This window comes from Chlorocebus sabaeus, chromosome 15 (assembly GCF_047675955.1).
Source record: "Chlorocebus sabaeus isolate Y175 chromosome 15, mChlSab1.0.hap1, whole genome shotgun sequence".
Taxonomy (NCBI): Eukaryota; Metazoa; Chordata; class Mammalia; order Primates; family Cercopithecidae; genus Chlorocebus; species Chlorocebus sabaeus.
In genome coordinates this window covers 67,329,695-67,401,783 of record NC_132918.1, presented here as the reverse complement: position 1 = coordinate 67,401,783, position 72,089 = coordinate 67,329,695, and the positions used below count along the sequence as shown (strand labels likewise).

Sequence of the window (72,089 nt, the reverse complement as noted above, 5' to 3'; positions counted from 1 at the left end):
TGCTTCTGAAACCAGGGAGACAGAATCCCTAAGGTCATCATATTCTTTCATCACTTTGTTCATGGAACTTAGGAGCAACCATGCAGCTTCGTTATGTTCCTTGGTTCTCCACATATGGTCAAAGGTATTATGTGTAGAGTCACTAACCTCCTTGCCTCTCACAAGCGGTGAACCGAAGTGTCAAATGCATTATTTTGCATAACTGTCTAAACAGTTCATGCCGAGTACTGTCAATGTTCTCCATACTATTAGAAGTTAATAATACTATTAGAAGTTAATAATACTATTACGAAGACTATAATAGTATGTTCTCCATACTATTAATAGTTCTCCATACAATTAATATTATAACTATTATACTATTAGTTCTCCATACTATTAGAAGTAAAGTCCTTAGCATTTTTGAGTCTAATCATATCAAGCAGCCAACTCCAGAAACCCCCAAACCAAGGAAATAACTCCATCCTTAATATTCTAAAACCACTCCTGGCACCAAAATCTGTATTAGGGTTCTCTTAGAGGCACAAAACTAATAAGATATATAGATATCCTATTATACACATATATATAGGGGAGTTTATTAAGTATTAACTTACATGATCACAAGATCCCACAATAGGCTATCTTCAAGCGAGGAGCAAGGAGAACCAGTCCAGATCCCAAAACTGAAGAACTTGGAGTTTGATGTTCAAGAGCAGGAAACATCCAGCATGGGAGAAAGCTATAGACTGGGAGGCTAGGCCCATCTGATTCTTTCATGTTTTTTTCTGCCTGCTTTATATTCACTGGCAGCTGATTAGGTTGTGTCCACCAGATTAAGGGTGGGTCTGCCTCTCCCAGCCTACTTACTCAAATGTTAATCTCCTTTCGCAACATCCTCGCAGACACACCCAGGGGATCAATATTTTGTATCCTTTAATCCAATCAAGTTGACACTCAGTGTTAACCGTCGTATAAACCTATTTCCTTGATAAATTATCCAGTCTCAGGTATTCTTTATAGCAGTATGGAAACGGACTAATACAGGGAGTCCTTTAATGAACCTAACATCGTTGCCTCATTCTACAGTCCTGTACCAGGTACGGGGCACTCTTCCAAGTTCTTACTTTCAGCCTTTGACTATAATAAAGTGCACCTTTTAGCAATATAGGATCTACATGACTTGACCTGCTGTGTATTCGAATCCATAATAGAATAAAATAATTTCTATTGAGATTTACTGAATCATCAGTTTGATTAAAAAATGCATTGCTTTGCTGCTAACTCATATTTAGAATGTCTTTTTGTTTGTTTTGATTAAATTCTCTCCATTTGCTCTCAGCCAGAACCAGCTTTGTAATTTATCTAAATGTGCAGTGGGAAGAAGCATTGTCACAATGACTCCATTTTATTCTCAGCGAAGATGGGTTTTGATGTAAAACTTTAATTTGAAAGAAGAAATCAGATTTAGTTTCTCAGTGTGATCCTTTTTAGTGTTCTATGCCGCTGGGTTTTCAAATGTTAATATAAACATGATATGTGCATGATAATATGAGCATGTTTACTCAGTCCTGATCTTTGAGTTTAAAGCATGTGGACTCTAAACAGACTGAGCCAATTGATGGCACCAAGCACAAATGTGAGTTGAGGTGATTCCTGCCCAGACTCAATTGCCACTCTGCTTCCTCTCATTCTCACTTTTGTTTTATCCCTTGCAATCTCCTTTGACTGCTCCTTCTACCATCACTACTTCAATTCAGCCATATTATTTGGAAGGCTTGTGATTCTGTGCCCTCCATAAGACATGGGTAAAGGGGATAAAAATAAGAAAAGACTTCAGTGAGGAAGGAAACACTTGTAAAGAGCACACTGGAATACACATTATTTTTAAGGAACAGAGTTTATTTTGTGTTCTGTTTATTTGCCTTCTTTAGACTCCCAATTTTTATTTTTAGGCCTTTACCTCTTCCCTGATCCCCACAGAGCCATCCATAGTTGCCTTCCATGCTAAATAAGTAGACAAAAAAACAAGTCAAAGTGGCCTTAATTCTTTAAAAAATATTAATTTTGTCTTCCTGGTAACTATTTTGCATATTTTATTTGAAAAAATAGTACTATTTCTCCATATATTTTTTTTAATTTTACATATTCTTGAATTTTTTTCTGTCTCAATCTCTGGTTTCTATTCCTTGTTCATTCTTTGAAGAAAAAAGTAATACATAATGTACAATGTTGAGTTTGCTTAAGACATATATTACTCTTTTCTGCGATGATAGATTTCTGGGAGGATCCGGAATATGCTATCACAGTGGACATGCTGTTCATTTGCCAAACAGGAATTTATGATGCATCATTTCTTTTTTCTTGATTTCCTTTGGTGTATATTTGCTATAAGTACAAACAGTTGAACTAGATCATAGAGTTCATCATAGAGTTGGTATGCTATTTCTTGATTCTGTTCATTTTCTCTGAAATTTTGAGCTGAGAGTAGGAATTTCATAGAATGACTCCAAGTTGAAAGATTAGAGCTCATCTTTTCAACATTCAAAATCATGTTGAAATTAAGAAATTGATGTGGAAATTTGAGTACAATACATTAATTCAGTAATGTATGATAAGCTTGTGAATTAAAACCATTAATAAGATGATAATAACTAACATACCTTTGAAGCTTAACCATGTGCCAGTTAACTTAATTTTATATACTTTGTGTAAGTTGTCTCATTTAGTTTTTATAGTAACCTTCTGACGTTTATAATTCTAGGTGATGCATTTATGGTTAGGAAAACTGAAATACAGAGAAACTAAGTTTCCTAACAATCTGAACTCATCAGTTACTACAATTTTACTCACACTCAATCAGTTCTGGCTTCAAATTCAGTGCTATTAACCACAAAGTCTTTATTCTGTAATCCTCTGTGCCCTGGCACAGATGGGGAAATGGAAGTTCAGTGAGTGAGTTTTCCAGAACAAGTGAGAACAGTGGCTCTCAAACTTGTCTGCACATTAGAATCACCTGGGAATTATTCTAAGCATTCCAAGTGCAGGCCACATCCTAGACTAATTCAATCATAGTCCCAGGGAGGGGATCAATAATTCCTGAAGCTCCCTACAACATTCTAAGATACAGACAAGTTTGCAAAACACGAAGTTAGTGGAAATGCTTGGAAAGAACCAAGTTTTCCTCATTCCTAAGCCAGTTTTCATCATTTTAAGTACCCCTAGTTTGTTTGAGAGTCTCAAAAAATTTTTTTCTGCTTCAACTTGTATTGAGTATTTGTTATAGACTTGGCATGGAGCTAACCACTACCTGCGTTATCTCACTCAATCCTCACAAAAGTATATAAGAAAATTGAGGCTGAGCGAATTAAGGCAACTTACTCAAAGGCATAGATGTAGTTAGCAGTGAAGACAGGTTTCAAAACTTAAGTCAGTTTGACTCTGAACCCAAGATGTTGTGACTCTAGTGATAATATTGTTTCTATTTTAGGGTCACTATTCTTTGTTTCTATCCTTCTGATGCCTGAAAGCCTATTTGTGTTGTGGGTTTCTAACATTTCTGTTTGCTGACACTGATTGCCGGTCAAGCTTTGAGGTTTGAAGTATCAACATTTAGTATGACACTGGATGTTTCACATGGCGAGTCTTTTTTTTCCTTTGCATAAATTTTTCAGGTACAAGTACTATTTTGTTTCACGAATACATTGTGCAGTGGCCAAGTCAGGGCTTTTAGAGTATCTATCACCTAAATAACATACTTGTACCCATTAAGTAGTTTCTCATCCAACCCCATCCCCTCTCACTCTTCTGAGTCTCTGCCTATCATTTCACTCTCTGTGTCCATGTGTGTACGTTTTTTAGCTCCCACTTATGAATGAGAACATGAAATATTTGTCTGACTTATTTCACCTAAGATAATGGCCTCCCGTTCCATCCATATTGCTGCAAAAGACATAATTTCATCTTTTTATGGATGAATAGTATTCCATTGTATATATATGCCACATTTTCCTTATCTAATGACCTATTGATGGACACTTAGGTTGATTCCACATATTTGCTGTTGCGAATAGTGCTGTGATAAACATATGAGTGCAAGTATCTTTTTGATATAATGATTATTTTCCTTTCAGTAGATACCCAGTAGTGGGATTGCTGGATTAAATGGTAGTTCTATATTTAGTTCTTTGAGAAATCTCCATACTGTTTTTCATAGAGACTGTACTAATTTGCATTCCAACCAACAGTCTATAAGAGTTCTCTTATCTTGGCATCCTCACCAATATCTGTTATTTCTTGACTTTTTAGTAATAGCCATCCTGATGGGCATAATATGGTATCTCTTTGTGGTTTAATTTGCATTTATCTGGTGGTTAGTGATGTACATTTTTTTCATAGACCTGTTGGCCATTTTTATGTCTCCTTTTGAAAATGCTAACTGCTGTGTTTAGAGCCTTAGCTATGTTTACGTTCCAGCTGTTCTTACTGATGAAACTGCTGGAGCACAGAAACTATCTTGTCTTATGTTCCCCATGCGGTTCAACTAAAGAAAAAATTAAAAAATAATAGAAAAAGAAAAACTGTCACCAACATACTTGAAATCTATACGTGTGGCATTTCTACTGCTGCCTGGGTGTCCTTTCTGTAGAGACCTTACTGGCTCTTATTCTTGTTATGTTTACAACGCCCAGTCATCATTCTGTAGCCCACACCACTTTAAGAATTCCTTATCATGTATTGCATGACAAGCCATAGAATTGTTACAGTAGTATCCAGAATTTTCTAAGCATCCATGTACTAATGAAGGATTCTTCTTAAACAAAATATTTATTTTACACTTTTTAATTTTATGAATTTTGTTTAAAAATAAACAGTTAATAATCTTAATTCAATTAGTAAAACAAAGTATTTGTGCAGTCATTACACGAAGTAATCTTGTTTTTTTCATTATCTACCACAGCATTTGGAACATAGAAAATTAATAAAAACAGGTTAAATAAATAAGTGAACTAGGTGTACTGAATCTTAGAGACTTTATACATAAAGGACCCTGTGCTTGGTTTAATACTCTAGCACTCTCTCAAGGTTCTCAATAATTTTCAAATAAGGGCCCCACATTTTTATTTTTCCCCAGTTCCCACGGCATAGATTCATGTAGCTGTTCCTGCATAGAGGGTATACGTCTAAGCATAAATGAAGAGTCTCCAAAATGGTTAACCAGACCTTTGGGGGATATTTAGAATGCTGGTACTCAACATGTTGGTATTAGATACCTAAGAAATCTTTGGCTATTGCAATGAAAATAGGAATTCAGACACAAATGATTTTTTTCAAATTAGTCTGATCATTATTTGTTTTGTATATATGTATGTGCTTATATTTTTCATTCATAGAGGTTATAATTAATAAACCAGAAATTCAATTACTATCTTTACTGAATTCATAAATTTTAGAAATTTAACAATTACTATATGAGATGGGTTAGACATATCTTGACATTAAAAGTAACCTTGACATAACTGATGGTCTGTCCTGAAATCTATGTGAATGAACTACAGTGAAATTTCCCACATCTGCTTATAGAGATAAAAATACATGAAAGTATAACAAGAATTTTAAAAGAATACATATTTGAGCTTAAAGAAATTCTCACATTCTAGAAATAAGGTGAGAAGGCCTTTCTCTGCAGGATCTCGGTCATATATTGGCCCTATGCCAGTATTACAGATTGATACAGATTACAGATCTGGGTTTATTATAGACCCCTGTATAGGAGACAAGAGATAGGAATAAAGGCTCTTGAAGCAAGCCAGAACCCTACAGGGATAGCCTCCTTCATAAGAAAAAAATAAAAAAGGTAAATAACTCTAGCCATGAAACTGGGAAGTGGTAGGGAGGTAATATAGCAATGCTTTAGGTGTTTGTGGGTAGAGAAGGGAAGGAGTGAGTAGAAATTGCACTTTCAGTCCTGTGCTCTGTAGGCCTGGAGTCCAAATTTACATAGCATGTGCACTGGGAATCTAAACTCAAAAATTAGCAATTAAACTCCAACAATTTCTGTGAAACAGCTGGATCAGTCTGCTAAAGCAAAGGTCAAATGACTTTGTAGGGTTGCTTTCACAACCCAATGCACATAGGAATCTTTAGTAAAATACAACCCAAGCTAAGAACAATCCACAAATGTAAATAGGCCGTTATGAGAAAGAGAAAGTCAACATAACAAAGAGGAGGATTTATACTTGAACCTGGATATAACAAAATACTCTCAAACCCTAAGTAAGAATTTTTTAAAATAATTAAAGTCATAGACAAGAACCAGAGCATATAATGGAAGATGTAATGAAACAAAATTGGAGAAATAGAAACTAACGAAAAATGATTTGTATAAAAAATTGGTTAAAACTCAGGTAAACTGAACTGTGTATTTGAAAGCTTTGAAGACAAAATTAATATCTTTGAAGATACATGTGAAAAAATTACCAGAAAAAGTCACAGAGATGTAAAGCAAGATAAATATAAAAGGCAAGTTAATAGGAATGGAGTTGAGAATGTTAATGTACAATCTATATGTTAATAGAGTATCCACAGTGAAATAAAATAAAGAAGATACTTTTTTAAATGACAAATTATTTTCCAAAAATTGTTTAAAAAGACATACATCCCTCTTAGACAAGAGTCATATTTATTTCTAACTGGAGAAATTGATACTGCACATTTTTAAAAATTAAATTATAGAGAATATTTTTTAAACAATAAAAATGGTTTACTTATGAACAGAAACTAACTTGACTGACATTCCACTTCTTATCAAGCCAGAAAATAATTAATTATTAGTTTCAAAGTGCTATTGGGGAAAAAATAGTAGAGTTCTATATCCAGCTAAGTATCAGTCAATATTAAGTGAATATGAAGATATTTTAAGATTAACTTTTCTATACATAGAACTTCACTGTAAGAAATATCAAAGTTATATTTCAGTGAAAGATAAATTGAATATGCAAAAAGCAAGTTGAATACAAGGAGTAATTCAGATCAAATACATATGTAAACATATTAATAGATCCAAATATGTCTAGACAGCTTAAAATATAAAATAATTTGGGCAGAGTGTTAAAAATAAGGTGTGCTAGAATTACTAGAAAACCATAAAAATGAAAATGGTAGGAGAAATATGTTATAAATTTAGGACATTGCTGTCAAGTGAACAACTTTACAATTCAATTTAATTGCTAAAGCATTATAAAACAGTGAATACATTTATTTATTGCAACCCAGTAAGGAGAAAGATGGATAATAAAAATTTATAAAATAAAAGAGAATAAGGAAGGAAGTAATGAAGACACGAAACAATATGGTAGAAATAAATCTAAATCAGAATAAATATAAAAGCTAATTTTTAGTTATAAGACAGAGATTATTGACAGAATAAGAAACAAAAAATAATAGAGCTTTGATTTCTTTACAAGAGATACAGCTAAAAGATAACACAGAGATAAAGAAAATTTGACAGCTGAAAAGAGATACGCCAGAGATCTACTAACCAAAAGAACAGCTACATAGCATTGCTAGTATAAAATAAAATCTTATTTGAGAAATATTACTCAGAATGGAGTTATTTTATACAAAAAATTCACTATGTCTGTATGTGATGTTAACCAGATGTACACTTCACAACATAGCCTAAAAATATCTAAAGCAAAAATTGACAAAAGAGAAATGGATTTTAATTTTAATACATTATTTAAGGCTATCATAACTGTAAAAATATGTAACAAAATATTAACCTATATAAAATCTGAGTGGGAGATACACCGGTGTTTAATACTCTTTTTATGTTTATAACATTTTATAACATTTGAACAGTTTGAAGAGTGACTATTGCACATTAAAAAAATTAGAAACTATTATTACAATTAGGCTGGGTTTTTTTTTTTTTTTTTTTTTTTTTTTTTTTTTTTTTTTTTTGGAGACTGAGTCTTGCTCTGTGGCCCTGGCTGGAGTGCAGTGGCACGATCTCAGCTCACTGCAAGCTCCGCCTCCCGGGTTTACGCCATTCTCCTGCCTCAGCCTCCCGAGTAGCTGGGACTACAGGCACCTGCCATCTCGCCCGGCTAATTTTTTTTTTTTCGTATTTTTTAGTAGAGGCGCGGTTTCACCGGGTTAGCCAGGATGGTCTCGGTCTCCTGACCTCGTGATCCGCCCATCTCGGCCTCCCAAAGTGCTGGGATGACAGGCTTGAGCCACTGCGCCCGGCCTCCAATTAAGCCATTTTAAATTACATAAGTGAGAGAGAGAGAAAGTGTGTGTGCGTGTGTGTGTACAATGGATGGATGGACAGGATAGATAGAAAGATAGATAGATTGATTCAATAAACTTTTGTTAGATCTTACAGTTTTACAATTTGCCACTTATAAAGACAGGCTAGGAGCTCGAACTGTAAGGATGGATGTCAGGATAGGCTAGGGTATGCTGCAAAAGCAACCCCCAAAACTTCAGTGCTTTAACACAGCAAAGGATTATTGCTCACTCATGCAAAGTACGTTGGAAGTTCGGATGACTCTCCAGGGCTACCCTCCTCAGGCCACTGTGAGCTAAGAAAGCCTCTAAAATTTTTGGAACACAAACTTTTATTCTAGGCAGGAAGGAAAGTGAGAAGATGTGATTCACAGAATCACATACCAGTTCTGAAATATTCTCCCCTTTGAATTTTCTCACTCTTTTGTATTCAGTGACAAAAGAAAATCACCATGGTCATACCTAACCTCAAAGAGACTGTGAAGTGACAGCAAGGAATGGATAATTAGAAATAGTTGTTTACCTTGGTCTGCACAATTTGCCTGTCATCATGGAACCAGCAGCTAAGTATAGCGTCTGGGTCGAGGTTTCTCAGCCTCAGCACGAATGCCATTGTGAGCTAGGTAAATCTTTGTTGAGGGGAGACGAGCTGTCCTATGTATTATAGAAAGTTTGGAGGCATACCTACCCCGTACCCACTAAATGCTAGTGGCATCTCATTGCTGTGACAACAAAAAATATCTCCAGACATGGCAAAATGTTCCCTAGAAGAAAATGGCTACTAGTTGGGAAACTCTGGTCTAGAAAAATTAGAAGAACTATTTTATAGACTAAATTGAAAATCTATTAGCACTATAAGAAGTAGCAAGTGCTGCAAATTTGAATAAGTAAACTCTCAAATTTATGTTGATTCACTGATGACCTGCACAAAAATGCTTCTTAACAACAGGAGAAATTCTCCCTTACTTTGTTGGTTTGTACCTAAAAGGATAACAATTATATGCTCCCATAGAATGTTCCACAGTAAAAAAAAAAAAAAAAAAGATGCCTTTTTGACAGGAATGTGGGCACAACAGTCCAAGGTGCCATCTTGCAGATGCAGCCCTGGGCTGCTCCTCTAGAACTTTGGCATGGTGGTCCAGACATCCAAAGCATACGAGGGAATCCAAACCAATCTTCCTAGGAAAGCCAGGAGACGGAGAGCAATTACAAGAGGCAATGCTGAAAGAACATACTGTGGTAGTGAAAACAAGAGAAAGACCAAAGACCAGAAGCCAGATGGAAACAGCTTCCGAAATAAAGCCATTGTTGTTAGAAACAACAAACAAGAAATGATGATGTTTGTGTTCACTCGCACGTGAGTGTTCACAGCTGAAATTTCCAAACTGAGAGATGTGAGTACAAGGGTGCCAGACTAGATGAATGGACAGAAATGGGATTGAGAGTCACCAGGCACTAAACTGATGAAGCAGAATGCTGGGAATGAATGACAGTGGTGGGGCTGCCCGAGGATGGTGGCGAGGAAGGAGATAATCTGCTGAAAGGCATGAAAAGCCTAGATATTTTCTTTCAAGTTGACTTAGGTATTCATGATATGAGAGGGTTTATATCTTTGTATGATGCATTATGGTGCATAGAGAAGTGAAAATCGTAGTGCAATGTGCATGTTTGTAATCTATTTAGCTATTATCAGTATTTATATGCTAATTCAAGGTATTATAAATTGATTAAGTGCTGCTATAAAATGCATCAACTGACATTGTGTTTAATGCTTGACAATAAGCTGGTTTGCTTTAAATTGAATTCTGTAATTGGCAGGGAAATAATTCTTTCGTATCTTACTCTATTAATTATTTGCTTAGGTAAATAATAAATGTGGGAGTCCCATCCTATGGCCACAGCTGTGTTTAATTTAAAAAAATGAAATTACACAGTGATATATGCTTGTTGTGAACATTCAAACAACAAAGACATGTATGAAGAATGAGATTTCTTTATTCTTCTGCCTCTAATTCACTCCTCAAATATCCATAAGAGCTACCTTAAACTGTAATCAGTTTCCAGATTAATCTGTAAATGATCTTTACTTTTAGAATTTTTAAACATTTTGTACAAAATTAGTTTACAAATAATTTTTGTCGACCATTTTTAGTATTTACTTTTATTGTATTGTGCATTTTTATTTTGTCAATATTTACATAGAAATTTCATTATTAATATATTTAATCACGATTCTTAGCAGTTTGCACTTTCTTATTTCTTGTATATCAGGTCTTCATTTTTCTTTCAATTCATTATTCAATTTCCTTGTACATATTATCATATTTTGTTTTAAAATTTTCATGGTGGTAGTTTTTCTGAATATAGTACTTTTATATGTAAAACTATCTGCATTTTGGGGGTAGCTGGATGTAGGTTTGGGGTTCAAACTTTCTTAACATAGCCCATTTTACATACTGTTGCATTGGTAGTTTGTGTTTTGTTTGATTAGCATTCCATGTTACAAATGAGATTGGTTTCTGCTCTTCAGAGTTATCTTCTTTCTTTTCTCTGGCATCTTGTAGGATTGTTATCTTTGGAGATTTCACTGTCTAGGCAAGTGGGGGAGCACAGATGTATTAATACTCTGCATCCTGTGATCTGGAGGAATCCCTTCCTTTGCCTTAAACTTCTCATACATTGATTCGATCTTTTGCCATTGGGCAACTTCTTACTTCTACTGCATTTCCTTTTCTTCCTTCTCCCTTTAAAAAAAAATGTAGCAGCCATGCTTTTAACTTCCAAGAGCTATGGGACTTTTTGTTTTTTGTTTTAAATATTAAGACTTTCTATATTTAGTCATATGATAGCATCTTGAAACTCTTTGAAGATATAAATTACACATTTATTTTCCTCAAAGATTTTTTCCCATTCCTGATGTAACTGTGTTTCTTGGGGTTGCTTCTTGTTTTTGCAATCTGTCCTGCCAATGATTTTCCTCAAACATTTGGTCAGTTTGTTAATACATGCTTTGACCAAAGCAGTTGATGAAGGGTCTTATTGAAGAGCTTGTACTTAATTAGATAAGGTTGCACTGAACCTTCAGCCCAGTTGGCTTATTTTGGGAGGGGGAGGGGGGTGCTGTGGAACATTTGTGCTCTGAGAATGGGTCTCCTTTGTAAACATGGATCCAGATGCTCCCTGATGAGCTTCACCAAGCTTCATCCTTCAGCCCTCTCACTTGCTTTGTCAGTCTCCTATGGGACTCACACTTTGATTAACAGACTGTACTTAAACTTTTAGTCTGGCTGGACATTCTCAGCTAATCACCTTCTTAATTAAGTTTCTACCTAATCCTAGGGGTTGACTTGATTTCTAATCATGCTGCCTGCACCAGTAGAATTATCTTGAAGTTCCATTGAGAAAATTTACTATTTTCAAATCTTTATTTGGAGACACCAACCGAAATATCAAACATCAAAAGGTCCCTAAATCAGCAATAAATATAAATATTTTAGTACAAAATGTAAAGCATTCATAAAAAAAATTATTTGGCCTGGCCAGGCACAGTGGTTCACCCCTATAATCCCAGCACTTTGGGAGGCCAGGGCTGGTGAATCACGAGGTCAAGAGATGGAGACCATCCTGGCCAACATGGTGAAACCCTGTCTCTGATAAAAATACAAAAATTAGCCAGGCGTGGTGGCGTGCACCTGTAGTCCCAGCTACTAGGGAGGTTGAGGCAGGAGAATTGCTTGAATCCGGGAGGCGGAGGTTGCAGTGAGCCAAGATCGTGGCACTGCACTCCAGTCTGCCAATAGAGCAAGACTCCATTCAAAAAAAAAAAAAAAATCGTTTGACCTGTTATAACTACCATAATATGGTGGGCTTTGGTTTCTCAGTAATCAACATCATGTTTAGGAATTCTTGCCAAATGAAAATATCTAACTTCATTAGCAAATATAATAGAATTTTTATATATACTATGTATAATAACCAAGACAATTATTACATTTTTTAAATTTAGAGGATATTTAAGCAAGTATTGTTTTCATTAGAGGTTTGCACTTTATGTATCTTGAAGCCAATAGATATATATTTTTAGTTTTAAAACATTTTTATAGATATTAAGCACTGACTTTCTCCTTAACCTCTGCAGATTGCCAGTTTCTTAGCTCTTTGGGGTTTTACATTGTGTTTGAGCTTATCTACTTTAAATCTTCCATATATTTCTTAAATTTTTGTTCTGCTAATGGTCTTCCAGTTTCTAAAGCTAATATTTATTTTTAATTTATATATTTTTTCTATCATATTTATGGGAATTGGGAAGATGGAAACACTAAACACTGTTGTTGAACCAGTTGTCTTTGACTAGGAGCCTATGATTACTTAATTGAGAAACTCTAGATTTTACCTTAACATTTAAAATAAATGTAATCTATTGCCAGTACTTCAATTTAGACAGGAGCGGATTAGCAGTTCCTAAGAATTATGTGCTAAGCAGCTTATGGAAAATGTTCTTAATCCTATACTGTAACACAGTGGGGTAGGCATTGGGAACCCATAAAGTATCCCAAGACTAGAATAAGTCATTATACTTCCCTGTTGATTGAGAGTTCAAGTGAAGCCAACTCTGGAAAGTATCATATCCACATTCCTATCTCATGGTAATTATTTTGAATGCTTGTTTTATTATCAGTCTGGTCTCTTCATTAGACTACAATCTAGGGGTAATATTTATTCATCTTTAAAATTCCTCAATATAGGAAATATTCTGAAACACACATTTTCTCAGAGGGAGGGGAGGGAGAGAGAGAGAAATATTATGAGCAATATTTTACAATGACAAATGTAAATAATGTAATTTATTTTTTAGCACTAAAACACATTTGTGGTATATAGTTAGCATGTTATGTCCTTAGGATCGACCAAACATTTTATATTAGTAGTTAGTGGACTCTATACTTGAAGAAAGTTCAAGAAGAGCTATGTATTTCAATTTTAGCTTGTAAATATAAGACAGTATGCAATAATTCTTAAAATGTCAATGAAGAGGTGTGTCACATATCCTCTCAAGAATCTGGGGTTGAAGTAATGGACTTCTTTGCCCCAGAAAAAAATGAAAACTCTAATTACTAATTGTTCCAGAAAGGTGGTGAGCTCCCTGGAGCCTACCTATGGTTCCCAAATTAGGAACCCTTGTGGAAAGTTGATATAATTCCCTAATAATATCATGCACATGTACTGATTATGTTATATGGGTCTAGAAACAAAATACTTGAAAGAAGTCAAAGAAGAAAAGAAGGGAGGGAAGAAGAAAACCTGTTGCCTGGTTAGGCCCTTTTATTGGAATGTTTTATTTGTTGGTGCTACTGTATGCGGTATGTAGAATGTGTTGTAGTAGCATGATTACAGTCTTTACAGTTAGATAGATATCCATTGGAATTTCAGCCCTGCAGCTTACCAAAAATGTGATCTTAGGTAAGATACAATTTCACTATGTATCTTAGTAAGTTAAATGGGATAATAATAATTCCCTACCTTCCTCAAACAATTATTGTAAATATTAAGTGATTGTTATATAAATTATAGCTTTTATTATCATATCATTAGATATTTACAACCATACTTATTAATACAACAACTTTCCTAATTTACTATTATTTAGATTACAAAATTTTCTTCAGATAATCCACAACCTTATTTTATGCATCAAAATGAAAAATTTCTAAGGAATATCGAACTGTATTATTATGTTTCTCTTTTCCATGTGTCCATTAAATATCGTGATAGAAAAGTTGTTCTCTTCTTGCCTTGAGCTTAATCTGCCAAACTCATCAGTGTGGAGAAACGAATAATAACCCAGTACTGGGTTCACTCTTGGGACAGTTTCCCACTGTTTTAATGATAGATATGTTTTGAAGCAAAGATAAAGCTCTGATGGAAAATAAGCATGATCTTTTTTTCTAAAATAAAAATACTGCTCTTCAATATTTTAGATATTTTAAAATAACCATCTATCCATAGTTTGTATTTATTTCCATAAATTTATCTCATTGGTGACTTTTTTGCTTACATATACATATTTTAGAAACAATAAACACAGTGGAATTTACTCATAAATTACTGTAGTTATATACAAAAATAAATCAAGCTCTAAGAAATTATTATGCTTCTGAAAACAATTTGGGGAGGATTCATTAACAAATCTTGTCGAAATCCATGTATCATGTCTTTAATGAGTTATATTGGCAATAAAACCTTTTCAATTATGATCCATTGAAATAGTCTATCCAGGATTTTATTCATGTATTCATGTATCTTTGGTTCTGAATAGATGATATTTTCAATGAGGGTGAATGGTGGGAGGATAGGAGAAAAAGGGAAAGAAAAAAAATTGTAGACACAATGTATTGAAATAGCTCTCCTTACATTAATTTCCCTGTTCAAAATATAACAACCCAGAGCAACATCTGTCAAAATAATTATTCATACAGAAGTTCAGAAATTGTTAAATTCTTATGAGGAGAGAATGATACCTCTGGAAAGAAAAAGTTCACCTGGTTCTCTTCTGGCTCTGAGCGAGGTGAGTCTGGAATCCAGTTTGGCCCTAGACTGTTTTTGTAGTTTTAGGTCCATGGGAACCTCATGTCCATTTAGAGACAATCAAAAGAGTCTTAGACTGTGGATTTTTAGGCTTTAAATGTAGTTATCTCAACTGTGTCATATTGGACTTGCAGTCTCCAGACTGAAAAGGATGCAAATCTGAGCCTAGATAGAGGAAACTCAATAGGTGTCTCTTGGTTTATCTTTTTGTCCTCAATAAACTCCAAGATTTAGAAGCGAACTGGTATTGGGAGTAAATAATTCGTCCTGCAGATAATATTTGTTTTCTTGATAAGGCAGAAATGATTCTGTTAATGAATTATGTATATAGAGCACTTGTGAATTTTGATTTGCCCACTTTAGTAAATTTCCTAAATATTCCAAGTCTTGTGACATCGTTGTTTATAGCAACAACTACTAAAATGGCTCCTGATCATCCCACATTTTATGCTTCTGCCTTTCATGCTCATCCTGTTTTGTCATACAAACTGCTTTTTAAAACATATACTTTTTTCATATTTTTATTAAGTGAAATTTTCTCATCTTGGAATCTTGTAGAGATTTTTTTTCTTCCTTTAACAGACTACTTAGGTCAAATACAGTCAGGTAGATGATTAGCTTAATTGTGGGGTTTTGATAACAGTTCAGAAGTTGACTGTGTTTACCAGTTTTCCTCAATTTCCTTTATGCCCTCTTTGTGTCCTTCCTACTTTTTCTATTCCTATCATTTTTTTTCATATTTTTTATTCCTTTTATATTTTGTTATATAACTTTTAAAATTTTGTATTTTTATGAACTATAGGCTTATCATAACACAAATCTATATATTCATAACTACTCGTAAGAAATAAAACATCACAAATGCAGCTGATGATCCTGGACTGTCACTTGAAAATTCTCTGACTCTCTATCAGCCAGAAGTCACTACCTCCAGATTTTTGTATTTATAAATTTCATAATTTAATATTCAACTTGTGTATGTTAAATTTTATAAATGTCATATGTGATGCATCCTTCTGTACCTTGATTTCTCATTGGATCTAATTTTTAAAAAAATATTTATAATATATAATGCTCCATAGTATAGGTATACCACAATTTATTTATTTATTATCCTATTGATGGATATGGATATTCATTATAATTTTTCCCTGTTTCAAATATTACTGGAATCATATTTTTTTCACAAAATTTTAATAGGCTGTATACCTAAAAATAGGATCACTGGATATTGCTAGGTTTGAGGATATGTTTTTAAATAAACTGGATATTACAGTGTGCTCTCTAAAGTGGTTTGACCAAGCTGGCCCATATCCAATGTATAATTCCTCCTTTCTTACCCAACACTAGACTCGTATGACTTTGTAATGTTTCTGTTTCTTTGATTCCTGTTGTTTTGTTTTTTAATTTTCTTCCTTCCATATTCTTTTGATTTATTCTGTGGTTTTAATCTGCCTTCCTGTTAGACATGTCTCTCATTAATTTTCAGATTTTCTTCTTTCATGAAAGCAGCATTTACATTTACAATTTTTCATATGCTTTGATTTAGCTAATTACCATTTGTCTTGACTTGCAGTATTTTTATAATTGTTTGAGTCTATACATTTCTCTATTTTAATCCTTGTTACTCGAAGTGTGTGTAAAAATATTCACACAGTTTTTCAGTTTTCTGTTGTGTTTTGTTTTCAGTTGTGTTTTGTTATTGCTTTCCAACTTGATTGCACTGTGGTTATAAAAACATGGCCTGTATGAAAGTGATTCTTTAAATCTATTGAACTTTGCCTTTTGTTCTAGTAAGTATTTTTCACAAAACCCTGGCCAGTAAAAGCATATTTCCTTGTCATCTCCCTTTGATGCCAAGTGTATGTTTTCCTAGTCTACCTTATTTTGAAAGTGTAGCACTTAGAAGTTCTGAATTTTATGAGGAGCTTTATTTAGTTCCAACACCCATCTAAATAAAGATGGTTTAAAAAATAAATAAATAATAAAGGGTCAACTAAATCATCATTTAAAAAATAAATTTGGATTCTACTTCTCATCAAACGCTGGAATAATAAAGTTCAGATGCATCAGAGATCCAAATATAAAGAAAGAAACTGTACAAATTCTAGAATAAAAGATGGCTCAGCTCATTTGTACATAGATATGAGAAAACATGAATAAAATTCAAAATTCAGAGGTGACAAAAGATTGATAAATTTTACTACATACAAATTATAAAAAGAAAGCTTTTGTATTAACAAAAAGAAAACTATATAAACAATATTAAAAAATTGAAAACTAGGAGAAATAATATATATATCAATAGGCAGTTCAGATAAAACATAAAAATGACTCATACAAGTGATGATTATTAACTTATAATTTTTAAAATGTAAATTAAAACTATACTGAATTATCACTTCTCACTTATCAGATGAGCAAGGATTGAAAAGACAGGCAGCACACTCTACTGACAAAACTGTGAAGAAATCTCTACTTTCATACATAGCTTATAGGTATGCAGAACCCCTCTCAGGAGAACTTTGGCAATATTTTTTCAAAATTAATAAGCATTTCCCATGAAGCCAGCAATGAATGCCATTTATAACCACATGCCCTGAGGATACACCTCCACACATACTAAATAACTTATACACAAGGTTATTCATCCAAAGTTATTAGAAATTGCAAATTTGGAAAACAAACTAAATAAATACCCGTAAGTCTGATTTGAATGGTATGGTAGACTTACATGAGACTGTTATTCAGTTGTTAAAAAGAATGTATGAGATCTTTATAAAGAGTTATGAATTGATTTCCAGGATATAATGTTGATTTTAAAAAATTAAGATTTAGTTGAACATTGCTTATTTTTGCAAAAGAAAATATAGGAGAGATGAACCGAACACTAAGGACAATGGTTATTAATAGGTATGGAAGAAAATGGAGTAGAAGAGGTATGGATGAGATTGAAACTTCTCTGAGAATACTTTTTGGTATAGATGTTTTTTTAAATGTATGAACAGTTTGCCTTTTCAAAAATATTAATAAGTGAGAGTTTTGAAAAACTAATATTGAATCTAATGCTATATCAAATTGACAACATCATCAGTTTCACACCTTCCCTAGGCCTAAGGCCTTGATGTCTATATTAAATGACTTTTTTTTTTTTCTCACAGACTCAGAAGTTCTTACCAAACCTTGAATGACTTATAAAAACACAGTTCTCTTGGTTTCTGATGTCTCTCTGTTAGTTTTGTATCAGTTTCTACTTATCACTCTTCTTTGTCCTTGTGTTCCCTTTTTCCCTTTTTGTTTTTGGTATTATTTTTATAAGCTCATTTATATATTTCAAGAGATTTTTATTATATTTTATCCAATTTTTATTGTTTTCACAAAAAAGCTTTTCAGCAAATCTAATATGCTGTATTGCCAAAAATAAAGGCATTATTTCGTAATGTCTCTTCTATTTTCTTTTCCAATTTATTCCTACTTATTCTGTCTTCTTTCTGTAATTAACTTGATACTTTATTGTCCATTTTCCATCTGTGATTCAACTTTTTATCCTTCCTATCTTTTCCTATTCTTCCTTTATTACTATGATCAAAAGGAGATAATTATTCCAAATCATTTGTATATCATCATAAAAGATTACTTCAAAATCATCTCTGGAAACAACTGTATTTTCCCATAGTTATAAATTTGAAATAGTGTCATGAACATTTCTAATTTTACAAGCTTTTTATTAGTTGAAAAACATGTAGAAACACAGACCCAGATTTTTGTACGACTAAGAAATACAAAACCGGCCGGGCGCGGTGGCTCATGCCTGTAATCCCAGCACTTTGGGAGGCCGAGGCGGGCGGATCACAAGGTCAGGAGATCGAGACCACGGTGAAACCCCGTCTCTACTAAAAAATAGAAAAAAATTAGCCGGGCGCAGTGGCGGGCGCCTGTAGTCCCAGCTACTCGGGAGGCTGAGGTAGGAGAATGGCGTGAACCCGGGAGGCGGAGCTTGCAGTGAGCCGAGATTGCGCCACAGCACTCCAGCCTGGGCGACAGAGCGAGACTCCGTCTCAAAAAAAAAAAAAAAAAGAAATACAAAACCATTTGCAATTGACTTTTTTGTAATGGATATCAACAAGGATGACAATTTGTCTTACCACAGATGCACTAAGTAGTTAAGTTCCTTTCCCTCCTCTTCTCAAAATGTAAAACTGTGCTTAGGTTTATCTAAAATGTTTTCATTTTGCCTCTGTTTTTAAAAACTTATCTAAAGATTGAAGAGTGAAATAAGCCCAGATCATCATGTGAAATTAGAACCAGGAGGTGACTGACTACCTTGGACTATATTTAAATACATAAAAGCTGCTATTCTTTCTTTTTACATTTATAGTCAAAGCTCAAAAAGACACATTCAAGAGTGAGAGAGAGAGAAAGAGGGAAAAAGAAAGCTTTCAGAACTTTAAATATCTGTGAATAGTCAGTACTTAGAGATAAAGACAGACTCAAAAAGAATGACTTTTAGTACCTATATTTTTCCTGCCCCTTTTAAATACTCTAAAGCTCATTCAAATTTCTACAAATGCCTGTTAGAACAAAGATGTGAGGATTTTCAGTCAAATAATATCACTTAGTATTTCACACTTAGGGTTCTAAAGGTTGTGTAATGGATCCTTCTTTCACTGTGTTTTATTTTCAAAGGGAAGCTTAAAGAGGACAATTCCTTAAGTGGGTATAATGAGGTGAGAGAATATAATGAGGTGCAAGTATTTTATTTTAATTCTTATTAATATATAATAATTATACATACTTATGGGATATGTGTTCTATTTTGATACATGCATAATTGTGCAATGACCAAATCGGGATATTTAGGATATCTATCACCTCTGACATTTATTTGTGTTGAAAATATTTTGAATATTTTCTTATAGGTATTTAAAAATATATAATATATTGTTGTTAACAATAGTTAAGCTGCTATGCTATTGAGCAATAGATTTCTCTTATTCTATTTTTAGTTTTTTGAGAAACTTCCACACTATTTTCCATAATGGCTATGTTAATTTATATTTCCACTAACAGTGTGTAAGAGTTCCCTTTAATCTACATCCTTGTCAGAATTTGTTATTTTTTATCTTTTTAATAATAGCCATTCTAACTAGGATAAGATGCTAGCTCATTGTGGTTTTAATTTGTATTTCTGTGGTGTATAGTGATGTTGAACATTTTTTCATGTACCTGTGGGCCATTTGTATGTCTTCTTTGCCCACTTTTTAATGGGATAATCTGCTTTTTTTTTTTCTTTTTTCTGCCGAGTGGTTTGAGTTCCTTGTATTAACCCCAAACATCTAAGGCAGGTCTCAGTCAATTTAGGAAGTTTATTTTGCCAAAGCTAAGGACACCCATCTGTGACACAGTCTTAGGAAGTCCTGATGACATGTGCCCAAAGTGGTCAGGGCACAGCTTGGTTTCGTACATTTTAGGGAGACATGAGACATCAATCAATACATGTGAGATGTACATTGGTTCAGTCCTGAAAGGCAGGACAACTTAAAACAGGGAAGGGGCTTCCAGGTAGTAGGTAGATAAGGACAAAAGGTTGCATTCTTTCGAGTTTCTGATAAGCCTTTCCAAAGGAGGCAATCAGATATGTATTTATCTCAGTGAGTAGAAGGATGACTTTGAGTTCTGCCTGTCCTTTATCCACAAGGAAATTCCTTGTGAGTGAGGTATGTAACATTTTTATCTTTGCAGCTATCATTTTTAGGAATAGAATGGGAGGCAAGTTTGCCCTAAGGAGCTCCCAACTTGTATTCTGAATATCAGCCTTTCGTCAGATGAATAATTTGCAAACATTTTCTCCCATTCCACAGGTTGTCTCTTTACTCTGTTGATTGTTTATTTTGCTGTGCAAAAGCTTTTTAGTTTAATATAATCTCATTTGTCTATTTTTGTTTTTGTTGCTTGTGCTTTTGAAGTCCTGGCCCTAATACCTTTGCCTAGACCAATGTCCTGCAGCATTTCCCCTATGTTTTTTTTTTTTTTTCCTAATTCTATAGTATTGAGTCTTATATTGAAGTATTTAAATTTGAGTTGCTTTTTGAATATGCTGAGAGATAGGGGTCTTCTGCCTATGGATATCCAGCTTTCCCAGGACTGTTTATTGAAGAGGGTATCCTATCCCCAACATGTATTCTTAGTACCTTTGTTGAAAATCAGTTGGCTATAAATATGTGGATTTATTTCTGGGTTCTCTCTTCTGTTCCATTGGTTTGTGTGTCTGTTTTTATATCAACACCATACTGTACTGTTTTAGTTACTATAGCTTTATAGTATATTTTGAAGTCAGGTAGTGTAATGCCTCCAGCTTTGTTCTTTTTACTCAGGATTGCTTTGACTGGGGTCTTTTGTGGTTCTATTTGAATTTTATAATTTTTTTTCTTTTAATTTAAATTTTTTTTTTTTTTTTTTTTTTTTTTGAGGTGGAGTCTTGCTTTGTCACCCAGGCTGGAGTGCAGTGGCGCAGTCTCGGCTCACTGTAGCCTCTGCCTCCTAGGTTCAAGCAATTCTCCCACCTCAGCCTCCTGAGTAGCTGAGATTACAGGTTCCCGCCACCATGGCTGCCTAATTTTTGTATTTTTAGTAGAGACACAGTTTCATCATTTTGGTCCAGCTGGTCTCGAACACCTGGCTTCAAGTAATCCACTCACCTTGGTCTCCAAAAGTGCTGATATTACAGGGGTGGGCTACTGCACCTGGCCAAATTTTAGGTATTTCTTTTCATTTCTGTGAAAACTGTCATTGGTATTTTGAAAAAGATTGCACTGAATCTAGAGAATACTTTTGGTACCATGGTCTTTCTTAAAAATAGTAATTCTACCAATCCATGAGCATAAGATATCTTTCCATTTGTTAATGTCCTCTTTAATTTCTTTCATGAGTGTTTTGTTGCTTTCCTTGTAGAGGTCTTTTACCTCCTGATTAAATTTATTCATAGGAATTATGCTTTTTTTGCAGCTTTTGTAAATGAAATTGTGGTCATGATATCTGTTTTGGCTAGTTCATTATTGATATATAGAAAAGCTATTGATTTCTGTATGTTGATTTTGTATCCTGCAAGTTAGCTGAATTCATTTGTCAGTTCTAAGAGATTTGGGTGGAATATTTAGGTTTTGTTTTTAATATGTAATATTATGTCATCTGCAAAGAAGGACAATTTGACTTCTTTTCCAATCTGAATGCCTTTTATTTCTTTATCTTGACTGATTGCTCTGGCTAGGACTTCTAGTACTCTGCTGAGTAAGAGTGGTAAGAGTGGGCATCCTTATTCTAGTTCTTAGAGGAAAGGCTTCCAGCTTTTCCCCATTCAGAATGATATTAGCTGTGAGTTAGTCATATATGGCCTTTTTTATGTTGAGATGTGTTTCTTATATGCCTAATTTGTTGAGACGTTTTATCATAAAGGGATGTTGAATTTCTCTGCATCTATTGAGATCATCATATGGCTTTGTTCTTCATTCTGTTAATGTAATGTATCATGTTTCTTGATTTGTGTATGTTGAACTAATCTTGCAACCCTGGGATAAATACCACTTGATCCTGGTGTGTTATCTTTTTGAAGTTTTGCTGAATTCAGTTTGCTAGTATTTTGCTGAAGATTTTTGTGTCTGTATTCATTAAGCATATTTATGTGCAGGATTTGGTTGTTGTTTTTGTTGTTGTGCCCTTGTCTGGTTTTGTTGTCAGGGTACTGCTGGCCTCATAAAATGAGTTAGAAAGAATTCCCTTCTCTTCAATTTTTGGAATAGATTGAGAAGAGTTTTTGTTAGTTCTTATTTAACAGTTTGGTAGAGTTCAGCAGTAAAACTGTTTAGTCCTAGGATTTTCTTTTTTGGAAGACTTTTTATTACCAGTTCAATCTTGCTTCTTGTTATTGGTTTGTTCAGATTTTCTATTACTTCCTGCTTCAATTGTGGTAGGTTGTGTGACTCTAGGAATTTATCTGTTTGCTCTAGGTTTTTCCAATTTGTTAGCATATACTTGTTCATGATATCCTCTAATGATTCTTTGTATTTCTCTGATATCAGTTGTAATGACTTTTTTCAATTTTGATTTTCTTGATTTGGGTCTTTTTTGGTATTGGTTAGTTGAGCTAGTAGTGCATTAATTTTGTTTATCTTTTCTGAAAATCAGCTCTTCATTTCATTAATTTTGTGTGTGTGTGTTTTTAAGTCTTTATTTTGTTTAGTTTTGCTCTAATTTGTCTTTCCATTTGTTAATGTCATCTTTAATTTCTTTCATGAGTGTTTTGTTGCTTTCCTTGTAGAGGTCTTTTATTTCCTTTTCCTAATTTTGAGTTTGGTTTGCTCTTGTTTCTCTAGTACCTTGAGTTATATTGTTACAAGATTGTTTATTTGAAATCTACTTCTTTGATACAGTCATTTATTGTGATAAACTTCCCTCTTATTGCTTTTGCTGTATGGCATAGGTTTTAGTATATTTCAATTTTTATATGTTTCAATAATTTTTTTGATTTTTAAAAATTTCTTTTTTGACACAATAGTCATTCAGGAATACATTTAATTTTCATTTATTTATACAGTTTTCAAGTGTCCTTTGTTTTCTAATGTGGTCTGAAAAAATACTTTATAGGGTTTAGATTTTTTTTTAAATTGAGACTTATTTTGTGGCCTATCATATGGTTTATCCTAAAGAATGTTTCCTGTGCTAATGAGAAGATTGTGTATTCTGCAGCTGCTGGATGAAATGTTCTGTAAATATCTGTTTGATCCATTTGGTGTAATGTGCAGTTTAAATCCAATGTTTCTTTGTTGATTTTCTGTCTACTGCTGAGAGTGGAGTATTGAATTACCCAACTAAAATTGCAACTAGACTCTCTTTCTTTCTTTTTATCCAATAATATTTGTTTTATATATCTGGCTGCTCTGGTATTGGGTACATACATATTTATAATTGTTATATCCTCTTGATGAATTGATCTCTTTATTATTATATAATGACCTTCTTTGTCTCTTTTTACTGTTTTTGACTTAAAGTTTGTTTTATCTGATACTAGTATACTCCTGCTTGTGTTTGGTTTCCATTGCATGGAATATCTTTTTCCATCTCTTCACTTTCAGTCCATATGTGTCTACCAGTGAAGTGAGTTTCTTGTAGGCAGCATATTATTGCTTTAAAAAAAAAAAAATCCTTTCAGCTAATCTGTATCTTTTAAGTAGGGAATTTAGTCTGTTTATATTCAAGACTATTATTGGTAGGTGAGGACTTATTCCTATCCTTTTGTTAATTGCTTTCTGGTTATTTTGTATATCTTTTATTCCTTTTTTTCTCTCTTATTGTTTCTCATTGCAGTTCATTGATTTTATATCACATTTGGTAACCTTTGATTCCTTAATCTTACTAATTTTTTTGCTCTACAAATGAATTTTATTTTATTTTATATTTTTATGATGGCAGATAATTTTCCTTACACTTCCTGATGTTTAAAAAAAAACTCCCTTAAATATTTCTTGTAGGACTGGTCTAATTGTAATGAATTCTCTCAGTTTTGGCTTGTCTGGGAAAGACTCATTTTTAATTTTACAAGGTTAGGTTTCCTAGGTATACTATTTTTAATTAGCAGGATTCCCCCCTCCCCCTTTCAGCACTTTGAATTTATTATCCCATTCTCTCCTGGCCTGTAAGGTTTCTGCTATTAATCTGCCATTAGTCTGTTGGAGATTCTTTTATACGTGACTTGATGCTTTTCCCTTGCTGTTTCTGGAATTCTCTCTTTGTCTTTGATTTTTTTTTTTTCCAAAGTGAAAGCAAGTTTATTAAGAAAGTAAAGGAATAAAATAATGGGTACTCCATAGACAGAGCAACCCCCCAAGGGCTGCTGGTTGCCCATTTTTATGGACATATTATTTCTTGATGATACACTAAACAACGGGTGGATTATTCATACCTCCCCTTTTTAGACCATATAGGGTAACTTCGTGACATTACCATGGTATTTGTAAACCGTCATGGCACTGAGGACAACCAGAGGTCCCTTTGACAGTTTAACTTACAATGTGCCTTAGATAAGACCCTTTTTTTTTTTCTTTTTCTTTTTTTTTTTTTTTTTTCTTTTTGAGGCAGTCTTGCTCTGTTGCCCAGGCTGGAGTGCAGTGGCGCAATCTCGGCTCACTGCAAGCTCCGCCTCCCGGGTTCACATCATTCTCCTGCCTCAGCCTCCTGAGTAGCTGGGACTACAGGCGCCCCCCACCACACCCGCCTAATTTCTTGTAATTTTAGTAGAGACGGGGTTTCACTGTGTTAGCCAGGGTGGTCTCGATCTCCTGACCTTGTGATCTGCCTGCCTCAGCCTCCTGAAGTGCTGGGATTACAGGCGTGAGCTACCGCTCCCGGCCTACATAAGACCTTTTTGGGTTGAATCTATTTGGGGATTTTTGAACTTCTTGTGTCTGGATGTGTGTATCTCTTCCAAACTTGAGAACCTGTTAGCTATTATTTTTTTTTTTTAATAGTTTCTCTTTGCCTTCACCCATCTCTTTTTCTGTGGTGCCCAGAATTAGAATATTTGGTCATTTTGTGATATCCTATATGTCACATTGTTACATAGTTTTTCTTCATCACTTTTTGTTTTTCTTTTTTTCTTTCTTTTTTTTTTTTTTTTTTTTTTTGCCTGACTGGGGTATTTTAAAAGACCTGCCTTCAAGTTTAGAAATTCTTCTGCTTAATCTAATTTAGTTTTGAAGCTATCTATTGCACTGCTATAATTCTTACTGGTATAATTCTTATTTAATATATAAGAATACTGAGTGTCAGAGATAGTAGCTAAAGTCACAAGTTCAAAAATGAGAAGTAGAACCATATTTGAAAACTAGTCTGACCATAGATTCTTCTCTGCCTTCCTTGTTGCAAGAGAATAATACAATGAAGTTAAATAATTTGATGAGAATATTAATAAAGATAAAGCCCAAAATGTTGGTGATGGCTGATCTTTTTCTCTTAATTTTGAAGAATTTTACTCACAAATAATTTAAATCAAACAAGCAATATTAAATATTGTCATCCCATACACTTAGATTGCATTCAAAATTGTCCATAACATCAGATGTCATAGGCAAAAAAAACAAAAAACAAAAAAAAAAAAAAACACAATGTTGTTTTGTCTCAAGTATCCTTTCAGATAGATGCAATAGTTAAGACATCAAACTAACTTTATAGAATATGTTTTTCAGTGAAAACCTGAGGAAATATCTTTGCTATTTGACATTATAATGCAGTGTAATACCCTTGGCTTTTTATTCATAAAAACAACAGACCCTCAGGGGAAATGCTGCAGTTCTGTGAACCTGAATGATGTGCATAGCTGTATGTCTACATGGCTAAAATCAAATTTAAAATGAGTACGTTTGGTAAAAGCAGACAGGACTTAGGAGGTGTAGTAAAGCCTTTTAAAAATGATAAACCGAGAAAACCGAGTAACCTATCTCAATTGGATGCCAGTAATTGGTAATCTCTTTATCACTATTTTTAAGAGGTATGCATCACAAAAGAAAATTTCTGTTTTAATATAATTTTCCTAATTAATCCAAGAACTCTTCAGTATGTGCGTGTGAGCATGTGTGTGTCTGTGTCTATGTGTGTGTGTATGTTACAACAAACTCCCTTGGCAGTCTATTTAAGCCCATGCACTTCTAAGGATGATGATTTTAAATAACTAAAGTATTAAAATACAAATAATTAAAAACTGATTATATTAAAATACCTTTCTCAAAATATTTTTAAAATGTGATGTCCTTGTTTATTAACCTAGGTTCAGAATATGTTCTTGTTATTAACATACTAATAACAAATCTCTTGGCTGGTCTAGTAACAACTGATACTTCAAGGTGCTGATAGGTACTAAACAATAGTTAAAGATATCTGCAACAAGAAATTCCTATGATGTTTATTGATGAGAAAGTCACAGGAATCGCCAACAGCCCTGTGGCTGATCTCTACATTTATAATTGAAAGATATGCTGAATTTCTTATAGCGACACTAAAAGTAAAGATGGGATTTTGATGCAGGTGTACCCCAAAATTAGGGCTCAGCTCAGGAGGGTTCTTGGCTTTGGTCAGGAAAGAATTCAAGAGCAAGCCAACAGTAAAAGAAACCAAGTGTATTAGAGCATCAGTGCATAGTAAAGTGGCTGCTCCATAGACAGGGCAGGGTTAGCCCATAGGCAGAGTAGCACTTATGGATTGCTGCCTGGTTACATTTATACCTACCCATAATTATATGCTAAATAAGGAGTAGGCTATTCACTAACTTTCTGGGAAAGGAGTAGGAAGTTCCTGGAACCATATAAGGTAACTTCTAGGCACTGTCATGGCATTTGTATATTGGCATGGCACTGGTGGGAGTGCCTTATAGAATGCAAATATATTATTAATATAATTCATAGTTCTGGCTGGTTTTGGCTGGCTGGTTTCTTTGCTACATCCTGTTTTGATCAGCAGGGTTATCAAAACAAGTCTTACTGATCTTCTCTCTCAATTTCTCCCCTAATTTCTCTTTGTCTGTCTCACACACACACATGCATGCCAAATAGCAACATCAACAAAAAACCCCACCAGATTCTACCAGAGACTTTCAGTTAAGAATTCCTATATTAACACATTCCTACTTTATAATATTATCTGCTATTTCCTTGAAAAAGTCAAACAAGTTAAATGGTCCTCCTGGTATCTAAAGTTAACAAAATCTGATCACTTGAAAGAGAGAAACGTGAAAGAGAAATAAACTATGATATGCAAATGCATGAAACACTTACATTCTCTCTTTTCCTCCATTTCTCTCTACTTCCTCTCCATATTATACTGTTTTTTTCCCCCTGTAGATAGTTACATTAAAGAAAGTAGATTTAAAATTCACAGTTTTTTTTATTATTATACTTTAGGTTCTAGGGTACATGTGCACAACGTGCAGGTTTGTTACATATGTATACATGTGCCATGTTGGTGTGCTGCACCCATTAACTTGTCGTTTACATTAGGTACATCTCCTAATGCTATCCCTCCCCGCTCCCCATGCCCCAAAACAGGCCCCGGTGTGTGATATTCCCCACCCTGTGTCCAAGTGTTCTCATTGTTCAATTCCCACCTATGAGTGAGAACATGCGGTGTTTGGTTTTCTGTCCTTGCAATAGTTTGCTCAGAATGATGGTTTCCAGCTTCATCCATGTCCCTACAAAGGATGTGAACTCATCCTTTTTTATGGCTACATAGTATTCTATGGTGTATATGTGCCACATTTTCTTAATCCAGTCTATCATTGATGGACATTTGGGTTGGTTCCAAGTCTTTGCTATTGAAAAAACCACAGTTTTTTTAAAAACTGTTCCTTTGATAGTCTCATTAAGAAATAAAGTTTAAATAACATTGGTTTAATCTCTCAAAAAATTATAATAGATTTGGTTTATATTTATATTTGTGGTTTGGAAACAAACTCGATTGCTGTCAGTTGACAAGGATGCCAGAATAAGGTATTACTTAATTACTTGGACAGAGAAGCAATGAATTAATCGCTTCTTTTTTTCCAGTAGAAATATGAATGAATGTGCTAATCCTCCTTACCCTTTGATGGAATAGACATCTTCATAACTAAGGTTAAGATCGTATTGTAAAGTTTTAGGGGGGGTTCCTATTCTTGGCAAAGAAAATGACACTTTTCAGTATAAAATACTTTTGAATGAGATTTAAAAATTTTATGTAAGTTGAAGTTGGAACAACTACAACTATGCTAACATAAGCTGAAATGTCTGTGAGAAATAAATGTGTGACAGTGAGTGCTCACTCATTAAGCTAATAGAATAATAGATTATTCTATCAAAATATGAGTTTCAGGAGAGGTGACTAGATGGCACTCAGCATTTTTTTCTTCCACAAAGAAGGACCAAAACAGTAAGTAGATAACCACACTTTGAATAGAGCATCTGAGAGAGAACACTGAAATTTAGCCGAGAAGTGACAGGGAGACTCTGAGGCATGGAAAAAGAGGGAAATAAAGCAGCCATCCCAGTCAGGGTCACTTGGAGCCGGGAGAAACTCCATTGCAGGGAAAAGGTAAATGAAATATACCCAGCAGTCCACATTCCCACCACCGACTCCTGCAATCCCAGCCATGGAAGAGTCCCTTGATGCTTGTGGACCCTGAGACTAGTATAGGAAGCTGCTGGGAGTCCACATGATGGCATTATTCCAGAGAGGTAGTTTGCGCTGGGTCCCACACACATGCTGAGTCCCAAGCAGCTGTAGCACAGCTCCATTTTGAGAGCCCAGCCTACCAGATTATATCCTACTCTGGGGCACAACAGCCCCTGCGCTTGCACCTCCCTGAGCTTTGCTTACATTCCCCTGTGTCCACCAGAAGGGTTGCAGCATCACGATGTCAGCTAGACCCAGTGGTGCAGCCAGGTCCCCAGCACTCTAGCCCACACAGTATCCTATACCCCAAGGTATAGGCAATGCAGCACACTGGGAAAGCTGCCCCTAGGACAAAGAGAGCTAAAGTGTATCCCCACTAGAGCTTCTCCTTGCCTGGGGCTGCTGACACTGAGAGCAAACTCTCCCTACCAACTAGCAGCAGGGGCTCTTTGCACTGAATGTGCCTTCTGGCAATCTGGAGAATGGTCTGCTTGGGCACCATTCGGGGGGCTGAGGACAAGCCACTCCTGCCTACCGCTGTAACCACCACTGCTTGAGCATGTCATCTGGGGGAATGGGAATGAACTTGCCTCACCTACCAGAGCTGGCACTCACATGTATCATTAGAGGACCTGAAGAAAGACCTGCCCACCCACCATTGCCACCAGCACTCATGCACATCATCTAGGGACCTGGGGATTGACCCACCTCACTTACTGCCACCTACACCTGTGCACACCTTCAGGGGGCCTGGAGATCGGTCTGCTCAGCCTGCCAGTGTCCAAGCATTCATCTGATATCCTGGGGATAAACTAGCCTAACTCACTGTAGCCTGTGCCCATGTTCACACTCAGGGGTCCTTAGGACAGCCCTGCCCCACCAGTTGCTCCCTTACCAGTGCCTGTGTGCATTGATGGGGACCTGGGAATTGACCCACATGGCCTGTTGCCACTGGAACTTATGCAGGCCTTCTGGGCCAGCCTGACACACCTATACCATTGGCCCCTACCACAGATGCTACCTAGAGGCCTGAGGTCTGCCCTGGCCAACCCACTGCTGGCACCTCTGTGTTGTTGCCTAGAGGCCTGAAAGTTGGCTTATTGATGATACTGACATAAATGATGTTATGCACACTGCCCAGGGGTCTGAAGACCTATCCACTTATTTGGCCCATTGCTGTCACTGCTGGCACCACAAAAGTTGCCTCGAGGCAAGAGGATTGGCCTACCTGGATACACTAACATCACTGCACATGTATGCCATCTGAGGGCTCAAGTGTTTACACACCCAACCCACTGCTGTTGCCACTAGTGCCCAATGACCAGCTGATCTAAAGTACTTACACATAGTCAAGCCTCACCACAGCCTCCACTAACAACTACAGCCTAAGGAATGGAGGAAATCATAGACACTATTGATGCATATTACAGCTGAAGAAATCATACTGAGACTACACTACCATGCTCATCCAAAATCAAAGCCAAAGCAGCCTACATAATCAGCACTAAGGATACATCTATAGTAAGAAGTCTTTCCCTATAAAAGCCAGTCCAGAAAATTGGGAGAAGTGACTTACATCAGATATGCAGATATCAATGTAAGCATACAAGAAACATGAAAAAGCAAGCTAACATAACATCTCTGAAGGAACACAGTAATTCTCAAGCAACAGATTCCAATGAAAGAGAAACCTATGAAATGCCTAAAAATAACGTAAAATGGTGATCATAAAAAAGCTCAGTGAGACACAATAGGATACAGATAAACAACACAAATAATTCAGAAAAACAATTCATGATCTGAATGAGAAATTTAACAAAGATAGATATGATTTTTAAAACCCATAAATTCTGGAACTAAAGAATTCAATGAATAAAATTAAAAAGTACAATAGATAAGGTTTCCAGGATTAACACTTTAGCATAATCTCAATTTACCACTTTCCCTGTATCATATGTCCAATATGCTGATGAATCCTGTTTAAGTAAACACAGTACGTGAATCTATATGTATTTAATAACCCAACTAACATCAAATCCTGCCGGATGTCCAGGAACAAACCTGTAGTCAAAGTTTGGTTTGTTTAGCTTGCTGCAGCAAGGAAAACCATATCCCTGTAAGAGAATTTAGAAGGATCAAGCGAGTTGATGGGTGCAGCACGCCAACATGGCACAAGTATACATATGTAACAAACTTGCACGTTATGCACATGTACCCTAGAACTTAAAGTATAATAATATTAAAAAAAAAAAAAAAAAGGATCTCAGTAAGAAAGTTTGTGAAGGGATTTTGTGTAGGTTTGGGCTTATGCTGAATGATTCTTAGAAGGGTCTTGGAAAGGAGAAGCCAACTCCAGATTAGGTACTGGTGAGGCAGAGCAGCTTAGCAGTTGGGCACCTTAATACCGAGTAACTTCACTGAGGAGACATGATGAATGCTTGGTTTGGCATTGGCAAAAAGCAGAAATTATATAAAAAGGAGGTGTTGTTACTCATTTCTCAGCTATGATATAACCATGGCAGAAACACTGAATCATTTTGTATGAGTAAGGACCCCGTATATGATCTTTACAGTGTCCCATGGGAAGCATTTTTTTTCTCTGCTTCAAATGATCTGCAGGAATGTTTTTGTGTTAGTAGGAAGGAACATTGCATTGTGATTACCAGCAAAGCTTAATTTTCATTTTCTCATGATACCGCTCTTTTAGAACAAAGTTATTCCACTAGATGTTTTTATTCATTTTTTAAAAGTGTTCCAGAGTACCTAGTCAACTACATTATTAATGATGAATTAATGCATAGTTTAATCAAACAGTGAAAAGTTGATTAAAATCCAGGGTCAGTATGTTTTTGTGGGAAGTGATAGTTTTATGTGCTTATGAGACTTTTCACCATTTTGGTTGGATCCTATGGATCCAACAAATCATAAGATTATTTGTTTTCCAGTAGCTTATTATTTAAGAGAGAAGAGAGAATCAATAATTTTACCACAATGAAGTAAATTATCACAAAATGACATGTGCAGAGATCAGAGAAGGTAAGAAACTTTTTTTAAGCAACTCAAAGAAACTTTCCGAATAGTGTTACAATTAAACTTGGGCTTGGAGTTTTGTAACATTCTGTTAAGGGAAACCCAAAATTTGCATGCAAGGAGGAGGCTGACAGACAGAGACAGAGACAGATACGAATGTCAAAGTATTATTCACATGCTTTGTTTTCAATAGGTGATATTTTTTCCCTACGTACCACAGTGGAAATAAAAATACAAATTAAATCTACAGGAGACTTTTGTATCTGGCATGTTGATAAGAAAACTTTTAGAACAGATTCAGGATTGGCAAGGATGCAGCTAAATGAGCAAGCTCAAACATTTCTGAAAGGAGAGAAAATTGCTATACTATTCCTGTGGGTGATTTGGCAATTTGTGCTAAGGGTTTAGAAATGTTCAAATCCGTTAGCCTGGTGACTTCACTGCTTGGAATTTATACTAAGAAACTCATCAGCTATGCATACTAAGATTTACACATGAAGATTTTTATTGCAAATAATTCAAACTATCTAAGGGACTAGAAACAACATAAATATTTAACAAGACAGAAGAGAGTAAATCAATTATGAAACAACCATAGACTAGAACACTTTAAAACTATTAAAAACATGTTTGTGAAGAAAACGTAATGACTTGGGAACATGCTCATCATATTACATGGATAGCAATATCGTCTAATAATGCGAACTTTAGCTTCAGAGAGACTTTTCTTGTCACATCTTCATCACAAACTATTAATACAGCCTGGGAAAGTGATTTTAAACTATTTCTTCCCTTCCTATGGAAAATGGGTTGATTGGGTTAACATTTAAAGAGTTTAGAGCTTAATAACTTGCACCATGGGAAGAGTTGAATACATGATAGCTGTGATGGATGATGATAATATAATTCGAAACTGCTGTTTTACTTCTAACTCACAGAAACGGTTATTCTACCTCTTCCAGCTGCTGTTATCTATTATTTGTATGTCTTCTTTCTTGTCTAACATAGATAATAGCCAGAGTGTGTTTGTATGCTTTGCCTGCAAAACAAATAGTGAAGGCTTTCAGATACCCACAGCTACTGGATACCTTCTAGGAGCTTTTCCGACCTTTGACTTCTACTGGATATCTATCTTATGTGAAATTAGATATTATGTTGTCTGTTTGGCAATATTTATGGTATTGCTTGGTTAGAGTGGAGGTAAAAGTGATAGCTAATAACAATATAATGTACTGATTGCTGGGCATTATACATTTACACATAGGTTGACTCATTTAATTCTCACAGCAACTACAAAAGGCAGGACTGTTATTCTCATTCCACAGATGAGCATGCTAAAGAGAATAGTTTGCTAGCCTAAATGCACATAGATAGTTAGTAAATAAGCCAAGATTTAAGCCCAGGTGGTCTGCCCTGGAGTACATAATTGATCAAAATATTGTCTTTTAAAAAGACTGGAGTGTAAAATCCATGTGGGCATGCACTGTAAGTCACTCATATTCCACTTCTTACCACTGTGACTGGTAAAAGTGACAACCTCAATAAATCTTGCCCAAAGCATGACTGACTGACCCAACAGTGAAGAGGATGGACATTTCATGTTCCAAATGCAATCTGGAGCATGAAGCAATCCTGATAATCATTCTGCAGCTGCCCTTTACCTCCTAGGCTCTTAGGACAAGTATTTACTGTTGAGGAGGTGCCATAATACAGTTCTTTGTCTTATTAGCTGTCGTGTTAGAGCATTCTTATTTGTGGTGGATACGTTTTGCCCACCATTTGACCAATGATTTCCAAATAATGGAAATAATACAAAATAGTAAGATGACTTCCAAATTGGTTCTTCTTATTTTAGCTGCATAATTACCACAGTTGTATCAAACACACGCATACATACCCAAATGTTTGCTAACAAAACAAATGTGTGTGTTTTTTTCCAGTTTATACTTAGAAAATTCACGGCTTTGTGGTGGCATGTGGCTATAGATCTGAAAGCTGAGAGCATGATTTTGGCTCTTGTTTTCTGTTTGCTTGACTGAATAGTTTATTATAACTACAATTTTAATTTTAAAATTCCAGAAACATGAAACGATCTTTGCCAGAAGTACAACTGCCTTCCATCTAAAATGCCAGCATTTCAGTGTGTCTTGCAACATTTTAATTAGTTTGCTTATGGAACCAAACACATGCATAAAACACTGACAGCAAAGGAAAGTCTCCCTCACCATAATTAGTTTTTGCAAAAGATCACTTCCATTTTCATAATTATTCAAATGTTTTTGTACCGGGAATTTTACATTTTAAATGGATAATTATACTTCCATAAAAAAATCACTGCAAATTGGAAGCTTTAATACACCATTCTAATTGTTGGTACAGTTCACTGTTGGTGTTGCCATTAGATCACACATTTGTTGTTTAGAAAGATAGATTTGCTGTATCAACCCGTTAAATGTGAGTTATTGCCAGAAGATTTGTTGTCCTTTCATGTAGCATTCTGTTTTCAAAGGAAATCCAAGCTATACAGTTTTCAATAGTTAAAGAAGTTCAGAATTTTCCCATGTGAGTTAGCAATAAATGTTTCAGCTCATACCATTTTTCTGTAGATGTAGAAATAGCCTGAGCTCTCTACAAAGAAGGTAAGGGAAAGACTCAAGATTTCTATAACTAAATTAGAGTCAATTGATAATTTTATATATTACTGCTAGTATCACTGTGCCAGATAGATTTATTATTTAGAGAAAGTTATGATTTAGAGCATATACATTATATATTAAGTACAAATATAATTACTGACAATTATAGATTTATATAACATAATAGAAATACATATTAACTCTTAAAAGTAATTTTAAGCGATAGAAATGAGCAGGAGTGGAAACAGTGATCTTCTCTGACCTTATCACCCTGATAAAGGCACAGGCAATATCATGAGCTCTTGCTAGGAAGTTACGTAAGTTCATACCCTGGTAAGATAGAAAATGTAGCATGATTTCTAACTTTGGATTTGTGAAGAGTTCCTTTTTGCTCCCAAATAACTACTGATGTTGACCAAGGCTTTGCTAGATGTAATCATGAGAAGAAGAAAGCATTACATTTATGCCAGTGCCAATAAACCCCTAAGATGACAGTGCAATTGCACTGGCAAATCAGGAATTTTAGCTTGGAGATTCTTCTTTTCAAAGAAAATAAGCATCCTATAACCATTGCTCAGACCTGACATATCCTCACAGATATTTTTTAAAAAGATAATTTGACAAAGGCCCTGTGAAACAATAACAGAATCTGAATTTGGAGTCAGGGTAAAATGTTCCTTTTAAAAATTATTTCCCATTTAATATTTGTCTTTAAAGCTAAAATAAAACAGATAGGTGGAATTGTTGTGTTTGGGTGCTGGAAATGTTACACATAAAGCTTTGTGTTAAATCAGGCACACATGTGAAAGCTCAAGGGAGCCTAGAAACAGAAATAAATTCTCACTCAATAGCTTGGCATATATCATCAACAGACATGTGAAAGTGGCACAGGTTGTGCCAAAAAAGATAGTAAGTTATCAGGAAGATAATTTTGTGTAACCTGGGTCAGTTGAAGCATTTTAATGCACTTAAATGAGGAGAACATTTGAAGGTAATTACATACTTACAGACTGGATGGTTTGGCTGTCCTTTTTTTATTGTGGAAAGAAAACATGATGTCATAAGAACATGCATCCAGTGTTTCCAAGGATAAGAATAAAATAGCTTTTTGTGTTTAGTATTGTGTAGGACATTTAAAGCCTATTTCATCATTTATTCAGATATTTGTTCCAAGTCCAAAACCGACATACCTTTTGAGAGAATGATAATCATTTGCTAATAATTATCTTTTACATGTCTAAACCAAGCCACAACCCACAAATAATTAGTTTCCAACTGTTGCATCAGAACATTGTATCAGAAAATCATAACTGTATTCCTGTGTAATTTGGAGAATGGCAAATTTGGAAAATAATAAGCATATTCCAGAAATGCATCCCAGAAGACCAAAGTCCAGTTCAAACTAGTTTATTATAACTACAAGTTTAAAAAATTTTAGTTGTAAGAAACAAGTTGGTTGAGCTTTGTTATGTAAGGTTGAACCACGACCATTCCTACAGAAACAATTCTAAAAACTTGAGGAGGAGGGACTCCTCCCCAATTCATTCTATGAGGCCAACATCATCTTGATACCCAAACCTGACAAAGACACAACGAAAAAAGAAAACTTCAGCCCAATGTCCTTGATGAACATTAATGTAAAAATCCTCAGCAAAATACTTGCAAACCAAATTCAGCAGCACATCAAAAAGCTAATCCGCTATGATCAAGTAGGCTTCATCCCCGGAAGGCAAGTTGGTTCAACATACACAAATCAATAAATGTGATCTATCACAAAAATGGAACTAAAGACAAAAAACCACATGATTATCTCAATAGATGCAAAAAAAGGCTTTTGATAAAATTTGACACCCCTTCATGTTAAAAAAACTAATTAATCTAGGTGTAGAAGAAACCTCAAAATAATAAGAGCCATCTATGACAAACCCACAGTCAACATTATACTGAATAGGCAAAAGCTAGCAGCATTCCCCTTGAATACCAGCTCAAGACAAGTATGCTCTCTCTCACCACATTTTTTCAACACAGTATTGGAAGTCCTAACCAAAGCAAACAGGAAAGAGAAAGGAATAAAGGCTTCCGAATAGGAAGAGAGGAAGTCAAACTATTTCTGTTTGCAGACAACATGATTCCATACCTAGAAAACCTCATAGTCTCAGCCCAAAAGCTCCTCCCACTGATAAACAACTTTAGTAAAGTTGCAGGATACAAAGTCAATGTACGAAACTCACTTAGCATTCCTAGACACCAACAACAGGCAAACCAAGAGCCAAATCAGAAAGAAAGGCAATTCTACTTACAATTGCCATAAAAAGAATAAAATACCTAGAAATACAGCTCTACAATGAGAATTACAAAACATTGCTCAAAGAAGTAAGAGAAGACACAAACAAATGGAAGAAAAATCCCATGCTCATGAATAGGAAGAATCAGTATAATTAAAATGGCTATACTGCCTAAAGCAATTTACAAATTCAACGCTATTCTTATCAAACTACTGGTGATGTTCTTCACAGAATTTTTAAAAAACAAAAACTATTTTAAAATTCAGACGGAACCAAAAAAGGGCCCAAATAACCAAGGCAATCCTAAGCACAAAGAACAAAGCTGTAGGCATCATGTTACCTGACTTCAAACTATACTACAAGGCTACAGTAACCAAAACAGCATGGTACTAGTACAAAAACAGGCACATAAACCAATGGAAAACGATAGAAAGCCCAGAAATAAGGCCACATATCTGTGAACATCTGATCATCAACAAAGCTGACAAAAATGAGCAATGGTGAAAATACTTCTTATTCAATAAATGGTGCTGGGAAAACTAGCTATCCATAAGCAGATGATTGAAGCTGAACTCCTTCCATACACCATACACAAAAATCAGCTCAAGAGGAATTGAAGACTTAAATGTAAAATTCAAAACTGTAAAAACCCTAGAAGACAACCTAGGCAATACCACCCTGGACATAGGAATGGGCAAAGATTTTATGACAAAGACACCAAAAGCAATTGCAACAAAAGCGGAAGTTGAAAAGTGGGATCTAATTGTTAAGAGCGTCTGCACAGCAAAAGAAACTATCAACAGGATAGACAACCTACAGAATGAGAGGACATTTTTGCAAACTATGCATCTGACAAAGGTCTAACAACCAGCATCTATGAGGAACTTTAAAATTTGCAAGAAAAAAACAGCCTCATTTAAAAGTGGTCAGACATGAACAGACACTTCTTAAAAGAAGACACGCATGCAGCCATCCAACAAGCATATTGAAAAAAATTTCAGTATCACTGATCATTAGAGAAATGCAAATCAAAACCACAATGAGTTACCATCTTATACCAGTCAGAATGGCTATTATTAAAAAGTCAAAAAGTAACAGATGCTGGTGAGTTTGCAGAAAAATGGGAACACTTATAGCCTGTTGGTGGGAGTGTAAATTACTTCAACCATGTGGAAAGCAGTATAGTGATTCCTCTAAGAGCTAAAAGTACAACTATCATTCAACCCAGCAGTCCCATTAGTACATTATACCCAGAGGAATAGAAATTATTCTCTCATAAAGACACGTGCACATGAATGTTCAGTACAGCACTATTCACAATAGCAAAGACATGGAATCAAACTAAATGCCTATTAAAGACAGATTGGATAAAGAAAATGTGGTACATGTATACCATGGAATGTTATGTAACCATAAAAAAAAAAAGAATTAGATCATCTCTTTTGCAGGAACATAGATGGAACTGGAGGCTATTAGCCTTAGCAGACTAATTGAAGAACAGAAAACCAAATATTACATGTTCTCACTTATAAGTGGGAGCCAAATTAGAAGAACTTATGAACACAAAAAAGGAAACAACAGACACTGGGGTCTAGTTGAGGGGGGAAGAAAGAGGAAGGAGAGGAACAGAAAAGATAACTATTGGATACTGGGATTAATATACAGATGATGAAATAGTATATATAACAAACCCCTGGGACATGTGTTTATGTAACAAAATTTTCATATGGACCTCCAAACCTAAAATAAAAGTTAAAAAGGAAGGTTGAACCATATGGCTGATATGTGATCTACAAAATGAGCAATTTCATGTGGTTCATTCCAAGAGTAGTTGTGTTTTATAAGTTCATATGACACTGTTTTTCACTTCAACGCTACTATTACTCATTATCTACATTATTACATTGCATTATTATCTACTTTTATGTAATAAATTTCACCAAAGTTTAGTGGCTTAAAACAACAAAAATTTATGTCACAGTTTCCATGAGTCAGGAATTCAAAAGTGACTTAGCTGGGTTGTTCTAGTTCAAGGTTTCTTGTGAAGTTACAGTTAAGTTATTGGACAGGGCTGAAGTTAACTGAGAGCTTGACTGGGGCTGGAGGATCTACTTACAAGGTGGCTCATTCACATGCTCAGAAAAGTTACTGTTGGTTGTTGGCAAGAGGCCTTAGTAGTTCCTTGCCCCAGGAGCCTCTCTATAAGGCTGCTTTAATAACCCCACAATATGACAGCTAGCTTCACCTAGAAAAGGATCAAAGAAGTAAAAAAGAAGTCTACCATCTTGCTCAGATATCACAATGCTTTTTATGACCTAGTCTTGAAAGTCAGACAGCATCACTTCTACCATATTTTGTACACTAGAAATGAGTCACTGAGTCCAGCCCATAAGCAAGAAGAGGGAGAATTAGGTTACACCTTTTGAAGAGAGGAGAATCAAAGAATTTTAAAGCCACCACCAAAGCAATAGTTACTCTCTATGCAAACATACGTGACCAGTGCTCATACAATGTTTTGAAGCACAAGTTCATTTGGCGAAGGCAAGACACATATTTTTCCATCCTGGTGCTCTCTTTCTCTACTTATCTCCTCTTACTTCCAGTCTTTCTGCAAAAACTTTTCTTCTCTCTTTCTTTCATCAGCATCTCTGCTGAGATACAATATCTGAAAAGTAGTAGTCTTTATTATTTGCCATTTCAAGGACCTATGAGACAAATATACTTGAACCTTGTAAGAAAGTAAATGTTTAATGAAGTGAGGCAGGAGTTTTATTCCAGCTCTATTTATATTAAACTTTAAATCCACACATTTTGTGAAAAACTAGCCCAACAATTTGTTAGGGAAAAACTTACTTATTGTGAGCCAGCATAACTGAGTTGTGGGTTCAGCTTAGTTGCTAACTAGCTGTCAAATACTGGATAAAAAGTTCAATCTCACACCTCAGTTTTTCTTATGTCTACAGTGGGTTACCTGTAAGATTTTATTTAATGAAAAAATAGCATATGGTTATGATTAATTCTATTAATCATATATTAATATGTAATATAATTATATCAATCATAATTATATTAATCATAGTTATTTGAATAATATATTATGTACATACTATTTCATCATCCGGATATTAATCCCAGTATCCAATAGTTATCTTTTCTGTTCCTCTCCCTCCTCTTTCTTCCCCCCTCAACTAGACCCCAGTGTCTGTTGTTTCCTTTTTTGTGTTCATAAGTTCTTCTAATTTGGCTCCCACTTATAAGTGAGAACATGTAATATTTGGTTTTCTGTTCTTCAATTAGTCTGCTAAGGCTAATAGCCTCCAGTTCCATCTATGTTCCTGCAAAAGAGATGATCTAATTCTTTTTTTTTATGGTTGCATAGCATTTCATGGTATACATGTACCACATTTTCTTTATCCAATCTGTCTTTAATAGGCATTTAGTTTGATTCCATGTCTTTGCTATTGTGAATAGTGCTGTACTGAACATTCATGTGCACGTGTCTTTATGAGAGAATAATTTCTATTCCTCTGGGTATAATGTACTAATGGGACTGCTGGGTTGAATGATAGTTGTACTTTTAGCTCTTAGAGGAATCACTATACTGCTTTCCACATGGTTGAAGTAATTTACACTCCCACCAACAGGCTATAAGTGTTCCCATTTTTCTGCAAACTCACCAGCATCTGTTACTTTTTGACTTTTTAATAATAGCCATTCTGACTGGTATAAGATGGTAACTCATTGTGGTTTTGATTTGCATTTCTCTAATGATCAGTGATACTGATATTTTTTTTCAATATGCTTGTTGGATGACTGCATGCGTGTCTACATAATATGTACATAATATAATAGCACAGAATTTTGTGGGGTATTTTTCCCCCTTCTGTTTGGTGCAGTTATACAGGGCAATAACAAAATACCCCATGGACCCCCATATCCTCCTTTTTAAAAATGTTTGGACCCAGCCCAGGCTATTCTACAGGCAAATGATTTATTAACTGTGTATCATTTGGTCAGGGTGACCATTGAAAAAATATTGGCATGTACTGGAAACAGTCACAACTGTTTTCTATTGTGCTAAGTGTCATCATGTCCATTGAGTGGGCTTTTGGAGCTGGTGAGCCTGAATTCTAGAAGCTGTATACTGAGCAAATAAGCTTTCGAACTTAAAGTTCCAATTTTAGATATTAATATGAAGAAAATATGTTTCGTTTTTTCATGGATTTTACTTTTCTTGGGAAAAGGATACGTTTTTAATGTTGAATGTTTGTGAATATTTTTATATAGTCAAGATCACCTATGCAGGAAACACTTGCCATAATACCGAGCACCTAAACCTGCCTCTCACGCACCATCTAGCCTTGTTCCCCAAGAAGACTTTTCAAGGTGTTAATTTGCCAATTTGCTTAAAAATGTAAATTTGATTAAATTTACAATGAGCTATCTGGAGACACAGACATAATAGAAATGTCTTGTACTCATGAAAGAGTAATTAAATAAGAACACATATGGAAAATTTTACTAATAGCAGGCCTGGTCTGGAGACAAAAGCCAAATCTGATTACAAACGTATGTCTCAGATCACAGACAAACTTCTAAGCTCTGAGACAATTTAGCAATAACTTAAGTCACATCAGAACACACATATCCTAATCTACTGTTGCCAATGATGGCATAGTTCCTGGGTTTTTTCCCCCTTAAAGCAAAAATAAATAAATTAAAAAGCAAAGGCAAAACACGTAGCATATCTAGTATTCCACAATATTGGCCCTAATTTAAATCCTGGGTTTAGATCATACCAGTAACAGACAGACAGCAAACATTCATTTAGTACTTATTCTTTAACAAGAGCCTGATTGGTGAATGTACATTTGCAACAAAGTAAGAAACAACGCTGCTCTCAAGAAGATGAATCTAGAATTAAGAGATTACAATAAAGATAAAAAAAGCAGCATAAAAGGCTTCAAAGATATCCTACCTCTGGAGATGATTAATAAAAACACAAAACAGAACAGGGTAAAAATAGTTGAAGTGTTTCTCTATCTGGAAAAGAAGACTGGTCTGATTTATTATTTATTTACGAATTCTATAGTAGTGTCATTATTAATATCTAGTGTATCTTATTCTTGCCTCAGGCTATACCAACTATCTCCAGGTCTGCTGAACGAAAAGCAGAGGAGAGAATTGGTGGGGCAGTGTCTTTGCTCTTAAACAGCCTCCATTCTGCTCGTTTCTCCAAAGATGTACAAAGCTATTGAATCATCTTTTTGTTTGTTTTCCTTTTTTTAGAGACAGGGTTTTGCTCTGTTGCCCAAGCTAGAATGCAGTGGTGTGATCATGGCCCACCATAACCTCCAATTGCTGGGCTCAAGTGATTCTCTTGCTTCAGCCTCCTGAGTAACTGGGACCATAGACAGCCCTACCATGCCTGGTTAATTATTATTATGATTATTTATATATATATATTTTTTAGAGATAGAGTTTTCATGTGTTACCCAGGATCATCTGCAGCTCCTGTCCTCAAGCAGTCTTCCCACTATGGCCTCAAAAACAGCTGAAATTTCAGTCATCAGCCACCACACCAGGCCCTGAGTAGTCTTTTAGGTAGACCTGCAAACACAGTTCCCACCCCATCTTTTATTACTGTTTTTCATCTTTGAACTTCTCTCCCTTGATTAATTCTTTGCATCTCTTGAAAGCCAAATATAACCACTATTCAAAGGAACTTTATTATCTGTGGAACCCCCCAAACAATCACCGTTATACTCAAGCTTTATTTTAAAAAAAAATTGTTAATTGAAATGTAGTGTGTATATATAAAAGCACACAAACACAAATCATAAGTGTACAGTTCAATGGATTTCCACAAAGTGAACATATCTGTGTGACTACCATTGAGTCAAATAATAGAATATTACCAACACCCCTAGCAGCCCCCACAATGCTATCCCTTGGAAATCAATCTTCCTCTAATAATAATCATAGATTAGTCCCACCTAATACTGAGTTTTATTTAAATGGCATCATGCAACATATACTCTTTTGTACCTGGTTTGTTTCGTACAATATCATGTTTGAATGATTCATCAATGTTGTTATATGTAGCAGTGGTTTATTATTATTATTATTATTATTATTGTTATTATTATTATTATTTTCCTGAGACGGAGTCTTGCTCTGTGGCCTAGGCTGATGTGTGGTGGCACAGTCTGGGCTCCCTGCAACCTCCGCCTCCCAGGTTCAAGCAATTCTCCTGCCTCAGCCTCCCAAGTAGCTGGGATTACAGTCATGCAACACAAGCAGCTAATTTTTGTATTTTTAAACAGAGATGGGGTTTCATCATGTTGGCCAGGTTATTCTCGAACTCCTGACCTCATGATCCGCCCGCCTTGGCCTCCTGAAGTGCTGAGATTACAGGCGTGAGCCACCTGCCCAGCTGGTTTATTATTTCTCAGTGCAAAATTGTTTTCCATTATATGAATGTACCAAAATATATTTACCCATTCTGGGGTTGATGGAAAGTTTGGGGCTGTTATAAATAACACAACCATAGGCAATGTAGCACATGTTTTTGGTGATTATCTGTTACATATAGTGTGTCTACTGTACTCTTCTGTGTATTTCCTGTTACAGTCTAGATATTTTCTTTTGATCTATTTTCCAGATCATTTATCTTGAGCTGCATCCCTCTGTCATGCTATGAATTTTAGTGATTACATTGTTTCCATTCAAAATTCTCCATGTGATCATCCTCTTATAATTCTCCACTTGGTCATTTGTTTGAAGAGACTAATCAAAACTGTTTTAAATTTGTTTTCTTATTACTGTAGCATTTGTGTCACATGTGGATGTGTTTCTGTTGCCTATTGTTTCTTCTGATGCTATTAATATCTCTAAAAAAAGTTTGCTTTCATTACCAGTCTTCTGAATGAGAAATTTTAGTGATAATTCAACCTATCCTCTCGCAGGCCAAGAAGAGCTATATTACTCAAATCCGATCAGATCTTGAAATGACTTAGGCTAGTTTGCAGCTTCAGTAAGGTTCAGGATACCTCCAATTTTCCCCATATACATGGTGCATCCCTCAAGGTATCCTAATCAGAGCTTGAGTGTTTGCTAGGGCCATTCTTCCTTGAACGCTCTGAAGTAGAAGTCTGGTCTCCCTAGAACTGTGGAAATGCTGAAAACTTCATATTACCCTTCAAGTACTTTTGGGTTCTTTCAACACACTTGATGCTTGGCTCGTTTGCATCTTATCCTGTGTAGTTAATCAGATGACTCAATGGAAGAACAGGTATTGATTGCCAATCTCACTTTAATTTTGTTTTAAATTTTCTCGGGTACATAGTAGGTATATATATATAGTGGGTACACAGTAGGTACATAGTAGGTATATATATATATATTTCATGGGTACATCATAGTAGGTACGTAGTCGGTATATATGTTCGTGGGTACATAGTGGGCACATGAGGTATTTTGATAAAAATATACAATATGTAAAAATCACATGAAGGTAAATGGAGTATCTATTACCTCAAACATTTATCCTTTATTTGTGTTACAACCAAATTATATGCTTTTGGTTATTTTAAAGTGTACAATAAATCATTATTGACTATAGTCACCTTGTTGTCCTATCAAATACTAGGTCTTATTCATTCTATCTAATCATATTTTTGAACCCATTAATTATTCCTATCCTCACTACCCTTTCCAACTTCTGGTAACCATGATTTTACTCTCTCCATGAGTTCCATTGTTTTAGTTTTTAGCTCCCACAAATAAGTGAGAACATAGGAAATTTGTCTTACTGTGCCTAGCTTGTTTCATTTAACATATCTTCCAGTTCCATCCATGTTGTTGTAAAGGACAGGATATTATATTTATGGCTGAATAGTACTCCATTGTGTATATGTACATTTTCTTTATCAATTTGTCTGTTGATGGACACTTAGGTTGCTTCCAAATATTGGCAGAGCAGTGCTGCAACAAACTATGGAAGTGCAGATATCTCTTCAATATACTGATTTTCTCTCTTTTGGGTATATACCTAGCAGTGGTATTGCTGAATTGTTTGGCAGTTCTCTTTTTAGTGTTTTTGAGGAACTGCCAAACTGTTCTTTATAGTGATTGTACTGATTTCATTTCCACCAACAATGTTCAAGGGTTCCCGTTTCTCCTCTTCCTTGACAGTATTTGTTATTGCCTGTCTTTTGGACAAAAGCCTTTTAACTGGGATGAAATGATATCTCATTGTAGTTGGGATTTGTATTTCTCTGATAATCAGTGATGTTGTGCACACTTTTATATCCTTGTTTGCCATTCATATGCCTTCTTTTGAGAAATGTCTACTTAGATCTTTGCCATTTTTAATTGGATTAGATTTTTTTTTATTGAGTTGTTTGAATTCCTTATATATTCTGGTTAGTAATCCCTTGTCAGATAGATAGCTTGAAAATATTTACTTCCATTCTGTGGGTTGTTTCTTCAATTTGTTGATTGTATCCTTTGCTGTGCAGGAGCTATTCACTTGATGTGAACCCATTTGTCCATTTTTGCTTTGGTTGCCTGTGCTTGTAGAGTATTACTCAAGAAATCTTTGCCCAGACCAGTGTCCTGGAGAGTTTTTCCAATTTTTTCTTAGTAGTTTCTTAGTTTAAGATCTTAGATTTAAGTGTTTAATCCATTTTGGTTTGATTTTTGTATATGGTAGGAGGTGGAGGTCTAGTTTCATTCTTCTGTATATGCATATCTAGTTTTCCCAGCACCACTTATGGAAGATATTGTCCTTTCCCCAATGTATATTCTTGGCACCTTTGTTGAAAATAAGTTCACTGTAGATGTATGGATCTATTCCTGGGTTGTCTATTCCTGGTCTATATGTCTGTTTATATGCTGGTACCACACTGTTTTCCTTACATTATCTCTGTTGCATAATTTGGAGTCATGTAATGTGATTCCTCAAGTTTTGTTCATTTTGCTCAGGATAGCTTTGTCTGTTCCGGGACTTTTGCAGTTCCATATAAATTTTAGGATTATGTTTTCTATTACTGTGAAGAATGTTGTTGGTATTTTGATAGGCATTTATTGAATATATAGATTGCTTTGAATAATATATACATTTTTAACGATATTTATTCTATCCATGAACATAGAATACCTTTTCGTATTTTTGACCTCTTCAATTTCTTACATCAATGTTTTATAGTTTTCATTGTAGAGATCTTTCACTTTTTTATTTTATTCCTAGATATTTAATTTTAATTGTAGCTATTATAAATGAGATTACTTTTTTGATACATTTTTCAGATAGTTTAGTGTTGTCATATAGAAATGGTACTGATTTTTGCATGTTGATATTGTATCCTGCAACTTTACTGAATTTGCTTATCAGTTCTAATAGTTTTCTGTCAGTCTTCAGGTTTTTCCGAATATACAATCATATAATCTGCAAGCAAGGATAATTTTACTTCTTTCCTTTTCCTTTCCAATTTAGATGCCCTTTATTTCTTTCTTTTGTCCTATTGGTCTAGCTAGTACTTCCAGTACTATGTTGAATAACAGTGGTGAAAGTGGGCATCCTTGTCTCATCCCAGATCTTAGAGGAAAAGCTGTCAGTTTTTCCTTATTCAATATGATACTAGCTGTGAGTCTGTCATATATGACTTCTATTATGTTGAGGTATGTTCCTTTTATATCCAGGTTTTTGAGAGTTTTTATTATGAAGGAATGTTAAAATTTAGCAAATGTTTCTTTAGCGTCAAGTGCAATTATTATATGGTTGTTGTCCTTCATTCTGCTGATATATCACATTGATTGACTTCTGTATGTTGAACCATTCTTGCATCCCTGGAAAAAAATCCAACTTGGTTATGATGAATGATTTTTTTAATGTATTGCTGAATTTGGTTGTTTGGTATTTTGTTGAGGACATTTGTGTCAATGTTCATCAGGGATATTGACCAGTTACTTTCTTTTTCCTTTGAGGTGTTTTCTGGTTTTATTATCAGTGTAATACTGATCTCATATAATGAGTTTGGAAGTATTCTCTCTCCCATTTTCAGAATAGTTTGATTAAAATTGATATTGGTTCTTTTTCAAATCTTTGGTAAAATTCAGCAATGAAGCCATTGGGTCCTAGTCTGTTGAGACTTTCTTATTATGGCTTTGATCGCATTACTTGTTATTCACCTATTCAGGTTTTGGATTTCTTCACAGTTCAATCTTAGTAGATTGTGTGTCTAGGAATTTATCTATTTAAGTTTTCCAATTTATTGGCATATAGTTGCTCAGAGTGGCTTCTAATCATCCTTTGAATTTTTGTGGTATTAGTTGTAATGTCCCTTTTTCATCTCTAACATTGTTTATTTAGATCCTTTTTGTTTTTTTCTTAGTCTAGTTAAAGCTTATCAACTTTCTTTATAATTTCAAAGAAATGACTTTTCATCCCTCCCCCATCCCTCTAGAGAGACAAGGAGTAAAGACATAGGAAACAAGAAAATGAATACTTGTAAACTTTTCAACTTTCCCTCAAAGTACAAGGGGGAGGCCATTCTCCTTGGGGCCTCACTATATATAATGATAAAGGGGTCAATTCAACAAGGAGATATGACAACTGTAAATATATATGCACCTAACACTGGGACACCCAGATATATAAAGCAAATATTATCAGAGTTTTCAAGAGAGGTAGATCCCAATACAATAATTGTTGGAGATTTCAACATCCATTTTCAGGAATGGAAATATCATTTAGAAAGAAAATCAGCAAAGAAAAATTGAACTTGATCTTCACTAAGAACAAATGGACCTAATATATATTTATTATTTTCATCCAATGGTTGTAGAATATACATTCTTTTCCTTAGCATATGAATCATTCTTAAGGATAGACCATATAATAGGACAAAAAAAAGTCTTAAAAATTTCAAAAACAGAAATTATATCAAGTATCTTCTTTGACCACAATGGAATAAGGCTAGCAATCATTTGGGAAGTATACAAATACATGGAAATTAAACAATATGGTCCTGAATGACCAGTGGGTCAATGAAAAAATTAAGAAGAAAATATAATAAGTTCTTGAAACATAAAAATGGGAACACAGCATACAAGAACCTATGGGACACAGCAAAAGCAGTACTAAAAGGAAAGTTTATAGTCATAAGTGCCTATATAGAAAGCGTTAAAACTTCAAATAAACAACCTAATGGTATATTTTAGAGAAGTAGAAAATCAAGAACAAATCAAACCAACCACAAGTTACAAGAATAGGAATAATAAACATCAGAGCAGAAACAAATGAAATTGAAAGGCTAAAACAATACAAAAGATGAACAAAATGAAAATTATATTTTGCAGAAGTTATCAGCATCAGGAAATTTAATGTTGATATAATATTACCAAATCTACAGTTTATATTCAAATTTGTCAATTGTCCTGGTAATTTCCTTTTTAGTTATTCCTCCCATGTCCAGAATCCAATCTAGACTCATATACTATATTTAGTTTTCATGTTATTTGAGTCTTTCATTGTGAAACAATTCTTCAATCTTTCTTTATCTTTCTTGTTTGGACATCTGTGAAGAGTACAAGTCGGTTATTCTCAAGGATGTTCCTCAATTTTTTTTCTGATATTAGATTTTTAAAATGTATATTTTTACTTAGCTACTTTCTGTATGCTCTGGCATGTTATGTCTAGGAAATATATCTGTCTTGCTTATTTGTCTTTCCCCATGATTAGTCCTGTGCCTGGGTACACTCATTAATTGATTTTTGAGTAGAAACATATCAATATGTGGCATTCATTTGATGCATATTATTTAATTTTTAATCCTTGCTAAAACTTCAAATCTAATTATCCTTAAGCCCATTTTTCAGATAAAGAAACTTAGGGTCAGAGTCTATTAATCACCAAAGTTACATAAGATACTAATTTGCAGTAAGTACTAAGCTCCAAAGCTGTCCCTTCATTACAGATCTCTTCTCTTCATACTATGTTCACTCTCTGAAATTTTTCGATCTTCCAGGCATTGCGCTTTCTGATTCTAGTATCAACTTTAAAATCAATTATACTGCCAATTATTAAGATACAAATGTAACTGAATGGAATGACATAAACCTAAGGGTTAACGTATTTTTATCTGCTAAATACATGAATATATGCATCTTCCTACATTCAGTAGCTTCTGAGAATATTTCACAGTCTCATATCATTTGTCTCCAAATATAGTTTATAATAAGAATAGAAATTACCTTTGAACATATAACAAAGTATTATGTTACTTCAAGATCTGTGAAACTGGGCTGGGTGCAGTGGCTCATGCCTATAATCCCAGCACTTTGGGAGGCCAAGGCAGGTGGATCACCTGTGGTCAGGAGTTGGAGACCAGCCTGGACAACATGGTGAAACCCTGTTTCTACTAAAAATACAAAAAAATTAGCTCAACATGGTGGCAGGCACCTGTACTCAGGAGGCTGAGGCAGGAGAATTGCTTGAACCTAGGAGGCAGGGGTTGCAGTGAGCTGAGATTACGCCACTGCATGCCAGCCTGGGGGACAGAGTGAGACTCTGTCTCAGGAAAAAAAAAAAAAAAAAAAAAAAAACCCGAGAAATTGGACATCTTTTTCATTTTCTTTTCTTTTTTTTTTTTTTTTTTTTTTTTTTGCAAAAAGGACCAACTGTGGAGCCAGTAGTTACAAAGATTCTCTGAAGCAAGTACATGGAAGAGTCCAGGAATTCTTCTTTCTTTTTTTTTTTCTCCATTTGTATTTGTAAAATTATCTATATTTTTTACACATACAATGATAGCGAATGAAGGAGACACAGAAGGAGAAATTTGTATCTCATGTCTGACAGAGTTTAAACTTACCTTGATTTTTTTTATCCTGGCTAATGAAATTTTGTTCATTCTTTACTTAAGATTATAAAATGATTTGTGGGCCAATTGTATTAGATTGAATTAGAAGAGTTAAGTGGGAAATGATGATAACTAGCATTTATAGGCCATTGATTATATTCCAAGGCGTTGTGCAGAACACTTTGCCTGCAATTAAATGAATATTTAATGTAATATTTAGTCGCTTTTGTACTAATGTCTTCATTACATTTTGTACCTATAATAATATCTAACATAAAATAACATTAATATTAGTAACCATTCTAAAATTGCTCTGAGTTAATTCTTGTATTTCTGCTCTGAATTTTTCTTTTTATTTTGATCAGTGTCATTGTCAGGACCATTATTTTAATTTACGCTTTGTTGCTTTTAATGTATATGTCTAGAATTCTGGGCATGCACACATTTTTAATCACTAAAGAGAAGAAAAACAAAGTTATTATTAGGTTATCACAATTATTTTTGCACCAACCTAATATAAAGAGGTCTCTAATATAAGGAGATCTCTTGCATATTCATTGTATTATACCTTAAAGTCATATGAATGGAGAAACTGGAAAACACCAGCAGCAGAAAAGTATAAAATCAATTGCTTTTACAAGTGGAATGCGGTGTTTTGATTGGTATCATTTTTCAGAATATAGATTGAGATCAGAAAGTTTTATATATGGATTACTATATTCAGAATCTTAGGCAATAAGGATATGAATTTGGATAATGATAGAAGCAGTAAATAAAGTAAGATGGGAACTCTTTCCCCTCCCTATCCTTAACTACATTTCTGCAGACTACTGTGGTTCTATGTATAGTTGATCTCAAGCTGAAAAACTAGACTAAGCACTGTTCACCCTTCTCCTGGCCACTGCTTTAATCGTACCTCCGAACACACCCTCACACAGACCCAATACTACCATAAGAATGAAAGATGACAGTGACCTACACAAATGATAAACTTCTCCCACATGACTACCGCCACAGAGTTATAAGTGGAACATCCAGTTTGCTTCAGCTTTAGTAACCGGAAAAGAAAATGAGCATTTTAAGTATTACAGGAACATTGTATCAAATTTCTTGGGAAAGGGCCATTAAGTCCAGGTTGGGTTTTTGAACCAGGATAAAATTATTGAATTAAAGATACTGCTCCAAGCAAGACTACTGTTTAACAAATATTTGCCCAAAGAATAATTTATAAAACCCTAGTTGTCAAAGATCATCTTGGAGAAGGTGGTTGGTGTTTAAATATTTGGAAAATGTGTTATTACATGGTCGCCCTCACATATTAGAGTAATGGTGACTCCAAGATGTCTTGCAACATGAAAATCAATTTTAACTTTGCTTAATGAAACATTTCCCCCCAGTATATATTAATGTTCCCTCATCAGGAAACAACTTTAAAACCACAGAAAATATGAGAACGTATGTTAGGCAAGAAAATGATAAGACACAAAAAGGAAATCATTCGGTTCCAAAAAAATACCTTTCCACAGAGAGTTGGACACCTCCCCAGTTAACAGCACTGGCAAGAAGCCAGCATAAATATTGAACACATTTCCTTTCTGGGAGCTGAACTGCTGCATTCCATCTGAAAGAAATCAGTACTTCCATATTTTACGTTCCTAAAAAAGAAGTAAGGAACCTAATTCTCTCTACAAAGCTTCTAAAATCCAGACCAAACCTTTTTTGTGAACATCATGTGCTATTTCTAAGCTGCCTGCTTGGCACCTCTGCTCTGATGCCTTGCAGGCACCTCAAGGTTAACATTCCAAAATTAAACTTCGGTGAACTTTTCTCCATAAGTATGCTCTCTGCAGGGATGTCTTCGCAGGGGGTGGTTCCACCATCCCCTGCTGTTTCTGTTGATAACCTAGAATTTACCTTCTACCCATCTTTTTCCACACCTACCATTTCCCCCTCACCTATTGATCTTACCTCCGAAATCCCCATTTCTCTACTTCTCTTTACATCCAGCACCAGGATTCTAGCCAAATACATAATCATCTCTTCCCAGTAATATTCTCCTAAACATTTTCTGTCTGGCTTTATGTTGCCTTCCTCTTATTGCCCGTAATATGTTTTCCACAATTTAATGAGATGGACCTTTGAAAGACACTCATATAACCAGATCATTCCCTTGCTGCTTCTGTTGCTTTTAGGATTAAGGCTCACTTCCTTAACGTGGCCCACAGGACCCTGTGTGATGTCCTGAAAACCCACGTCACTTCATTTTGTGGGGATTTTTCTCCTTAATTCTTTTCCTTTTAGTCATAACAGTCTTCTCTCAATTTCTCATAAGTTCTATGGTCATTTTTATCTCGATTTCTGCAAATGTTCCTTCTTTCAGAGGTGCTCCCCATCCCATCCAGTGCTCTCTCCCACTAAATGATGGATTTGTATGTATTCTTCAGAACTAATGTTTCAAGAAAAGCCTTTCCTGAATCCGTGGATCATGTTAGAATCCTATATGGATGCAATCCATTCACTTACAAAATACTTGGTAATCAGTTTTTCAACAATTGAAATGTAACAATTAATGAAATAATGCATGTAGCTCTACATTAGACATTTTAGAAATTGATGACAGGAAAGAAAATTCCTGTAAGTTTCTTTTCTTTCATTCATTTATTTAATATCCAAATACCAAGACCTTTTTTATATTCCAGGAATTCATTTGAAAAATATTTTCTTTTATTTTTTTAGTTGACATATTATAATTGCACCTACTTATGGGATACAGAGTGATATTTTGATACATGTGTACAGTGTATAATACTAAAATCAGGATAATTAGCACACGTGTGTCCTCATTTATTATTTCTTTGTGTTATGAACATCAAAAAACTTCTCTTGTAGCTGTTTCAAAATATACAATAAATTATAGTTAACCATATTCAACCTATGGCGCCACAGATTACCAGAACTCATTCCTCCCATCTAGCTGTACTTTTGTATATTTTAAACAACCTCTTCCTCTTCTCCTCTTCTCCATATCCTCTAATACTCGTGATTCTAAGACTGCCCTAACTCCAGTCACAGGAGTTGTACTCAGATGTACTCAGAAGTTGTTCAGACACAGTGCAAGGAGCCTGTGCTTCCAAGCTTCCAAGAGCTCAATATTTTTTAGCTCCCATATGTGAGTGAGAACACACAGTATTTATTTCTGTGCCTGACTTATTTCACTTAATATGATATCCTTCAGTCTGCTGTGAATGATAGGATTTCATTCTTTCTGTGGCTGGATGGTATTCCATTGTGTATATATATCATATTTTCTTTATCCATTTACCTCTCGATTAATATTTAGATAATTCCATATCTTAGCAATTGTGAATAGTGCTGCAATAAACAAAGGAGTGTAGGTGTCCTTTTTATATACTGATTTCCTTTCCTTTGAATAAATAACCAGTGCTGGGATTGCTGGATCATATGGTAGTTTTATTTTCAGTTTTTTGAGAAAACTCCACACTGTTTTCCCTAATGGCCGTCCTAATTACATTTCCACCAACAGTGTACAAGGGATCCATTTTTACGGCATCCTCACCAGCATTTACTATTTTTGTCTTCTTGGTAGTAGCCATTCTAACTGGGGTGAGACGATATTTCATTATAGTTTTGATTTGTATTTCCCTGACGATTAGTGGTATTGATCATTTTTTTTTTCATATATTTGTTGGCCAACATTTCTCATTTGAGAAATGTTTATTTAGATCCTCTGCCTGCTTTTTAACCAGATTATTTGTTCTGTGAGTGTTTGTGTTAAGCAGGGTGTGTGTGCGTGTGTGTGTGTGTGTGTGTTGCTGTTTAGTTGTTGAGTTTCTTGTATATTCTGGTTATTAGTCTCTTGTTGGATGTATAGTGTGCAAATATTTTCTCCCATTCTACAGATTTTTTTCATCATTTCTTGATTGTATTCTTGGCCGTACAGAAGTTTTCTGGTTTAAAATAGTCCATTTGTGTTTTTTTGTTTGTTTGTTTGTTTGTTGTTTTTTGTAGCCTGTGCTTTTGAAATCTTAGCAATCAAATATTTGCCTACCTCAATGTTCTGAAACATTTCCCCTATGTTTTCTTGTAGCAGTTTTATAGTTTTGAGTCTTATGTTTCAGTTTCAGTATTTAATCCATTTTGAGTTGAGTTTTGTTGCCAGACACTCTTCTGGAAGCCAGTGAACCAGAACTGAGTTAGACAAAGAAAGCTTCTGCCTTTTACAGATTTTCTCTTTCTGGATCAGATTCTCTATTTTGCCTTGGAGTGAGGGGAGCAGTTAAATAAGTTGCCCTCCAAGATCCTTCTTGTCTCAGGTATTCCAGACAGCCTCACAGGCCCAAGGTTCCTTTTCCGTGTACCCACCCATGGGGCTAGCCCCATCTTCCATGGTGACAGGAGACCATGGTGACAAGGCTCCTTGCACTGTGTCTGAACAACTTCTGAGTACATCTGAGTACAGCTCCTGTGACTGGAGTTAAGGCAAGTACCTTACATGGTTCTTTCCAGCACTCTGAAAATATCAATTTGAAATGAATGTGTTGATTGCCTTCAATCTCAGCTGAAGGGGAAAGATAGAGATTAGATTTCTGACTGATTCCTCACAAACACTGTGGTATTTTACAACTTTGTCAATTATTTTCTCTTACTGTTTTGGCTGGACAGATGAAAAAAATATCTTGAAGGAGCAATTGCATTTCATTAGCTGCATTCAGCATCTTCATTTATTTTTATCTGGCAATGCATTTTGCCTTATTATTTGAAGTGTGTTTTTCTTATCTGCTGTAGGCACTACACTTTATTCCTATTTGCTGATTTAAATAGATTTCTATCCAACGAAAAACACAAGATTCTCACATTGATGTATACTAACTTTCTGACCTGGAATCATATGCTATTTGTGATACTTTAAGTGCAATGACATTTATGTAACTGTATTATTGGTTGCAAAATAACTTTAAAAGTAACTTTATTAACTACAAGAAATAGAAACAACAAATACTAGAAACCTGTATTTTATGCTACAATCCCAGTAGGTGTTATCTTGTAATATTGCATTATGAAATCTCAGGGCTTTAAAGAAAGAACATTAGAGTTTATATTTTCTCACCTGGCATAAAATGTAATACAATGTTTCATTTATCTTCAGTGGTTTCTTTTCCTTGAATTATTTGTAATGAAAAAATATACTTGTACATTGCTCTGTTAAGAGAGAAAAAAAATAATATCGGGAACATCCATGGTTTATATTTAGAAAATTCTCTGATTGCGATCCCCAAGCCATCACTCTACAGCTTAATATTTATTTGAATTTTTATTTCAATAGTGAAGCTTTCTGCAGTAATTTAGAAAAATAGGTTATCCAGTTATAATAGAATTTGGCAATAGAATTTAGTTCTACCCTGGGGTTATATTACAGGTAAAAATGTTCATTTTCATTGACTTGGTACAAAGGTTTTATTTTTATTAGATATATAGCTTCTTGTCAGTTACAAATAAGAGTGGTGATATCAACAAAATAAGAGCTCCTATTCATTAATCCCATAACATGTGCCCAGCAAGGTGACATTACATAAATATGTCTCATTTAGTTCTAATAGTGATCTTTTGGAGAAATATTGTTATTTCCTTTTAAGGATGAATAACTGAGAATTTGAGGTATGAAACTTATACAAATTCCTGTGACTAGAAAGCAATAAAGTATAAGCTCTGGCCTGCCTGACAGCAAAGCTGGTGTTCCTGACCTCTATTGTCAATCTCCAGTGTCCCTAACTCCAAAATATAGGTCTTCTTAATGTAATCATCTCGCAAAATGATTTTGCCCATTATTTGTGCAAGCTGATATTCTTGGATAGAAACAATAGAATATGATCTACAAGGCTTAGTGACATTAAATTCGAAAACAAATAAAGAGATAAAAAATTTCAGGAAGGATAGAGATTAGCTGGCATGTGCCCATTGCAGTGAATTATAACAGTTTTATTAAAATGGGAATCTCTATGCATGTGTGTGGAGCAACACTCAGGCACACTGGTGGTGATCTTGAGAAACAGGGTGCTGATTTGAATAGAATTGTTTCATCAAGTGCTGTCTTTTGCCTGAATGCCAAAATTAGTGGTACATTAGTATATTGACGAAACTAGTAAATCTACTCCTGAGACATTTTATTTACTAGTAGATGAATGGTGGTGATGGTTGGAGAGAGAACCTATGGGCTAGAAAATAGAGAATTGAAGGGGAAAATGTCAAAGCAAAATGTTGGGTAGGCAAACTAAATGCATTATCAGCTTCTAAGCCACGAGGGAAAATCCATGTAGGAGGAAATGGGATGGAAATAAGGAGGAGATGGGGGCAGATGGTTATGCTTGGAGGCAGAGAGCTGGAGACAAAGCCTGGAGTGATTCCCCAACATAAGCAGAACACTAGTTCGTGCAACACCTTATGCATATCCTCTGGGGTTTGGGTAGGTTTGTGCCATGTGAGTTTCTGAAGGTGGAAAAGTATGTAATCTTTCTTTTAAGAGAATGCATTTCAATAGGAATGCAGCATAGAATTTTCCCCCCTAGAAGAATGTCTTCTTCTTGCAGACATGGATGGCAGCTATTATAATCTCCAAGGATGCCATTGTTCATAAAGTAGGAAGACTCATGAAGATTAGTAGTGAGACAGGACCCAAAGCCTCGGAACCAGGAAGAAATAAACTTGTCATAGAGTCATTACCAGAACAAAGTTATGAAATAGAAGTGGAATTTTATGGAAAGACTATAGTTGTGAACTACAATTATTGTATTAGGTCACTTGCATGGTAAGAACAATCTTGATGCAAAATGCAATTAGAGCACCAAGACTGAAAATACATAATACTCAGATGTATTAGTTTGTTTTTACTTGCTGGCAAAGAAATACCCAAGACTGGGCAATTTTCAAAAGAAAGAGGTTGAATTGGACTTACAATTCCACATGGCTAAGGAGTTCTCAGAATCACTTCTGGGGGCAAAAGGCTCTTGCTACATGGTGGCATCAAGAGAAAATGAGGACGAAGTGAAAGTGGAAACTCCTGATAAACCCATTAAATTTCATGAGACTTATTCACTATCATGAGAATAGCACGGGAAAGACCTGCCCCTATGATTCAATTACCTCCCCCTGGGTCCCTCTCACAACATGTGGGAATTCTAGGAGATATAATTATAGTTGAGATTTGGGTGGGGACACAGCCAAACCGTATCATTCCACCCCCAGCTGCTCCAAATCTCATGTTCTCACATTTCAAAACTAATCATGCCTTCCCAACAGTCCCCAAAGTCTTAATTCATTTCAGCATTAAAGTCCACAGTCAAAAGTCTCATCTGAGACAAAGTCAGTCCCTTCTGCCTATGAGCCCGTAAACTCAAAAGCAAACTAATGACTTCCTAGATACAATGGGAGTACAGGTATTGGGTAAATACAGCCATTCCAAATGGGAGAAATTGGTTTAAAAAAAAAGGGTGGGGGGAGGCTAGGGCTACAGGCCCATGTAAGTCTGAAATCCAGCAGGGCAGTCAAATCTTAAAGCTCCAACATGCTCTCCTTTGACTCCAGGTCTCGCATCCAGGTCACACTGATGTAAGAGCTAGGTTCCCATAGTCTTGGGCAGCTCTGCCCCTGTAGCTTTGCAGGGTACAGCCTCCCTCCAGGCTGCCTTCATGGGCTGGTGTTGAGGGTCTGTGACTTTTCCAGGTGAACAATGCAAGCTATTGGATCTACCATTCTGGAGTCTGGAGGGTGCTTGCCCTCTTCTCACAGACCTACCAGGCGGTGCCTCAGTAGGGACTCTGTGTGGGGGCTCCAACCTCACATTTCCCTTCCACACTGTCCTAGCAGAGGTTATCCATGAGCGTCCCAGCCCTGCAGCAAACTTCTGCCTGGGCATCCAGGCATTTCCATACATCTTCTGAAATCTAAGCAGAGGTTCCCAAGCCCCAACTCTTGACTTCCATGCATTCACAGACTCAACACCATGTGGAAGCTGCCAGAGCTTGGGACTTGCACCCTGTGAAACCATGTCCTGAGCTCTACCTTGGCTCCTTTCAGTCATGACTGGAGCAGCTAGGACACAGGACATCAAGTCCCTAGGCTGCATACAGCACAGGGACCCTAGGTCTGTCCCACGAAATCATTTTCTCCTTTGCCTGTGGGACTGTGATGGAAGGGTCTGCCATGAAGACCTCTGGCATGCCCTGGAGACATTTTCCCCATTTTCTTAGGGATTAACATTCAACTTCTCAGTTATTTATGCAAATTTCTGCAGCTGGCTTGAATTTCTCCTCAGAAAATGGATTTTTCTTTTTCTATCACATTGTCAGGCTGCAAATTTTTCAAACTTTTATGCTCTACTTCCCTTATAAAACTGAATGCCTTTAACAGCACCCAAGTCACCTCTTGAATGCTTTGCTGTTTAGAAATTTCTTCCACCAGATACCCTAAATCACCTCTCTCAAGTTTAAAGTTCCACAAATCTGTAGGACAGGGGCAGAATGCTGCCAACCTCTTTGCTAAAATGAAACAAGAGTCACCTTTGCTCCAGTTCTCAACAAGTTCCTCATCTCCGTCTGAGACTATCTCAGCCTGGACCTTATTGTTCATATTGCTATCAGGCTTTTAGTCAAAGCCATTCAACAAGTCTCTAGAAAGTTCCAAACTTTCTCACATTTCCTTCTTCTGAGCCCTCCAATCTATTCCAACCTCTGTCTGTTACCCAGTTCCAAAGTGACTTCCACATTTTTGGGTATCCTTTCAGCAATGCTCCACTCCCAGTACCAATTTACTATATTAGTTTGTTTTCACACTGCTGATAAAGACATACCTGAGACTGGGCAATTTACAAAAGTAAGAGGTTTAATTGGACTTATACAGTCCCATATGGCTGGGTAGTTCTCAGAATCATGGCTGGAGGCAAAAGGCTCTTCTTACATGGTAGCAGCAAGAGAAAGTGAGGAAGAAGCAAAAGCAAAAACTCTTGATAAACCCATCAGATCTCATGAGATTGATTCACTATCTTGAGAATAGCATGGGAGAGACCTGCCTCCATGATTCAATTACCTCCCTCTGGGTCCCTCCCACAACAGGTGGGAATTCTGGGAGATACCATTGACGTTGACATTTCGGTGGGGACGCAGCCAAACCATATCACCACAGATAATAAACTTTAAGTCACGGTAAAATTGGATCACCTGATGGAGAAAGACTGTGGATCACAGGATAAATAATACAGATTGCTTTCTTCTTGAGGCATGCTTTTGTTGAAGGTCTTGGATTGGCCCCTGAAGTCATGCGTCCCTCTTTTTGAAACCAGGCTTATCACATGATTATTTTGAGAGATTATGTTTAGCAATAGCACTCACTCCAATGACCAAAATCATGCATCACTTTTTACCATTGCATATATATTCCTAAAAGCGGAGGATACATTAACCACTGTGAACAAATCCCTCTGACATATAGATTGTTTTAAACATGTCATTCTGTTGGCCAGGAACTTACATCCAGTTATTGAAAAGCTAAGTATAATGCAAAGTATTTAGTTTTTCCAAGGTCACCTCTGAGTTGTCTCCCTTTTACACAATTACAATTAGATCACTGTAGAGGGTCAGTCCTTTTTCTTCTTCTGCCAGTCAAACTTTATCATTTTAAACTTACCTTTATCTTCTTGTTATTACTATTGTATTATAAAATATAGTAAGTGTGAAAATGAGCAAGAATATCACATTTGTAAAGGAAGCCCCTATACAGCAGGTGGGGACAATGATCTCGTTCACATCTAGGACTCTGGATGAATAAACTCAGGTTCTTTTACTTTTTCATTTTATTTTCTTCTCTTCTCTTTCTTTCACTTTTTTTTTTTTTTTTTTTTCCTGAGGCATAGTCTCATTCTCACACCCAGTCTTCAATGCAGTGGCATGATCACGGCTCACTGCAGCCTCTATCTCCTGAGCTCAAGCGGATCCTCCCACCTCACCCTCTTGAGTACTGGGACTACAGGCGTGTGCCACTAGACATGGATAATTTTTTTCTTTTTTAGAGAGACAGGGTCTCACCGTGTTTTCCAAGCTCATTTCATGTACCTGAGCTCAAGTGATCCACATGCCTGGGCCTCCCAAACTGCTGGGATTTCAGACACGATCCACTACGTCTGGCCTATAAACTCAGGTTCTTACCCACCTGTGAAAAACCACAAAAATATTCCCTTCTTTGAATTATGGAAGAATTAATTATCTGTGTCATGCCAATAGTACTTAGCATGTGCCAGTATGGAATTGGCATGCAGTAGACATTTAATAAATGATGAAGCTAACCCTCTTACCACCATAACTCAATGAGTTAATCAAAAACACTCAATTTTGTAACATGTGGATTAATTAAATGGTCAAGCTGAATCTATGCAGCAGGGTAAACTGAGAATTTGAGCACAGACTGCAAAATTTCGGTAAATTCAAGTTTTTGTTTGGTTTGGCACCACTGAGTAGTGTTTCTTCGCCCAGGCTTCAGTTTTAACAGAGATAATTTTGAATCCAGAATCATCTTTCTTAAGCTTCTGATATCTTAAGAAGCATCAGAAGCTTAAGAAATCACCTCCCTGTTTAGGTGATATTTATTGGCCAGATTTGGGGAGATGGATATGGGAGAATATTGGAGACAAGAGAAACCATCTTCTTCCTCCCCATTTTTGGGGGTGGAATTACCTGCATTTTCCGTGTAGCTGGGTTTTTTCTTCCATGCCCTGTCTCCACTCCCTGCGAGAAGGTAAGAACTTTAGTTTCCATCTCCTGTATCACCTGCTTCCTCCAGCCATTTTAAGAACAGAGCCAGCAAGAAGGATAAGCAGCCAGTGGCCTATAGTGTTGCATCCAAATTTATGTTACTGTACTGTGTTTTGTAGGAGGAAGGAGGAATTTTATAAAGATTTTTTCCTTTGTTTGATGAAATAACTTGTCATACATTTTCACAATGATGCTCTATTTGTAGTAACACAGAAATATCTGTTGGTAACAATAAAAAACCTTGATTTTTTACGATAGAAGTTAAAAGTCAGTCTGAAGCATTCCAGTGAACTCACAGGGGCATCACCAGATTTCTAAGTGTTTCAAAGCCTAGACAGCCTTGCAGGCCACTTGCTTGGGGCTAGTCACAGTTTCAACATTAGATTGTGCTACATTCCTTGTCATTCTGTCATATTTTTGTAAAGCTTCATTTTCAGTGGTTGCTGTGATATGATGCAAGTAAAACACAAAAACAAGTGAGGACAGGGAAGTGAGGGTGGGGATGTCTAACATTATTCCAAAGTTTAGTAAATTGTTTTGGGTCCAACGGGAACATGGATTCCCTTAGTAAGTCGCTGTGATAATTTAAGAATGAAATAGAAATAATGTTTTACTTTCAGTTAATATATATTGGCGAATCATGTTGCTACTACGTTGTTAGGATATAACCATTAAGGATATAAAAATTATGTTGTTTACACCTAACTAATTAACAAACAGAACTCACATATTTCTTTTGGCCTAGGGGCACCGTGTAAATATTACTGAGACACTAAAATTGCTACAAAATGAGAAAGTGTAAAAACCTCTAGGTTGAGGAGTTATTCTGAGTGTTACTAGGGCTCCTCAGACCCTTGTGAGCCTATAAAATAATTAAAAACTCCCATCAGGAGAATGTGTCAAAAACCGTAATCTTGAGAATATTGATCCCTATGTGTTTACTTGAAACAAAGAACATACTGGGGTGAGTTACTTAAAGACAAATTTCATGTGCTGTGGGTCAAACATCACCTAATACATATGTGTTAAAATGGAATATTCAGGCATTGAAGTTGTCATTATTATAAGACCCTTGTTACAGCAAAAACAAAAAACAAAAAACAAACAAACAAAAAAAAACTGAGGTACAGAGAGAATTATTAACACAGCAAAGCAGTGAGAAGACTTGACTCAATATTGTGCTTTTGAGGACTGATGTTGTATCTTATCTTCCAAATGGGGGTGGAGGGCAGCTGTAATGCTGTGATTAAATAAAATCTGACTTTTTACCTTAAAATAATTCAATTAGAAATAATTTGAGTATCTTTTTCTTGTTTTTCTTTTTTGTCCAGCTTATGTTTTTCAATGATGTTATAAATATGGCTCAACAAAGCAGGTTGGAAGGGATCTCATTTTTTCAAATTCTGTTCTTTGCTACAGGCTACATGTGTCTTCATTGTGTGTGATTATATGTGAGTAAGTTTACTACCATAATTAGAAATTACTTACTCTAATTTTCTCTAATTTCCAAATACTACAGTGGTATCTTTGTGCAAGCCTAAATAAATTACTCTCTCAGGCATCATATTTATTTTAGTTATGTGAACTTTAAAAAAAATGAATGGCTGGATATAGTATTTGCTGAAGTTAAATAGAAGGGCAAAAATGCTCTCTATTCCTTGAATGTTTAGAAAACACAGGGGTTTAGTTGAGGTAAAAATATGAGTTAATGTCATTTTCCTGGAAGCTATCCTATTTAAAAATAGCCACTAACAACCAAAGCTGTTGAATAAACTGTATTTTAGCCATTTGATAGAACTTTTCTTACAAGTATTACTTGGATGTAAATATTTAATCTTGCTGAAATTATCTTTGTTCAGGAAGTTTCAAGTATAGCATAATGAATATAGTCATAAAAGATGAATCAAAGGAGAATAATATAATGAAACATCAGAATGGAACTCAAAGAGCCAGTCAATTTTACGTTTTTTCCAGATGTTTTACTGTCATCCAAACACTAAGTAATTACCCATTGAGCTTGATGTAACTTTTTAGAGGGAAAAAAAAAGTTTTATTCGGAGCCTCTAGTTTGTAAGTTCTGCTGCTTGCCTAAAATGTGCATTTCCCACATGACCTTTACAAATGTTTCATTAGATTTAATTAAACAGAAACGGGAAAGAAAGGAAACGCTTGAGGAAAATCTGGCCAGCAGAGAAGATAATATTGTAGAGTACTCAGCTTTGACAATTGTGGTAGTTTGTAACCCAACAAAGAACATAGAGTTGGAAAATAAAGAAGACAGACACCTGTAATCTTGATTTTGTGATTGCTGAATGTGTTTAGCAAGGGGAGAGGAATAGATAGTACTTAAGGCATCATGGGAAACCTCTTTAAAAGTCTGAGAAATGAGTTTACAGACCATGAACATTTTTCGTGTAACTACCAATTCTACCTTTGGCATCAGAAATTTCATTTGAGTTTAGCTTATGTATGATATTAAAGGTAACGAAAATGTTTAGTTTTAGAACTTTTGAAGGAATCATAAACTATATTAGGTATCAGGTACATTCTTATACTATTGTATAAAAAGACTTTCATAGCAGTCACCAAAACTTAGTCTATAATTATATGAAATAAATATATTTAAGTGACTGTTTCATGCCAAACTCTGAGATAGTAGTTAAATTTGAAGTATTTAATTATCACAATCACTTTCTGAGTTAGGTTTCATTATAAAACCTATATTTTAAAGATGAGAAAACTGAGGTTTAGGGAGATTCCAAAATCATCAAATAAGTAATGACATCAGGACCCAGGCCATCTGACCTTAAAAGTATAGTCCATTTTTTTTCACATTTTAATAATTCGAATATCAGGTTGCAACTTAAAATTAAGGCAAACAATTTTGTATCATGTTTATGTTTATTGATGCCTCTCCTAATGAGGCCTTTTATTAAATTCAAAATGTGTTTTAAAACTGTATGGTGTCTTAGGATCAACAAAATGTCATGTTAGAGAGTAAAACAAAGACCACTAGATCTTAGGAATGGGAATAATAGCAGAGACGCCAGGCAAGGAAATACCGATCAGTGAGAAAAATCAGAGTATTCCACTGAGGGGTCAATTCAGGATATTTAAGCCATGAGAAGAGAGAGGAAACTACCATAGTTACTACGTCATAGTTACATCATACATAACAATTAAAAGCAGCATTCTGGATAGGAAGGTATGAGATCATTGGTACATAGTTGCTTAAAAAGAGTCCCATTGTTCTTTGCTCAAGAGAGTCCTGTGTTGAGATCAGAGGGTAGTTAGATCCTAAAGATCTAAAATAATGGAGTTCCTCAAAGGTCATGGTTTTTCAACAGTCTCATCTAGTTAATGATCTTTGTGGAAAAACATAGCATTCAGTTTTACTATCTCCATGCAAGTGCTGCAGAAATGGAAAGGTTTTCTTTCCATTCTTTTTCCAGGGGCTAACTAAAAGAATATAAACTCAAAAGAGGGGGAGAATCCTACCTTCAAGCCAATAATTTAGAAAATACATGCTATATATAGAACAAATTTAAAAGTTGAAGGGTTTATTTAAGTATGTATAGTAAAAGTGGGGCCTGAATAAAGACCATGTAGTTGCACCAACAGCTTCACTTTTTAAAGAAGCAAAGCATTGTCATGGAAAACAAGTAGTGGAGACAGTGTAAGAAGCCTAATTCAGAAAATAGGGTCTTATTCAACATAGTATTGGAAGTTCTGGCCAGGGCAATCAAGCAAAAGGAAGAAATAAAGGGTATTCAAATAGGAAGAGCGAAAGTCAAATTGTCTCTGTTTGCAGATGACGTGATTGTATATTTATTTAGAAAACCCCATTGTCTCAGCCCCAAATCTCCTTAAGCTGATAAGCAACTTCAGAAAAGTCTCAGGATACAAAATCAATGTGCAAAAATCACAAGTATTCCTATGCACCAATAATAGACAATCAGATAGCCAAATCATGATTCAACTCCCATTCACAATTGCTACAAAGAGAATAAAATACCTAGGCATATAACTTATAAGGGATGTGAAAGACCTCTTCAAGGAGAACTGCAAACCACTGCTCAAGGAAATAAGAGAGGACACAAACAAATGGAAAAACATTTCATGTCTATGGATAGGAAGAATCAATATCATTAAAATGGCCATACTGCCCAAAGTAATTTATAGATTCAATGCTATCCACATCAAGTTACCATTGACTTTCTTCACAGAATTAGAAAAAACTACTTTAAATTTCACATAGATCCAAAAAAGAGCCCATATAGCCAAAACAATCCTAAGCAAAAAGAAGAAAGCTGGAGGCATCATGCTACCTGACTTCCAACTATAGTACAAGGCTACAGTAACCAAAACAGCATGGTACACGTACCAAAACAGATATATAGACCAATGGAACAAAACAGAGGCCTCAGAAATAATGCCACACATCTACAACCATCTGATCTTTGACAAACCTGACAAAAACAAGCAATGGGGAAAGATTCCCCTATTTAATAAATGGTTCTGGGAAAACTGCCTAGCCATATGCAGAAAACTGAAACTGGACCCCTTCCTTACACCTTGTACAAAAATTAACTCAAGATGGATTAAAGACTTAAATGTAAGACCTAAAACCATAAAAACCCCAGAAGAAAACCTAGGCAATGCCATTGAGGACATAGGCATGGTCAAAGACATCATGAGTAAAACACCAAAAGCAATGGCAACAAAAGCCAAACTAGACAAATGGGAGCTAATTAAGTGAAAGAGCTTCTGCACAGCAAAAGAAACTACTACATCAGAGTGAACAGGCAACTTACAGAATGGGAGAAAATTTTTGCAATCTACTCAGCTGACGAAGGGCTAATATCCAGAATCTACAAAAAACTCAAACAAATTTACAAGAAAAAAACAACTCCATCAAAAAGTGGGCAAAGGACATGAATAGACACTTCTCAAAAGAAGACATGCGGCCAACAAACATGAAAAGAAGCTCATCATCACTGGTTATTAGAGAAATGCAAATCCAAACCACAATGAGATACAATCTCATGCCAGTTAGAATGCTGATCATTAAAAAGTCAGGAAACAACAGATGCTGGAGAAGAAGTGGAGAAATAGGAAAACTTTTACATTGTTGGTGGGAGTGTAAATTAGTTCAACCATTGTGGAAGACAGTGTGGCGATTCCTCAAGGATCTAGAAGCAGAAATACCATTTGACTCAACAATCCCATTACTGGGTATATACCCAAAGGATTATAAATCATTCTACTATAAAGACACATGCACACATATGTTTATTGTGACACTATTCACAGTAGCAAAGACTTGGAACCAACCCAAATGCCCATCAATGATAGACTGCATAAAGAAAATGTGGCATATATACACCATGGAATACTATGCAGCCATAAAAAGGGTGAGTTCATGTCTTTTGCAGGGACACTGATGAAGTTGGAAACCATCATTCTCAGCAAACACTGGAACAACAACAACAACAAATACTGCATGTTCTCACTCATAAGTGGGAGTTGCACAATGAGAACACATGGACATAGGGAGGGGAACATCACACACCAGGGCCTGTTGGCTGATGGGGAGATAGGGGAGGGATAGCATTAGGAGAAATACCTAATGTAGATGGCGGGTTGATGGGTGCAGCAAACCACTGTGGCACTTGTATACCTACGTAATAAACCTGCACGTTCTGCACATGTATCCCAGAACTTAAAGTATTAAGAAAGGAAAGGAAAGGGAAAAGGAAAAGGAAAAGGAAAAGGGAAAAAAGAAAAAGGAAAAAGGAAAAGGAAAAGGAAAGAAAGAAAATAGGGACCTGGAGATGAAGGCTGAACTCAGAAAGCACTCATCTAGTTTAGACTGCCCTAAAACACTTGAGCTCAATAGCATTCCAATACAGCTACACTCCACTGAGAGGCCCAGCAATAAACATAGCCACCCCGACTGATGGGATAGAAAAGGCACAGCACATCAGAATGGAGGATGAAACACAGGCTCTCAAGGAGAAAACATTTCTGATGTGTGCACACACACACACACACACACAAATATCTAAAAGGGCACCATGTCATATAGAATTTTTAAACACTATTGAAAAATCAGGGAATATATTTGTAGTATTTTGTCAAAAATTCTGTTTGCCTGAGAATTCTTGTAATTCAATTGGAAAATAAAGTTTCCAACAGAAACTTAAGTAGATGATAAAAGGAATTGTCACAAAACAAATGAACAATGAGTATATTAAATATCACAATATCACTAGTAACTAAATACATGTAAGTTAAAGAGCGAAAATGGTAAAAAGGTAAAATTTTGGGATATTATGTAAGGACATGAAATATTGCAAAACTCAACATACTGAAGGAAAAATAGACCATTCCTAGATGGCAATTTGTCAGTGTGATTGCTAAAACTATAATAATTATTTAATTTTAAAGTTTATCATTGTTAATTTTATCCTAAAATCCAACACAAGATCAAAGGCAGATTTCTTATACTTCAGAGCAAAAATTATTTTTCAATTGTGACATAATAGTTAATTTCACATTTTTTGTTCTTCTATATTTTTCAGCGTTTTTACAGTGAACAATGAAATTGAGAAAAAATGACAAGGAATGAAATAAATATTTGTCTCATGCAATGGGAAAACATAGAGAAGGCAAGCGTATGAATTATAGCAGAATCTAATGAATTAGAAAACCTAAAACTGATAAAGAAATCAAAATATTATATGCCAATTGAATATATAGAAATCTGGTATTTTTCACAATGAAAATGGCATATACAAATATACAATACTAGATGTGAGAAGCAGGGTAGTTACCTGACTATATGTCTGAAACCCTCCAGCAATATTGAATATTTTACTATAAAATGTAAATTTTCTAAGAGACTTAAGGAATTTAAGGAGGAGCAGAAAATCAGTACCTATGGAAAAACTTGTCAGTGCAAAGAAAGAAAAGAAAAACTTGCCTCCTAAAAGAGTTTCTGGGTTCAGAATGTTTTATTAATACCAGGAAAGTTTTTTTATTTGCTTTTTATATTTTATGTCATAGAGCCAATATTGGAATGCTTTTTTTCTCTTAAATCTCTTAAATCTATTTTAGTAAGTTAAAATTAGGGCCATTTATGATATTTATTGATATAATTAAGAAAAGAGAAGAATCAATCCAATTTTGATGGTGGATTGAACTATCAGATGTTACACAGCTTTAGTAATTATAATAGTGGATATTGACAGAAAAAAGATGGGCATTAATTAGTGAATTATAACAGAAAGTCCAGAATCAGACATAAATTCATATGAAAATTAATTATAATGGCAGCATTTCAGATGAATAAAGAGTGGGTTTTTCAAGTGGTATCAGAACAAAGAACTAATTACATCAAAAATTAAAAACAGTATCTTGCTCTCTACTTCATATAATATGGTAAAACAAAACCCAGGAGAAATATTGCTTCAAAAGTAACAAATTCTAAAGTTAAATATAGACATATACATAATCCTGACTTGGAAAGGGCCTTTCTAAGCGTAACTCCAATGATTGAAACCATAAATTAAAAAATTGATATGTTTTGGTGTATCAACAAAAATATAGATGACAGATAGAAGAAAGATAAATGGATTAATACATATAGTGATATTACATGCAAAAAATAGTCATGTGCATGTCCAGTTTAAAAATAACTTATGACTGGGCTCAGTGGCTCACGCCTGTAATCCCAGCACTTTGGGAGGCCGAGGCGGGTGGATCGTGAGGTCAGGAGTTCAAGACCAGCCTGGGCAACATAGTGAAACCCTGTCTCTACTAAAAATACAAAAAATTAGCTGGGTGTGGTAGTGGGCACCTGTAATCCCAGTTACTCAGGAGGCTGAGGCTGAGGCTGAGGCTGAGGCAGGAGAATGGCTTGAACCCAGGAGGTGGAGGTTGCAGTGAGATGAGATTGTGCCATTGCACTCCAGCCTGGGCAACACAGCGAGACTCTATCTCAAAATAAATTAATTAATTAATTAATTAATAACTCATAAAATACATGAAAGAGCCTTGAAAAACAACTTTAAAAGAGAATGGCTCTACTGTACTGTAAATGTGTCAATATTTTTATATAAGCAACTCAAAAGATATTTAAATTATAAATTTGCTATTGTATTTATAAGTTTGATGCTATGTGTAGAGTTGTAAGTAAAATATTCAGTATTTCTTATACCCAAGTGTTATATTAATTATTACAAACTTTCATGAGTGCAAACTGAAATATTTGTATCACCTTTGACCCCAAAATTCCATTTGGAAAAATTTAGGTTAAGAAAGAAATCGTAGATTCACAAGATATTTCTCAGGCATGCTCAAACTGATGTTTTTTTCAGAAGGGTCAAATTGGTATTAATCCACAAGTCCAATCAGGTATTTGAATTTAAATAATTATGGTAGATCCGCACATTGCAGTGTGATATGGCTTCTTAAAAATGTTTTTGTGGAAGATGCTTCAAAATGAGAAAGTAATTTTTTAATGTTTTATTTTTACTCTTTAGACACAGAGTCTCGCTCTGTCACCCAGGCTGGAGTGCAGTAGCGCAATTTCGGCTCACTGCAACCTCTGCCTCTTGGGTTCAAGTCATTCTCCTGCGTCAGCCGCTCTAGTAGCTGGGATTACAGGTACAAGCTACCACGCCCGGCTAATTGTTGTAGTTTTAGTAGAGACGGGATTTCACCTTGTTAGCCAGGCTGGTCTCCAACTCCTGAGCTCAAGTGATCCGCCCGCCTCAGTCTCCGGAAGTTCTTGGATTACAGGTGTGAACCACTGTGCCTAGCCTGAGAGAATAATTTTTAACATAGTGCTACAGGAAAATAAATCAGTTCATATGAACATTCTGTGTAAAAATATATGTTAGAGAAAACAAATAAAAATTTCAAAAACTTTTCCATTTCTTTTTATCTTTAAAATCTAATGAATTAAATTTCAACTTTGCAATATCTACAAACTAATGGGTGACTCCATGTAGACTACTTTACGTGTTGAATTTCTTGTACATGATACGCAGCATTGAATAGATATATGTAAAAGTGTTTTGTGTATATAAAGAATGTAAAATAACTAATAGACTTAAATATTTTACTTTCTCTAATTCTCTCATTTTAAATAGAGGATGGAAATGGTTAAGTTAAAAGAGAAAAGTTTTCTTTCTCTTTAAAATAAAAATCAAGGAACCAATGCTTCTCCAAAAGAAGAGATCCTAATTTTGTGGTTCACCAGTGTATGACTTTGGAGCAATAGATAAATACATTTGGTGAATTGATCCGTGACCTGAGCAGCGGTCAGCTAAATCAGCTAATTTGCCATGAATATGCACACTGCATTAAGTAAAATTAAGAGATGATTACTGAGTTCAGCTTAAATTCATATTACTGTGAACTGATTTCTTAATTTTTAGAGAGCTCTGAAATTGAGAAGCGTAACTCAAAATGTAAGACTTATTAATCTGAGTTCCTCAAAGAGGAAATGAAGCATAATTACTGATGTTTCCAGTATAAACATATAATATGAGTTCATCAACTTAATATGTCAAGGCACATATTTAAACAATTTTTCTTTAAGACATTTCACAAAGTTGAGTAATTCCACAGTGTAGGTTAACATGACAATTCTAGTTAAGGGTAGGATTAAGAAACTTACATCAATTGGGCGGAGGATCACTGAGCCAAACACATAATAAAAACACAAAATAAGTTTTTAAAGATAAATATTTACCATCTTGTAAAATTCTTAGTCCAGAAAAAACATTTGTTCCACCTACTTTATGTCGTCTTTCACATGAGCAAAATAATTTAATCTTGATAGCTCTCTAGGCATTATTATTTTTGTTTTACAGAAATTGAAATTAAGTTTTTCAGTGAATTGTTGAAGTTTTCACAGCTAGTAAGTAGAAAAAACAGGCTTAAAATGTTTACTCTTCTGTGCAGAAAACATACAACTAACATGCATCTCACCATGAACATGCATTTTACATGCATGAACATCCATATAGCTTAAAATTTTTTCTGAAGGCCAGATAATATTCACAAACTCTGTTAAATCAGTTATTTTACTATCCCAGCCTATTTGACATAGAAAAATTTCTCACTCTCCTCTCTCTCTCTTTCTCTCTTTCATTCTCTTTCTCTCAATCTGTCTCTCTCTCTCTTGCTATATATATGTATATACACACATTCAAATACAGAGTTATTGAATATATGCATTTAGTATTTGACAAATATGATGTATATTTTCTAAGAGTCTACCTATGTGTAAATTGAAAATAAGCATTTCAAATGATTCATATTGATAGTGAATTTGTAATGTTTTCTATGTAAATGAGAGCTCCAAAACTCATTAAGAAGTATTCATCTGTACTCTATAAAATGAAGACGGAGGTCTTGACCTAGTAATACTTTACATATATATCTACATTTTTATAATTTTATTCATCAATGAATTTGCTCATTTATTCTGAAAAAATTAAATGTGTCATAAAATAATATAAAATAGTAATCTTCATTTGTCTTTCAAATTTTTTTTCTCCTCTCTCATCCCATAACACTAATGAGCATTTTCTTGTCAAAGTTGGGAGTTAAGAAATTTAACATTTCTAAATGATTCTGTAAACCTAGTTATTCTCCCACCCTTCAGCTGGACTGCTTTGAAAATACAATGTGCAAAGCTGCAGATTAACAGTACTTAAATGCACAGGGTTGATGTAATTTCAGGCTGCTTGAATTAACTCTCTTTGACAAGCCTTTCCTAGCAAAGCACTAGCAGAAAAGTTCGTCTTTGTCTACAGTTATAAGCCAGGCTCCAGTCACTGGGAGTTTTCACATTGTTTCTAATATATTAGTGCTCAAAGTCGAATCATCCCATATGAAAGCTTGACTGCCCAAAGGGTATAAACCCAATTGTCAGTGGTTTATTCAGCTTTGACAGTTCTCAGTGTGATCCTAACAGCCTTTGGTAAAACAAGAAGGCAAGAGAAAAGCTCCGGAGACCTCCTTCTATTCATTTCTGTAATAGTTTTCTTGCCACAGGAGACTTAAGAAGATTTGTACAGCCTGCTCTCTTTTCATTAGCAGCAAGTGCAATGCTGTTGGGTAAGTTAATGTGGAAGACTGTAAAAAAGAAGGGTGCTGTATATATGAATTTTAAAGAACTATCCTTTTACTTAAGTGCAATACAGCTGAAAACGTAAATAAATGGTAAATATATTTAATATTTTCTTAATCAGACTTAGCGTCTGGCTTCATTCTGTTTGTTGAATGCAATTCCATGGTTCACTGGGTTTTTGGTATGAACATGTTAAAATTATCGTTATTGAACTGACAAGGAAACTTGATCGAATTTTTAACATGCTCATAATTCTTGTC

The 72,089-nt window shown here is 35.2% G+C and overlaps 1 long non-coding RNA gene across 1 annotated transcript; it reads right to left on the bottom strand.

Annotated features, from left to right (window-relative positions):
* Nucleotides 1-39,511: 39,511 nt before the first annotated feature.
* LOC140713547 (uncharacterized) lies at nt 39,512-58,828 on the bottom strand. The gene is made up of 4 exons (XR_012095660.1): nt 58,775-58,828; nt 54,992-55,083; nt 41,835-41,914; nt 39,512-39,705 (listed from the first exon to the last, which is right to left on the bottom strand). It is a non-coding gene; the product is annotated as an uncharacterized lncRNA (long non-coding RNA).
* Between the last annotated feature and the right edge of the window lie 13,261 nt (nt 58,829-72,089).